Source organism: Lepidochelys kempii, chromosome 2 (genome assembly GCF_965140265.1).
Source record: "Lepidochelys kempii isolate rLepKem1 chromosome 2, rLepKem1.hap2, whole genome shotgun sequence".
Taxonomy (NCBI): domain Eukaryota; kingdom Metazoa; phylum Chordata; order Testudines; family Cheloniidae; genus Lepidochelys; species Lepidochelys kempii.
Window position 1 is genome coordinate 268936498 of NC_133257.1, and position 71812 is coordinate 269008309.

The following is a 71812-nucleotide window of genomic DNA, read 5'->3' on the forward strand; positions in this document are numbered from 1 at the left end:
GTCATTGATAAAAATGGCAGTATAGGGCCAAGAACTGATCCTTGTGGGAGAAACACCCAATTAGTGACGATTCCCTGTTTACAATTATAATTCCCTGTTCCGAGACCTTTCAGTTAACCAGTTTTTAATCCATTTTATGTGTGCCACATTGGTTTTGTATTGTTCTAGTTTCTTAATCAAATTGTCAAGTGGTACCTGACAGAGATCTAAGTATATTACATCAACACTATTATCTTTACCAGCTAAACTTGTAATCTCATCAAAAAAGCTACCAAGTTAGTTTGACAGGACCTATTTTCAATAAACGCATGTTGCTTGGCATTAATTATATTACCCTCCTTTAATTCTTTATTAATCAAGTTCCAAATCAGATGTTCATTTAATTTCCCAGGATCGATGTCAGACTGACAGGTCTATAATTTACCAAGTCATCCCATTTGCCCTTTTAAAATATTGGCACAATATGAGCTTTCTTCCAGTCTTCTGAAACTTTCCCAGTGTTCCAATACTTATTGAAAATCAACATTAGTAATTTAGTGAGCTCCTCAGGCAGCAATAAAACTCTTGGATGCAAGTTATCCTGACCTGCACGTTTAAAAATGTCTAACATTAGTTGAAACAATGAGGAGTCCGGTGGCACCTTAAAGACTAACAGATTTATTTGGGCATAAGCTTTTGTGGGTAAAAAACCCACTTCTTCAGATGCATGGAGTGAAAATTACAGTTGCGGGCATTATTATACTGACACATGAAGAGAAGGGAGTTACCTCACAAGTGGAGAACCAGTGCTGACAGGGCCAATTCAGTCAGGGGGGATGTGCTCCACTCCCAATAATTGATGAGGAGTTGTCAATACCAGGAGAGGGAAAGCTGCTTTTGTAGTGAGCCAGCCACTCCCAGTCCCTATTCAAGCCCAAATTAATGGTGTTAAATTTGCAAATGAATTTTAGTTCTGCAGTTTCTCTTTGAAGTCTGTTTTTGAAGTTTTTTTGTTCAAGTATGGCTACTTTTAGATCTGTTATTGTTTTTGTGGATACAGACTAACACGTTTACCCCTGATACTTGACATTAGTTGCTGTTGTTTAACATCCGTGTGGTATGACTTTATCATCTGGCTTTTTCCCAAATAGAGAACAAACATATTTACTGAAAACTTCTGCCTTTTCTGCTTTAGTATTCTACCACATGTGTACACCAATTTACAGTCTATATCCACCTAGTAATGGGACAGTACCATTGTTAAGGCTTTTTTTGGTTCCTATATAATTTAAAAACTCCTTATTGTCTTTAACTCAGCTGGCCATAGATTTCTTCTTCTAACCTTTTGTTTCTTTTTCAAATTTTCTGCAGTTCCTAGCCTCTGACTTACGTTCATTATTATCAGGTTCCGCTTTCTTTCTTTCTTTCTTTCTTTCTTTCTTTCTTTCTTTCTTTCTTTCTTTCTTTCTTTCTTATAATTTTTATAGCTGCCTTCACTTCCCCTCTAAGTCAGATTGTCTGGGTTTTTTCCATCAGTGTGGCCTTCTTTACTGATTGTGAGTTTGTGGCTTTTGAGACATCTATTAAAATGTTCTTAAACAGTTTCCAACTATAATTCATATTCTTCTGTTTAAATTATTTCTCCCAGCTGATTTGGCTCATAACTCTTTCCACTTTTGTGAAACTGGCCCAAATTTGCTAGGGCTGCTGACGGTCTCTGGGCCTCTGCACCTTCAGAAAGGCTCCAAGACACATCACAGAGCAGAAAATGTACATAAGTCATAGAAACATAGAAGATTAGGGTTGGAAGAGACCTCAGAAGGTCATCTAGTTCAATCCCCTCCTCAAAGCAGGACCAACGCCAAATAAATTATCCCAGCCAGGGCTTTCTCAAGCTGGGCCTTAAAAACCTCTAGGGATGGAGATTCGACCATTTCCTTAGGTAACCCGTTCCAGTGCTTCACCACCCTCCTAGTGAAATAATGTTTCCTAATATCCAACCTAGACCTCCCCTACTACTATGTGAGACCATTGCTCCTTGTTCTGTCATCTGCCACCTCTGAGAACAGCTGAGCTCCATCCTCTTTGGAACCCCCCTTCAAGTAGTTGAAGGCTGATATCAAAACCCTCCTCATTCTTCTCTTCTGCAGACTAAACAAGCCCATTTTCCTTAGCCTCTCCTCATAAGTCATGCACCCCAGCCCACTAATCATTTTTGTTGCCCTCCGCTGGACTCTCTGCAATTTGTCCACATTCCTTCTATAGTGGGGGGACCAAAACTGGACAAAATACTTAGATGTGCTCTCACCAGTGCCGAAGAGAGGGGAATAATCACTTCCCTCGATCTGCTGGCAATGCTCCTACTAATGCAACCCAATATGCTGTTGGCCTTCTTGGCAACAAGGGCACATGGCTGACTCGTATCCATCTTCTCGTCCACTGTAATCCCCACGTCCTTTTCTGCAGACCTGCTGCTCAGCCAGTCGGTCCCCAGCCTGTAGCAGTACATGGGATTCTTCCTTCCTAAGTGCAGGACTCTGCACTTGTCCTTGTTGAACCTCATCAGATTTCTTTTGGCCCAATCCTCCAATTTGTCTAGGTCACTCTGGACCCTATTCCTACCCTTCAGCTTATCTACCTCTCCCCCCAGCTTAATGTCATTTGCGAACTTGCTGAGGGAGCAATTCATCCCATCATCCAGATCATTAATGAAGATGTTGAACAAAACCGGCCCCAGCACCAATCCCTGGGGCACTCCGCTTGATACCGGCTGCCAACTAGACATCAAGCCATTGATCACTACCCATTGAGTACGACAATCTAGCCAGCTTTCTATCCACCTTATAGTCCATTCATCCAATCCATACTTCTTTAGCTTGCTGGCAAGAATACTGTGGGAGACCATATCAAAGGCTTTTCTAAAGTCAAGATATATCAGATTCACCGCTTTCCCCATATCCACTGAGCCAGTTATCTCATCATAGAAGGCAATCAGGTTGGTCAGGCATGACTTGCCCTTGGTGAATCCATGTTGACTCTTCTTGATCACCTTCCACTCCTCCAAGTGCTTCAAAATGGATTTCTTGAGAATCTGCTCAATGATTTTTCAAGGAAAAGTAAGGAAATATTCCCCAATGCACCATATTCTGTCCTAGATCCCCTCCCCGAAGGTCTTGCAAAAAACATTTGGCACCACATTCATCTCCACACCAGAGCAGAACCTGGTATAGGGGTGTGGTGTTGGGATGGTTTCATGGGTCAGACAGGAATCAGTTTGATCCCCAGCACTATTTAGAGCAGTCCACTTGACCTTGGCTGCCCAAGGCCCATGTTGGCCATTCAGCAGCTGGGGACCTGCTGAGTTGTAGGTGCACCCAATCCCTCCCTGCTCCCACTTCCAGAATGCCTCCTACACTGGAATTTCTGGTGGAAGAGTGCTGGCTCTGGTCTGCTGGGGAGAGCCTCCTATAATGGGTAATGAGCCTGGAAGGGGCTCTCATGAACTCGGCCCTGGAGCGCAAAGCCCAAAGATTCTCCTGTGCACAGTTTATTGGTGTTAATCCATTCTTTTCCAGGCACAGTAGATTGTTGTCATTTTTCACAGTACAGCCCATGATGACGAGTACACCCCACACCAGGTCTGAAATGCTACAAGGGCTAATCGGACATGCTGTGCCTGGATGAGGTGTAGGCTGGAAGGACAGCCCTAACTGATGATGAATCCCAGCCAGGTAGGAAAGGGCTGGGCTGCAGGAAGGTGCTGAACTTGAATAAAACCTGGAAGAAGAGAGCAAAAGGGGGGTGCAGGGGGAGAGAGTCTGCAGTCACTCTCGGGGTTGAGAGAAAGGAGTAGGAAGAAGTCCACAGAAACAGCAGCAAGGGGTAAGACTGTACAGATCTTGGCCATTTGTTATAGGGTTTCTGGGCTGGAATCCAGAGTAGAGGGTGGGCATGGGTTCCCATCCCAGCCGTTGAAGGAATGGCATAGGCAGGGCAGTGGGCTTTGAAGACTGCCTGAGGCAGTTTGTCCAGTGATACTCTCATACCCTGAAAGGGGCGAACTAAAGTAACCTGGCTGGAGGGCCAAGCCAGGAACAAGAAGTGCTGCAGGTCCTGGATGAGAGAGGCAATGGCACGGGAGATTGCGAAAACAGGCTGAGACTGTTGAGAGGCAGACAGAGACTTAATCCCCAGAGTAACCATGAGGAGGCACCACCTGTGGTGAGTGGAACCCGTCCCAGGCTCCCTAGATCCTTCCCCATACTGGCTGTGCCTGATGGACTCATTTAATCAGTTCTTGGTCGCTGGCTCTGGCTGCTCCTCCTTCCCCACGAGGCAGCTGATGACTGCATCTCGCGCCCAGTGAGGACACTGAGCAGCGACTAAGCCCCAGCTCCAGAAGCTTCCTATTAATCCCAAATATAATGAGAGCTAGTTAGTTAATCATAAAATCCCAGACCATGTGCTGTGTGACCACTTTTTCCTACAGAAACCAATGGAAGTCTCTCAATCTGATAAAGAAATTTCCTCAAATGACCTGCAAAACCAAAAACTTCCAACAATTTCTGCTTCAGACGCCAGAGTCAACATGACTTGGTACACCACCCCTAACCTCCCACCGCCATCAGCTGTGGAGACAAAAGAATCCTGAGTCCCATTCCTTTACCAATGCACTCTGCAGCTTTCTACCCAAATTCTCTCAGAGACCCTCCCTTGCATGTACTCCTCCTTCTCACAACTGCCTGATCAGGGAACCAGGGCTGCTCCAGAGAGTGAGAGACCCCCCCAAGCTGAACTGAGGTAGGAAGCCTGCAGCCTGTCAGGACACTTATCCCTCACAATGTGTGGGGGGGATTGAGGGGGGAGGGAGAAGTAATGTTTGGGGGGTGAGGGGGGAGGGAGAAGTAATGTTTGGGGGGTGGCAGCCGAGAGGGGTGGGGTGACTGTTCTAAGGGAGATGGTAGATTTGGCAATGGTGAGGCTGCTTTTCACTGAGGGTGGGAAGGTTTCAGCAGCAGAGGGCACTCAGTGTCCTGGCCAGTGCAGGCCTCAGGACCATTTGTCAGTGATCGGGTTGAGACTCCTGTTATGTGTGACTCTGAACTAACATTCTCACAGAACCAGGTTGGAGAAACCAAAGAGACAGCTCCTGACCTGTCTAGAAACTAAGCACATGTTCATGGCCTGGGCAATGACTAAGGAGCTGTGCATGAGCTCACACTCCCAATTCAGAGAGAGAAAGAAATTCCAGCTCAGTGTAGGTGACATGCCCCCATTCACACCCACACCCCCCCTACTGATTCTGCACATGCTTCAGATAGAGAGACAGGAAGAGAGACAGGAAGCGAAATTAGTCTCTGGTGCGGGAGACAGAGACCTGCAGTTACTGCTGATTAAGACAGAGGAGCGGGAACTGCTTCAGCAGAGTGTGACCACAATTGCACCCAGAAACATGTGTTTGCAAGTGCTCCCCAGCTACAAAAACAGGAAGGGAAAGAGGCACTAACACAGTGTGGGTAACCACCACGCCTCAGTTATCACACTGCAGACAGAGACAGGAAAGAAAGACGTGAACAGCAAGGTATCTAACTCTATTTCATCGTAAACAAGGTGACTTTTTCCTCTCAGCCTGCCCTGTTAGACGTCCCAGCATCTGACAGTATAGAAATGTATTTCAGATCACACATTTTACAATTAGCATTTTACAGTGTTATTCACACAGCTCTCTCCCATTTCATGGCAGTTACAATAATGGGAAGTCTGCAGTATAAAAGTGGGATGGTGTATGGGGGGGAACAGTGGAAACGGCCAGGTGGGAAGAGGCGTGAGGAACTGGTAAGCAGCTCTCTGATAATAGGTAGGAGAGAAGTGCTGGGTTTTGAGCTCCATTTTAAGATGGACTGGGAAAGCAGAGAAGTCCAGCTAGGTGGGCAGAGTATTCCAGACAGCTTGATGTCAGCAACAAAGAATCAATCCCTGAAAGATGAGAAAAGGGAGCAGGCGGCTGGTAAGGGGCAGAATTGGCAGAGAGGACGAAGCAAATAGGGATCTAGGAGGAGATCACAAAAGTAAGTGATAAGGAACAGGTGGAGTTATAGAGGAGGCCCCCCACTCTGAATTCTGACCCTCGAATTCTAATCCAGGGCTGTGGTCTCCCCTACACCCAAACATTCCCTGTTTCATACTCTCCTGTAGCTAATTCCTACCACTTCAACTTTCGTAGCTCTCAAAGCTTGCCAGAGAGTCCTGGTCATGGATTTTAAGGCCAAAGGGACAATTTGATGATCTAGTCTGACTTCATGCACAGTGCAGAACACCTGACGAAGCAGGTTCCAGCCCACGAAAGCTTATGCCCAAAAAAATTTGTTCGTCTTTAAGGTGCCACAGGACTCCTCGCTGTTAATTCAGAACATAGAACTTCACCCAGTGATTTCTACATCAAACCAAATAATGTGCTGGAATTAGAGCATCCATTTTACAAAGACATCCGATCCTCATTTAAAGATGGAGAATCCAGTTAGTTAGTTGTTCCAGAGGTTGATTATCCTCATTCTCAAAAATGTGTGCCTTATTTGTCTAGCTTTTACTTCCAGGCATAGGAGCTTGTCATACCTATAACTTGTTATTCTAGCCCTAGAAACTGTGATCAAGACATCTCTTAATCTACTCTTTGATAAGGTAATAGTTTGAGCTTCTTAAGCCTTTCATTGGGAGGCATGTTTTCCAGATATTGAATCACTCTCATGACTCTTCTGTGAACCTTTATATTTCTTTCCAGCATCATTTCTGAAGTGTAAACACAGTATTCCAGTAGTGGTCTCAACAACGCCATGTGCCAAGGTCATATAAACTCTATTCCTACTTGAGATTCCCCCGTTCGTGCATCCAAGGATCCCAATAGCTCATCTGGCCACATCTTTGCACTGGAAGTTCATGTTCAGTTGATTCTCTAACATGGACCCCCAGTCCTTTTCAGAGATGGTACTTCTTTCATATCATCCCCCATCCTGTAAATATGGCCTACGTTCTTTGTTCCTAGATGCTTGTCCTTCCATTTGGCCACATAAAATGCAAGCTGTTTGATTGTACCCAGTATATGAAGTGATACAGATTGCTCCATAACACGGACCTGTCCTCATGTTATTTCACTTCACTGATCTCAGTTATATGCAAATTTTACCAACAGTTGTATTGTATTTTCTGCCAGATCACTGGAAAAACTCATAAGTAGTGTTGGGGCAAGAACCCATCCCTCTGGGACACCACTAGCAACATACCCTGTTCTGAGGTCCAGAGGAAGGAGAGAGGTACTCCTGTTGAAAGTCTCTGGTTGAAGACAAAAGGGGGGTGGAAAGCAGGGTTGATGTCATTGTAGGGGGGTCTTCTATAGGCCACGCAATCAGAACAAGGAGGAGGTGGATGATGCATTTGTAGAACAAATAACAGATGTATCCAAAGCATAGCTAGTGAACAGGAGGGGCAAACAGGAATTTTGCAAGGGAGTTCTCCAGGTGAAGGAGGAGCGATGAGGTGACCCTTGAGGTGAGTTTGTTGTCTGTTAGTTTGTTTGTGTGTGGTGTGCTTGCTTAGTGTGTGACTGCTGGATTAAAGTGTATAATATGGTCTGTCTGAGGGCTGTGAGCTGAGCCAAGCAGTCTGCCAGGGTAGGCTGAGAGTTTACTAATGAGACTCCAGCCTGCCATCCTTCAATCCCTACTCCCTTTAGGATCCCTTGGCAAGGGGGCAGAGCTAACTCAGGGAGAACAGAGGTTTAAAAAGCCAGCTCCTCAGCAAACAGGGGAGTTTTGCAAGGGAGTATGAGACACAGATACACCCAACAAACATACTCTAAATTTGGACCAATAACTGCCCAAAACATAAAGAACAAACGCAGCCCTCCGCCCCGCACCCCATGCCAGGGTAAATGTAATGCAGGCAGAGTCCAGCAGCAGAGCGGGGGCTATCCAACTTATTGCTCTGAATGCAGCAGGTAGAAGTTCCTGCCTTGTGGGCAGGTGGCCTATGTGTGCATTCAGTGAAAGCTGCTCCTGGCCCACTGAGACTGCATACGTGCTCTGGAGGCCAGAGTGGCTGAACTGGAGGAGCTAAGAGAGACAGAGGGGTATAGATGAGACTTTCAGAGACACAGTAGCGTGGCCCCATCCCTGATGCAACAGCCTTTGTGCAGCTGAGGGGCATGAAAGCCCTAGGGAAGGAGAACATGTAGCTACAGTGGAGGGAAATGATCCCGGTGGTTTGGTACTTGAAAGTACCAATAACATAGGGAAAGGTAGGAGAGGACTCCTGGAGTCCAGATTTAGGCTGCTAGGTAAGGATTAAAGACCAGGACCTCCATGGTAACATTCTCTGAGATGCTCCCAGTTCCATGTGGAGGGCCAGTTACGCAGGTGGAATTGTAGGGTCTCAATGCATGGGGGATGAGATGATGATGTAGGGAGGAGGGGGTTAGGTCTATTAGGAACTGGGGAACCTTTTGGGAAAGGAAGAGCCTATACAGGAACAATGGGCTCCACCCAAACCCCCAAGCTGGATTTTGGAGATTTTTAAGAGCAGTTTAGACAAACCGTCAGGGATGATCTAGATACTACTTAGTCATGCAATGAGTGCAGGGGGCTGGACTAGTTGACCTCGTGAGGTACCTCCCAGTCCTACAATTCTATTAGATCTATTTTCTTGGCTCCCTGCAGTGCAGAGCTCAGGTCAGGTGAATGCCCCAAGTTCTGGGCTCTCCCTTTCACTAACCTGCCAGCTCAAATCCAGGCTGACAAGAAAGGGAAGCTTGACTGAAATGAACGAATGCCAGCTGACCTGGGCTGTAGTGTACAGAGTTCCCTGCCCAACAAGCAGAGGGCGCCATCCTGTTGATGGCTGTGTGCTGTTGTAGGCAGCAGTGATAGTTATGGAAAGCAACATGCAGAAAGCTGTAGTATTTAAGCAATAATAATTTTTGCAGTCTATCCGAAACAGACGTCAAAACACAAAGCAGCCCATGCTCAGCGATTCCAAGAGGAGTGGCAGTCTCAGGGGCAGTTTAAGTTTGATTTCTGAAAACAGCTGGGCAGCTAACCTCAGGCCAAGCCAGGGGAAGGAGTAAAGAGGAGCTGAAATCAAGCTGGCTCCACCTTTGATCCTAATACGGAGCAGCGAGAAAGATCATCTGGACAAAAACAAGCCCCGGCTAATGTGCTGCTCTCTCCAAAGTGTGCCTGGCTTTCGTAAAACGTTGAATTAGCTTCCACAACCTTCCTTTCCTCCCCTGCAGACTACAGTGATCTCTGCCCAAGAAGCCCTGGAATGTGATTCCTCCCGAGGACATGCTCAATTCAGATGTAATGACATTGACTTGGGGTGCAACAGAATGTAGTGAGGAGAGCATGGAATGGATTGTATTAACACTAGTGAGCTGTTCGTGAATGATTTTATAACTAAACATATTGGTGACTTCTTTCTCTGAACGTCATTGTAACCGGAAAAGTCGCTAGCTGTGTCGCTGGGTCACTTTGATACTTCTTTCCTTGCTAGGGAAACCAAAAAGTCGCTAAATCTAGTGACCAAGTAGCTAAGTTGGGAAAACTCCCGTATGGATACCCACTCTAGACTCCAGGCTCATCAACCATTGCGTCTCTTGACTAGATACCTATATCTCCGTCCCTCCTGACAGGTGTTTCCAGGCAGCACAGTCCCCTGACTCTACTGTGACTTTCTTTGCCCAGCAAAGTCAGACTGCCTAAGCAGACCTGCTTTGCTTTTCTCCTCAGAAAACAGTGTAATTACCCACAGTTAAGTTACTACTCAGGTCGTTCTAAGCAAGCACATTTATTGTTAAGGTAAAATCATTACAGGTAAAACATGTTAAAACAATAAAAGAACTGACACATATGCTGATAAACTTACCAGAGATCACCCAAACTCCAACCAGGTCTCTGACCAGGGAGCAGTCCTTCAAACCCCACTCAGGGGTTTTTTGTTGTCCCAAGCTCCTAATAGTTTATACTCAGAACAAGCACACTCATGAATAATGGGGCCTCGGAGGCCAAAGTCCTTCCGAGCTTCCCTAAGGATTGGGGCCCTCCGTGGATCAAAGGTCTTGTCCATTTGCTGGATCAGGAAGAAGGCTCTGAGTCAGTTTAAACTCAGGTTATTGACTCATCTTTGACTTCTGGTCTCTAGAGAAGCCAGCTGGGACCAATCCATGTGAGTATTTCAAGGGGGTGGTGCCTCTTGGGAAGTGTTACAACCTGAGTGAATTTGCCTAATCGCTCCCCACTGTTGTTAGTTCCTGGAGGGATTTCAGTTCCCCTCCCTCATGGAATTACACACAATCACTGTCCCACAGTGATCCATGAACATAACGTAGCAAGACTTCCCATAATTCAGTCAGGAAATTACCAAACCCTGTCACAAGAGGCAATACATTTTTGTTCACATTACTTTTGCCTGTCAGGGAGGGGGAGTGTGAGATTTTCCTGTTGAAACAAACAATGTGAACACAAATATTTGACAATTATTGTGAAGACAAAAGCCTGCTAGGGAGGAGAGAAAATAAACATGGGAGGAAGAAGGATCATAGAAATCCCCGAATGCTGCTTCCATTCAGAAGTCAAATTGGGGGAAAGGGATGTGGTGACTCTCCTCCAAGATCCTTCCACCAAATAACTTCGGCTAAGGTGAGTTACCAGAATGAGGCATCACACCCAGCGTATTGTGCAAAATCTGATGGTGTGTATCACTGGGCTCCACTGAGCTCAATGAACTTGGTACCCGCATGGCAGAGCTTGAGTATGCCTAAGGATTTTTCTGGACTCATTGGGTTTGGCTCCTTGACTGGGGGAAAAAGTGATGACATCTCCCAAATGTCACCCCCTTGTCTCACCAAAATGAGACATCACTCACCAGAAATGGTGCACATTTGTGACTCTCCCTTTTCTTCTTACACAAGGAGTGAAAGTTGACTATGCTGACATTTAAATCGCCGTGACTGGGCATCTGAGCTAACATGTCTCTGAGATGCATACGGCAGTTCACACCTGTTAAAGCTATTGGCCCGGGCTCTGCAGCGGAATCAGGTAGATGTTGCTGCATAGTCACATTTTAAGGTTTTATCTGCAACCATGATAGCTAGAGACCTACCATTTAAAAAAAAATGAAAGCTGAGACACTGGAGAACAAGACAGTATATTCGGTGATGCTCTGGTCATAGAATCATAGAATCATAGAATATCAGGGTTGGAAGGGACCTCAGGAGGTCATCTAGTCCAACCCCCTGCTCAAAGCAGGACCAATCCCCAATTAAATCATCCTAGCCAGGGCTTTGTCAAGCCTGACCTTAAAAATTTCTAAGGAAGGAGATTCTACCACCTCCCTAGGTAACGCATTCCAGTGTTTCACCACCCTCCTAGTGAAAAAGCTTTTCCTAATATCCAATCTAAACCTCCCCCACTGCAACTTGAGACCATTACTCCTTGTCCTGTCCTCTTCCACCACTGAGAATAGTCTAGAACCATCCTCTCTGGAACCACCTCTCAGGTAGTTGAAAGCAGCTATCAAATCCCCCCTGATTCTTCTCTTCTGCAGACTAAACAATCTCAGTTCCCTCAGCCTCTCCTCATAAGTCATGTGTTCCAGACCCCTAATCATTTTTGTTGCCCTTCGCTGGACTCTCTCCAATTTATCCACATCCTTCTTGTAGTGTGGGGCCCAAAACTGGACACAGTACTCCAGATGAGGCCTCACCAATGTCGAATAGAGGGGAATGATCACGTCCCTCGATCTGCTCGCTATGCCCCTACTTATACATCCCAAAATGCCATTGGCCTTCTTGGCAACAAGGGCACACTGCTGACTCATATCCAGCTTCTCGTCCACTGTAACCCCTAGGTCCTTTTCTGCAGAACTGCTGCCTAGCCATTCGGTCCCTAGTCTGTAGCTGTGCATTGGGTTCTTCCGTCCTAAGTGCAGGACCCTGCACTTATCCTTATTGAACCTCATCAGATTTCTTTTGGCCCAATCCTCCAATTTGTCTAGGTCCGTATGTATCCTACCCCTGGTGTGGGTTTCTGAGCCCTGCTTCCATTGAAATCAAAACAAAAACTCATTGACTTCACTGGAGGAGAAGCAGGACCATAGGAGGAAATGAATAAAAAAAATGATGTTTTTTATTTACCTCGTTTAAAAAGCTGTTTTAATTTCAGTAACTTACCAGCCCCATTTCCTTTGTTTTTTGGTAATTTTTTCTTCATTTTCATATAAATTTAGGAGTGTAAAAAGTGTCCTCAAAGTTATAAAGGTGCCTAACTCTCATTGATACCAATGGGTGTTAGGTACCTAAATACCTTTGGAGATCTGAGCCTGAATCTTTACTGAGAATTTCCATTAAGTAATTAGGAAAATCCTTGGGCCTGAATTCATAAATCCATAGATCTTAGGCCAGGAGGGATGCTGATGATCAATTAGTTTGCCTTCCTGAATGGCCCAGGCCATAGAGCCTTACCCAGTAATTTCTGCATCAAACCCATAACTTCTGTTTAAGCCATAATGTATCTTTTAGAAAGATGCACCATATCCCGGGGTAAATTGTTCCAATGGTTAATAACCCTCAAGACTAAAACTTTGTGCTTTATTTCTAGTCTTGCAGCCATTGGATCTTAGATCTTTTTTCTTCTAGATCAGTGGTTCTCAAACTTTTTTTTCACGGACTACTTGAAAATTACGGAGGGTCTCAGTGGACCACTTAACGATCTTTCCAAATGTTGTTTGGACCATTAGCTAACTATTGTAAAGCGCTTTGGATAAAAGCGCTGTCTGTAAAAACCCCTTAATAATAATTAACTATCCCTCTCGCATGCACACTGTCTGCACACATCGCTCAGCTTTAACATGCTAAACAAATCTAGGTGTCAACTAGAAACAGTCATGCTTTCATTGCAAATATTCATACAATATTTTCTTGCTCTGCTCTGTAGAGCCCCTCACGGATACAAAATAGGGTTACCAGATAGCAACTGTGAAAAAACGGGACAGGGGGTGGGGGGCGTAATAGCCGCCTATATAAGAAAAAGTCCCCAAAACTGGGACTGTCCCTTTAAAAACGGGATGGATGGTCACCTAGACAGTCGTTCCCCATTTGGGAGTTGTGCGTTCGATTTTTCCTTCCTAAGTGAAGTACTTTGCACTTGTCTTTATTTTTATTGAATTTCATCTTGTTGAATTCAGACCGATTCTCCAATTTATCAAGGTCATTTTGAATTTTAAACCTGTCCTCTAAAGTGCTTGAAACCTTTCCCAACTTGGTGTCATCTGCAAATGTCATAAGCATACTCTCTAATCCAGTATCATTATTTGTCACTCCACCAACTTTTGTATCATCTGAAAATTTTACCAGCAATATTTCTAAATCCAATAAAAAGATACTGTATAGCACTGGGCCAAAAACAGATCCCTGTAGAATTCCACTAGAAATACGACCAAGGATGATGATTCCTTATGTGCAGTTACATTTTGTGATCTGTTAACCAGTTTTTAATTCAGTTAATGTTGGCAACAATGATTTTGCATAGTATTAATGTTTTTTTCAGCAGACTTTCATGAAAGACTATGTCAAATCAATTGACTGACCGTCATTATTAGCCAATCAGTGCAGGGATTTGTTTAATACTATTAATGAGAAATAACCATAGAATGATTATGGAAATAACTTACCCGTAACCAATCACAGAGTCGGGTATTTCATAATTAGGAAAAAATGTGGGTACACTTCGGTGACAGTACAACATCCCTGTTCTCTGACTGCCTGAGATATTTCCATTTCTGCATAGTACGAAATAATTATTTATGGATGATTTTATTCATGCTCATTCAGTTGTCCCATGCTACTCTGACTGCAAAGTTAACAGAAGAACTAGACATGACACTTCAAAGACTGTACAGTCACAATGGGGTGAAACTTCATTAATAACAAGTCAGATTAAACCACAGGGGAAATGTAAAGAAACATAATTCATTCACCACCAGGATGGAAAATAATTGCCAAATGTGTCCCGGTTTGGCAAATATGAATATACCCAAAGCCACAGATCCCAAATCACACTCACTATTCTATAACTATTCTCAGCTTCTTCTCTGATTTGTTTTTGTTTTTCCTCATAACATTTCTGTATTTCTTCCAACTCTTTCAGCAGCTTTTGCTCCATGGCTTCCATTTCTTTTTGTTCCATGTGCTTCAGCTGCAGGAAAGCATCTTCTTTATCCTTCTCCTGCTTTTCCAGTTTTTCCTTTAATTCTTCTTCTCTCAGGTTTGACTCTTCCTTTATCTTCTTACAGTTCTCTGTAAACCACTGTATTATTTCTTCTTTCTTTCTTTCCATCTCTTCCCTGTACATTTTCTGTAACTCGTCCATTTTGAATTGGAGCTTCTTCTCAACATATTGGTAAGTCTCATTTGTATATCGGCCTCCATTCTCCTGTACCATTCTCTCCATCAATCCCATCAGTTCTTTAACCTGAGCATCCTGTTCTGCTCCTGTGGCTTTGTTGTTGAAAGCGCAGTATCGGTTCCCACACTCATCAATCAGCCTTTGAAGATCTCTGTTATCTGAATGTGTTACATAGTCACTCAATGAGCCATCCCCTAAATCTTCCTTTCGGGTGAATAAGATAATGACATGCTTCATTACCTCAACTCCAAAAATCTCTTGCATTCGCTGCACGGCATCCTCATCTTCCTCAGTGTAACGGCCCAGCTGGATTACCAGCACCAGGGCGTGGGGGCCTGGAGAGGAGAGCACAACACAGCGACAGATCTCCTGGGAGGTTTCTTCGTCAGGTACCTTTGTGTCCAAAATGGCGGAAGTATCGATAACCACCACCTCCCTCCCATTCCAGCTCCTGCTCCGTTTAACACATTTCTCAGTTACTGGCTTTGCACTGAGTTTGGAGTCAAACACCTTCTGGCCCAGGATGGTGTTCCCTGTTGCACTTTTCCCAGCTCCAGTTATACCAACAAGGATGATTTTCCATTCAGGTTTTCCAGGGTATTGGTCACCATTGCCTTGGGCTGTTGGAACAAATATGACAGAATTGACACATCACTGCAACATTCACAGAGAAGAGATTATTTAGGAGTTCTCTTTCTGGAATAAAAAATGTTTTAACTCTTAAAGAGCTGTTTTAAAAGCACTACTCTTACTGACATGTCATAGCATAATAGTTGAAATATTCTATCATTTTTATTCTATCTTATTTTAAATCAGTAAAATCAGCTGCTGTATATTACTAGTTGAACAATCTTATCTTCTTTCTGGATCAAAGTGTCCCCTGTTTATGTTACAATGGAACAGTCTGGCTCTGTGTGCATGACTATTACTGACGTCATGAAATAAGGTAAAAACAATAAAGATATAAAAATGAAAACGCTCCACAAACTAAGATAAAATTCAGAATAATTTTTTTTCAGTTTGGAATGAAAACAAATTTTGCAACATCCTGCAACATGGAAATTCAGAGTTTTGAGTAGCTCCAGCAGAGAGCTTATGCAAAGTCAAGGCAGGCCCAGAATCCAGCTCTCAAACTAGTTTAGCGAACCCCAGTTTTATCCTGTGCAACAATTTCCTTTTCAAACAGATTACAGCAGACTGGGACATTCTACCCCAACCACTATAATCTCCACTCCTCCCCCATGGCCACAGGTAGAATTCAGGATTCCTTATAACCAATAGTCTATTGCTGATGAGTAAATAGTTGTGTAACACACTCAGAAAGTGTGTATCCAGTCCTCACTCCCGTAATGCAAGTAATAAGGGTCTAAAATATAAATGAGAAGATCAAAGGATTCAAACCTGTTGCTGATCTTTGAGGGGGTTGGTATGGTTTTATATATACCTCTAGAAAAAAAGAATGTCAGCCATACCTACAGGATGGGGGACACTAACCTGGGAAGCAGAGACTCTGAAAAATATTTGAGGATCATGGTGAATAATCAGCTGAACATGAGCTCCCAGTGTGACACTGTGACCCAAATAGCTAATGTAATCCTGGGATGAATTTGGCACTGTTGAGACCGCGGCTGGAATATGATGCGCAGTTCTGGGGCCCACAATTCAAGAAGGCTGTTGAAAAATTGGAAAGGGGTCAGAGAAGAGCCAGGAGATTGATTAAAGGATTAGAAAACCTGCTTTACTGTGATTGAGCTCTTTGAGTCTATCTATTTAGTTTAACAAAGAGAAGGTTAAGGAATGACTTGATTACGTTCTATAAGTATCTACATGGGTAAGAAATATTGAATAATAAGCTCTTCAGTCTAGCAGAGAAAGGTCTAATATGCTCCAATGGCTGGAAGTTGAAGCTAGACAATTCAAACTGGAAATAAGATGTACATTTTAAACAATGAGAATAATTAACCACTGGAACAATTTACCAAGGGTCATGGGGAATTCGCCATCACTGACAATGTTTAAATCAAGGTTGCATTCTTTTCTCTAGGAATTATTTAGGAGCAGTTCTCTGGCCTGTGTTACACGCAAGGTCAGACTAGATTTAATTCTGTTTGAACCAGAGCAGATCATTTTTAAAAAAAATCCACTCGATTTAAAAATTGCCTGTGCTGGAGAATCCACCACAACCCTTGGTAAGTTTTCCAGTGGTTAATTACTCCCACTGTTAAAAAAGTATGCCTTATTTCCAGTCTGACTTTGCCTAGCTTCAACTTCCAGTCATTGGATCGTGTTATACCCTTCTCTGCTAGATTGAAGGGCCCATTATAAATATTTGTTACCCATGTACATACTCACAGACTGTGATACAGTCACCCCTTAACCTTCTCTTGTTAAGGTAAATAGTTGAGCACCTAACGTTTATCTCTAAGGCATATTTTCCAATCCATTCATTATTCTGAACCTCTACCATTTATCAACACCCTTCTTGAATTGTGGATACCAGAACTGGATACAGTATTCCAGCAAAGGTCATACCAGTGCCAAACACAGAGGTCCTATAACCTCCCTATGATTACTTGAGATTCCTCTGTTTATATATCCACGAATTGCAGTAGCCTTTTTGGCCACTGCATCACATTGGGAACCCATGTTCAACTGATTTAATATGATATTACCAGTACCACCCAGTAACTAATGTAGAAACTAAAAATGCAAAGCAGAGTGTGTATGTAAAGAAGCAATGCATGTTTTAGAGCTAAAGCTCTTTTGCCAAGAAGGTGAGTGTTCCTGAAAACAGCCTTTGGGTTACAGTTGTTAACATTCTTTCAACAGACCTTTACTTAGAGCTGGTGTACTTGGTAACAGGCTTTGTACCCCCGAGACAAAGTCGTGTCTGGCCAACTCCCCTTGAAGCAGCAGGCACACATTGCTTTGGATCTTCCAGGAAGTGATGGTTGAGCACTTGTTGTAATGCACCAAGTGAGATGTTTCTCTAGCAATGTGGTCGAAGACGTAATTTACAAAGGAATTCATAATATCCATGGCCTTAGAGGAGATGCCAGTGTCCACGTGAACTTACTTCAACTTGATTTTGGGGAAGTTCTATGGTCTGTGTTATACAGGACATCAGACTAGATAAGCACAATGGTTCTTCTGGCTTTAAAACTATGACTCTATGAACACTTTATGCACATGGATGCATTTTTTGTCCCCCTTCTTCTGGGTCATGGTCATGACTTTCTTTACAGCCCTTTTTCAGAGCAGGGGTAGATTTTGCTGGCTCAGGCAAGACTTTGCTGGCTCAGGCATTTTGACAGCTCCGTCTTCTCTCCAGTTCAATAACAACTTAGTTAAAATGGCTGCTCCTCTCTTTATTTATAGGTTTCTTATGCAAATGAGCTGCATATACTTTAAAGTTTTCTATTGGAACTTAGATGATGTATATGGGAAAATGTTATATTCTGCAACTTGCAGAAGAGAGATTCTCATCTCCTCTGATTGTTCAGACAATGACATTTTTCAGCCAATCATGAATCACTACCCCTCCAGGGAAAGGGATAAAAGGAAAAGAAACATTGAGTTGCATCACCACACTTATTCTGTGACTGTCTGTGAAAGGTAATTGTTGCAGTAAGAATTACAATGCCTGGTGCCAGGGTTCCAGATTTCTTGAAACATATAGATAGACTTTGATGTAGTGCTGGGGAGGAGTTAGTGGTTGCGGTACATGTAGGTACCAATGACAGGGAAGAATAGGAGAGAGGTCCTGGAGGCCATATTTAGGCTGCTAGGTAAGAGATTGAAGGCCAGAACCTCCATGGTAGCATTCTCTGAAAGGCTTCCAGTCCCAGACACAGGGCCACTTAGACAGGCAGAGCTGCAGGGTCCCAATGCATGGATGAAACGATGGTGTAGGGAAGAGGGGTTTAGATTTATTAGGATTTGAGGAAACTTTTGGGAAAGGGGGAGCCTATACAGGAGGGATGGGCTCCACCTAAACCAAAATGGAACCAGGTTTCTGTCCCTTAACATTAAAAAGGTCATAGAGGAGTTTTCAAACTAAGGGCTGGGGAAAGCTGACAGGTGCGGAGGAGCATGTGGCTCTAACAGAGACCTCCCTTAAGGGAGGATCTACTAATTGAAATTCTCTATGTCCTAGTAAGGAGGAGAGGATGGAAAATAAAATACAGGTGGGATCTGATGAGAAACAGTGAAATGAAAAAAAGTGCCATTCAATTACATCATGTAATGGGAGACAGCTAAAAAGTGACAAGTTTTTGAAGTGCTTATATACCAATGTTAGAAGTCTAAATAATAAGATGGTTGAACAAGAGTGCCTAATATTAAAGAGAATATTGATATAATAGGGTGTAACGATGCTGGTTCTGGCAGGACCCAACCGAGAGTGCCAATTCAGGACAAACTGCTTAAAGCAGGGCAGTTACAGCCCAAGGCTAGGGTTTCTGTGCATACCAAGGCAAACCAAACCAGCCAAACAGAGAAGACTTTGGTTTTACCCCACTGGCTAACCACAAGTCACGCAAGCAACTCCCTTAGACACCCCAGTTTCCCAGTATCACCACCAGTGCCACTCGTTATGGGGACAAATGTTATGAAAACCAATACCCCAGTAAAAGAAAAAAGGTTCTCCCGATCCCAAAGGACCAACCCTCAGACCCAGATCACTATACAAATCAGATCTTACCCACAAATCACGCTGTTGCCAACCCCTTAGAATCTAAAATCTAAAGGCTTATTCATAAAAGGGAAAAGATAGAGATGAGAGCTAGAATTGGTGAAATGGAATCCATGGCATACAGTCATGGCAAAGTTCTTGGTTCAGGCTTGCAGCAGTGATAGAATAAACTGCAGGTTCAAATCAAATCTCTGGAGAACATCACCAGCTGGGATGGGTCATTCAGTCCTTGGTTCAAAGCTTCAGTGTAGCCAAGTCCCTCCAGAGATAGGGAGCAGGATTGAAGACCAGATGGAGGAGCTGCAGCAGCTTTTTATAGTCTCTTGCCGTGTGGTCTCTGCTTCCTTTGTGCCAAGGACAAGCTGCCCATCCCATGGCCTGGAAAAACCTCAGAGTTCTGTCCATAGGCATGTCCCTGCATACCTTGCTGAGTCACAAGGTGTGTCTGCCTTCTCTCAATGGGTCACTTGTATCACTGATGGTCCTTAATGGGCCATCAAGCAGGCTAGGCAGAGCTGACACCAACTTGTCTGGGGTGTCACCCAGAAGCATAGCACAAGTTTGAACTACAGACAGTAGAGCACCAATAATTATAACTTTAAATACAAAAATGATACATGCATATAGATAGCATAATCATAACCAGCAAACCATAACCTTGTCTTAGACACCTTATTTGACCCCCTATATACAAGATTTGGTGCCACTACAGGACCTTCATTGCAACAATGTTCTATATGGTCCCAGTTCAAGTCAATAACATCACATAGGCATCACAGAAACTTGGTGGAATGAGGATAATCTATAGGACACAGTTGTGATGTTATTGACATGAACTGTGAGCGTACAGATCATTGTTGCAACCAAGGTCTTATAAAAGAAAAGGAGTACTTGTGGCACCTTAGAGACTAACAAATTTATTTGAGAATAAGCTGTCGTGAGCTACAGCTCACTTCGTCGGATGCATTCAGTGGAAAATACAGTGGGGAGATTTATATACACAGAGAACATGAAACAATGGGTGTTACCATACACACTGTAAGGAGAGTGATCACTTAAGATGAGCTATTACCAGCAGGAGAGCAAGGGAGGCAGGGGGAGAAAACCTTTTGTAGTGATAATCAAGGTGGGCCATTTCCAGCAGTTGACAAGAACGTCTGAGGAACAGTGGGGGGTGGGGGTGCGGGAAATAAACATAGGGAAATAGTTTTACTTTGTGTAATGACCCATCCACTCCCAGTCTCTAGTCAAGCCTAAGGTAATTGTATCCAGTTTGCAAATTAATTCCAATTCAGCAGTCTCTTGTTGGAGTCTGTTTTTGAAGTTTTTTTGTTGAAGAATTGCCACTTTTAGATCTGTAATCAAGTGACCAGAGAGATTGAAGTGTTCTCCGACTGGTTTTTGAATGTTATAATTCTTGACGTCTGATTTGTGTCCATTTATTCTTTTACGTAGAGACTGTCCAGTTTGACCAATGTACATGGCAGAGAGGCATTGCTGGTACATGATGGCATATATCACATTGGTAGATGTGCAGGTGAATGAGCCTCTGATAGTGTGGCTGATGTGATTAGGCCCTATGATGGTGTCCCCTGAATAGATATGTGGACATAGTTGGCAACGGGCTTTGTTGCAAGGATAGGTTCCTGGGTTAGTGGTTTTGTTGTGTGGTGTGTGGTTGCTGGTGAGTATTTGCTTCAGGTTGGGGGGCTGTCTGTAAGCAAGGACTGGCCTGTCTCCCAAGATCTGTGAGAGTGATGGGTCATCCTTCAGGATAGGTTGTAGATCCTTGATGATGCATTGGAGAGGTTTTCGTTGGGGGCTGAAGGTGATGGCTAGTGGCGTTCTGTTATTTTCTTTGTTGGGCCTGTCCTGTAGTAGGTGACTTCTGGGTACTCTTCTGGCTCTGTCAATCTGTTTCTTCACTTCAGCAGGTGGGTAGTGTAGTTGTAAGAACGCTTGATAGAGATCTTGCAGGTGTTTGTCTCTGTCTGAGGGGCTGGAGCAAATGTGGTTGTATCGTAGAGCTTGGCTGTAGACAATGGATCGTGTTGTGTGGTCTGGATGAAAGCTGGAGGCATGTAGGTAGGAATAGAGGTCAGTAGGTTTCCGGTATAGGATGGTGTTTATATGACCATCACTTATTAGCACCGTAGTGTCCAGGAAGTGGATCTCTTGTGTGGACTGGTCCAGGCTGAGGTTGATGGTGGGATGGAAATTGTTGAAATCATGGTGGAATTCCTCAAGGGCTTCTTTTCCATGGGTCCAGATGATGAAGATATCATCAGTGTAGCGCAAGTAGAGTAGGGGTATTAGGGGACGAGAGCTGAGGAAGCGTTGTTCTAAGTCAGCCATAAAAATGTTGGCATACTGTGGGGCCATGTGGGTACCCACAGCAGTGCCGCTGATTTGGGTATACATTGGTAGGTATACATTGTCCCCAAATGTGAAATAGTTATGGGTGAGGACAAAGTTACAAAGTTCAGCCACCAGGTTAGCCGTGACATTATCGGGGATAGTGTTCTAGACGGCTTGTAGTCCATCTTCGTGTGGAATGTTGGTGTAGAGGGCTTCTACATCCATAGTGGCCAAGATGGTGTTTTCAGGAAGATCACCGATGGATTGTAGTTTCCTCAGGAAGTTAGTGGTGTCTCGCAGATAGCTGGGAGTGCTGGTAGCGTAGGGCCTGAGGAGGGAGTCTACATAGCCAGACAATCCTGCTGTCAGGGTGCCAATGCCTGAAATGATGGGGCATCCAGGATTTCCAGGTTTATGGATCTTGGGTAGCAGACAGAATACCCCAGGTTGGGGTTCCAGGGGTGTGTCTGTGCGGATTTGTTCTTGTGCTTTTTCAGGGAGTTGCACTCCTAGTGTAGACCTATAGTTGCACCAAATCTTGTGCACAGGAGGTCAAGAAAGGGACTATGAAAAGGTTGTAATTTGCTGGTTATAATTATGCTGTCTGTATGCGTGTATCATTTTTGTATTTGAAGTTATGAATATTGGCTATGTACTTGTATCTCAATGTGTTTGATTCTAAGTAGCATTAGTGAAGCATTTGACCAGCTTATTGTGAAGGGACTCTTCAGATTAAGTGCCCAATCAAGAAACACTTAACTGACAATGGACCTTGGGAGACTCCAGTCCACACATTAGGAGCCTTCCTGGGAACGTTCAAGGTAGCATGTGAGCAATGGCTGCTCTACCTGTAAAGAACTGAGTTAAGCATGGACATGTGACTTGCTCATGTGACTCCAAACTCCATTTTGCTGCTGTGATTTTCCACAGTAAGAACAAAGAGGTGTACTTCCACATGGCAGAGGATATTAAAAGGCCCTGGAATCCCCTCCATTTTGTCTTCATTCCTGCTTCTTACCTCTGGAGGAACTTTGATACAAACTGAAGCTCTGAAAAATGGACTGAATGACTCATCCAAAGCTGTGGATGTTCTCCAGAGACTTGATTTGAGCCTGCAGTTTATTCCATCACTGCTACAAGCCTGAACCAAGAACTTTGCCATTACTGTATGTAATTGATTCCTTGAACCAATTTTAGCTCTCATCTATATTTCTTTCTTTATATGAACAAACCCTTAGATTTTAGATTCAAAAGGACTGGCAACAGCATGATTTGTGGGTAAGATCTGCCTTGTATATTGACCTGGGTCTGGGGCTTGGTCCTTTGGGATTGGGAGAACCCTTTTTCTTTTACTGGGGTATTGGTTTTCATAACCATACATCCCCATAAGGAGTGGTGCTGGTGGTGATACTGGGAAATTGGAGTGTCTGAGGGAATTGCTTATATGACTTCTGTTTAGCCAGTGAGGTAAAACTGAAGTCCACTCTGTTTGGCTGGTTTGGTGTGCCTTAGTAGTAAAGGAACCCCAGCCTTGGGCTGTGACTGCCCTGCTCTAAGCAATTTGTCCTGAACTGATACTCTCAATAGTGTCCCACCAGAGGCTGCTTTGTTACAACAGTAATATGAGGGTACAAAATATATCAGAAGGAAAGAACAGGTCATGCTGATGGGAGAGTGGCACTATATGTGAAAGAAAGCACAGAAGAGAAGAATGAGGGGGGATTTGATAGCTGCTTTCAACTACCTGAAAGGGGGTTCCAAAGAGGATGGATCTAGACTGTTCTCAGTGGTACCAGATGATAGAACAAGGAGTAATGGTCTCAAGTTGCAGTGCGGGAGGTTTAGGTTGGATATTAGGAAAAACTTTTTCACTAGGAGGGTGGTGAAGCACTGGAATGGGTTACCTAGAGAGGTGGTGGAATCTCCTTCCTTAGAGGTTTTTAAGGTCAGGTTTGACAAAGCCCTGGCTGGGATGATTTAGTTGGGCTGTGGGCGTAATGGAACACCTCCTTGTTGACCTGCTTGTTGGTAATGATTTTTTCTGTGTAGCTCAGGTTAAGGTATTTAGTTGGGGATTGGTCCTGCTTTGAGGAGGGGGTTGGACTAGATGACCTCCTGAGGTCCCTTCCAACCCTGATATTCTATGATTCTATGGGATAATTAGAAAGGCCAAAAAATAATCTGAAGAACCGCTAGCCAAAACTGAAAAAGTGACAGCAAATTTTCTTTAAGTAAATCAGAAGCAAGAAGCCTGCTAGACAACCAGTGGGGCCACTGGACAATCGAGATGCTGAAGGATCACTCAAGGACAATAAGGTCATTGTGGAGAAACTAAATGATTTTTCTGCATCAGTCTTAATGGCTGAGGATGTGAGGGAAATTCCCAAACCTGAGCCATTCTTTTTAGGTAACAAATCTGAGGAGCTGTCCCAGATTGAGGTGTCATTAAAGGAGGTTTTGGAACAAACTGATAAACTAAACAGTAATAAGTCACTAGGACCAGATGGTATTCACCCAAGAGTTCTGAAGGAACTCAAATGTGAAATTGCTGGACTACTAACTGTCATTTAAATCATCTTCTCAACCAAATAACTGGAGGATAGCTAATGTGATTCCAATTTTTAAAAAAGGGCTCCAGAGGTGACCCCAGCAATTACAGGCCTGTAAGCCTGATTTCAGTACTCGGCAAACGGGTGGTAACTAATAAAGAACAAAAGTGTCAGACACATAGATGAACATAATTTGCTGGGGAATAGTCAACGTGGTTTTTGTAAAGGGAAATCATGCCTCACCAATCTACTAGAATTCTTTGAGGAGGTTCAAGAAGCGTGTGGACAAGGGGGATTCAGTGGATATAGTATACTTAGATTTTCAGAAAGCCTTTGACAAGGTCCCTCACCAAAGGCTCTTAAGCAAAATAATCTGCCACGGGTTAAGAGGGAAGGTCCTCATGGATTCGTAACTAGTTAAAAGACAGGAAACAAAGGGTAGGAATAAATGGTCTATTTTCAGAATGGAGAGAGGTATATAATGGTGTCCCTCAGTGGTCTATACTGGGTCCAGTCCTATACAACATATTCATAAATGATCTGGAAAAGGCGTTAAACAGTGAGGTGGCAAAATTTGCAGATGATACAAAAGTATTCAAGAAGTTAAGTCCCAGGAAGACTGCGAAGAGCTACAAAAGGATCTCTCGAAACTGGGTGACTGGGCAACAACATGGCAGAGGAAATTCAGTGTTGATAAATGCAAAGTAATGCACATTGGAGAACATAATCCCAACTATACATATACAACGAGGGGGGTCTAAATTAGCTGTTACCACTCAAGAAAGAGATCTTGGAGGCATTGTGGAGAGTTCCCTGAAAACATCCACTCAATGTGCAGCGGCAGTCAAAAAAGCAAACAGAATGTTGGGAATCATTAAGAAAGGGATAGATAAGGAGACACTACTTTCGGCGGCATGTAAGACAGGTGTAGCTGCATGTCGCAGTGAGAAGTAGGCTGTGTTCACACTGGGGTGTGGAGCTGCATGTGTCCATGAAAGGCTCTGGTGGGGTGAGCAGTGGAAAATGGCCTCAGCAGCTCTGCACTGCCAGAGCCTTTCACTGGGACGAGGAAAGGCTCTGGTGGCATGGAGGCAGCAGGGAAAGCCTCAGCCTGCCCCTGCCGCCTCGCCCCTGCCAGAGCTTTTCCTGGCTGCCTCCCAGCTGCTGGCGTCTTTCCCTGTAGCAAGAAAAGGCTCTGGCAGCAGGGAGGCAATGGGATGCTACCCGGCTAAAAACAGCAGTGTAGATGGAGGCATGGCTTGGGCGAATAGAGAGCCAGACAGGGTGTGAACTCAAGTACATACCCACACCTTTCAGGTGTATGTGTACTCTACCTGCCTAAGCCATCCCTCAGTGAGTACACCACGATTTATACCCATGTTGAGGAGGGGAAGAAGGGAGAGGGCTACTCAGGTATGGACTCTACATGTGGCTGAAATAATGTGCAGTGTAGATACACTCCAAGTCTGGTTCCTTTCAGGCTGGATTTCAGTTCCCAGGGGGCCATGGTCATCGGCTGCTCTTGGAGGGTTATTTTGCTGAGCAAGGTGGGGCTACAGACCTGGTCTATATGGCTATGCTGCTGGAGTATCTGACCACTGAGATTCTCCAGCTGGCTGGTGATGCTGCTCAGGACAACAAGAGAAACCAGAATATAGAATGATAGAACCACAGCATTAGAAGGGACTGCAAGGGTCATGCAGTCTAATCCCCTGCCAAGATGCAGGATTTGTTGTCTAAACCATGTGGTGTGGGAAGGAAGGAAAGTATTTTGACTGTGGGCGTAATGGAACACCTCCTTGTTGGTAATGATTTTTTCTGTGTAGCTCAGGTTAAGGTATTTGCCCACAGCAAGTATTTGCTGGGACCCCCAAGGGAAAGGGTAAGGTCTCAGGAATTGCTTGGGGAATGGGAGAAAGCCTCCTTGATTCCTCTGCGGCAGCGGGAAGCCACATGCTTCCAGGTGTGGAGGTGGTTGAGACCTGCTCCTGCATTGCAGATGAGGGATGGGAGTATAGGGCCTGCCAAGGAGAGAATTGTCCAGGTTGTTAGCTGCCAGCAGGTTGCAGATGAACCAGAGACAGCCCCCGCTCTAGGGAGCATAGAGAAATGTGTATTAGAGGGGAGCCCAGAGAAGGGAGAGGGAACCTCAGAAACCACTGGGGTGGGTGAGGATTCCTGTGACTTTGTAACACAGGGAAGCAGGGTGCTTCCAAATACGGGAGGGGCTGAGACTAGCTCCTTTCCTGCAGAAGGCAGCATGCCTTCAGGATCAGGGGCAGGGGAGGTGTTGTCAGTGATTAAGGAAACTGTCCCAGTTGTTAGCTGGCAGGATTTTGCAGTTGAATAAGGACGGACCCCTTCTCAAGGAGGACAGAGAAATATGTCTTAGTCGGGGGCCCAGAGGAGGAAACTGGGGAGGGAATAGTCGGGGTACAGGAATGTCTCCTCACTGGTCACTCGGGAGAGGATTCCCAGGACCAAATGGATGAGACAGCATCTGAACACCCAGGCAGTCAGCCTGTGACCTAGGTATTCAGAGGGAAGTGTGTAACCGACCTCCTGGAGACACAGCCGACTTCTTAGGGACAGAGAAAGAGGTGACAGAGGGAACCCCAATCCAGGTCCCTGTTTTTCAGGATGCTGTTTCGGATACATTTTTGGAAAGTAACTGTCTCTTTAAACCAAGATGCAGCTCCAATGCCTGTGATAGCAGATGAGTTGAGACCAGAAAATTGCCAGGTGATGGTTTGTGAGAATGCAAACGACCCAACTAACAGAGACGGGGGTGTTTTCCCCCAGGCTGGTGAGACACAGGGAGCAGTTATGGAAAAGCTGCAGGGACAGGTGCACCTGATCAAAGGGTAAACACACCTCGCCCAGGGAACAGAGATCACAGTCCTCTAGGAAAAGGAGGCAGGGAAGGAATCAGGGCTGGGAGGGGGAAACTCAGGGTAACCCCAAAAAGGGAGCTGGATTTTTTCCATATGTACTGCCCTCGCATTGGGAGACAGCTCCCCAGAGGGCCCGCCAATGTGCAGGATCCCCCTGGACCCTTATCTCACCAAACCTTGAGGTACCAAACTCCCAGAAACATGATTAAATTAAGAGCCCACACTGAAGGGAGCACGGGAGGGAAAGAAAACCCAGTGACTGATGACATGGGAGAGAGTCAAAAAACAGGAGTTCTCACAACAAAATGTTTGGTGGCCTCACAAGGCGGCCATCAACTCGTGTTGGTGGCCACACTGACACGTTTTCCTAAAATATTTAATTAACTTTAGGAATAAATAAATATGCACAGATCCACATCCAAATCATTGTAAGTTAAGTAGGGTTTCTTTTTGCAGACTCGGTAATAAAAATAACACTTTGAAAAGTGATATTTGTTAGTATCACTTTTCACAGGACACTTGATAGCTCCATGGGAGGCTGTGAAAAGCAATAAGTGACATCCACAAACATACACCTATCACTTTTCACAGCAAGCCCCAGGACGAGTTAGGCCCTGGGTGGGGAGGTCAGAGGTGGAGGCAGCTGGTGCCAGGGACAATGGTGGGATGGATATGGGGCCAGGGAAGGCAGCCAGGGGGCTTGGGAGGTGAATGCGGGGCCAGGAAGGCGGGAGGGTCCAGAGGCGATGGGGTGGGGATTGAATGTGGGGCCGGGGGAGGCAGCAGGAGTCAGGGATGATGAGGGTGGGTGGCGAGCCCGCTGCAGTGTGGCTAAAGCTGGAGTTGGCGGCCTCTGCCACATGGCCAGGGGTCAGTGCCTGTGACCAGAGCCCAGAGCCCAGAGCAGGAGTTACGTGGCTGGAGCTGGGGGTTAGAGCCTGCTGCCAGGTGTCAGTGCCCATGGCCAGAGCCAGGGGTAGGAGCCTCATGGCCAGAGCTGGGAGTCAGAGCCTACTGCTGTGTGGCCAGAGCGGTAGGTCGATGCCTGGGGCCAGTGCCCAGCACCACGTGGCCAGAACCTGGAGCTGAGTGCCGAAGCCCGGGGCTGCGTGGCTGAAGCCAGGGGCCAGTGCTCGGCACTCGCTGCTATGTGGCCAGGGCCAGGGGTTGGCATCCAGGGCCAGCTCCCGCCATCACGTGGCCAGAGCCCAGGATCAGAACCGGATGCATCTGATGAAGTGAGCTGTAGCTCACGGAAGCTTATGCTCAAATAAATTGGTTAGTCTCTAAGGTGCCACAAGTACTCCTTTTCTTTTTGCGAATACAGACTAACACGGCTGCTACTCTGAAACCTGTATTCCCTCACTGGTTACTCAGAAATTCAAACAACACAGTTCCCTTAAAGCACCCAGACTCAGGCCGCCATCCAGGTACACAAGTCAACATATGATGATGATTACTGAAAAATCTTATTTTATCACATAAAAGAAAAGGTTCTTCTGATCCCAATGGATCTGCCACATTCCCAGGTCAACATATAACTTAGACCTTACCCAAAATACACACTTATACCCAATTATTAACTAAAATTTATTTAAAAAGAAAAGGGAGAGAATATTGGTTAAAAGATCAATATACATACAGATATGAACTCAATTCTTGAGGTTCAGATTCGTAGAGTTGTTGAGCTTTGTAGATTAAGATAATTCTTTTCAGATCAGTCCAGAGTTATAAAGTCAATGTCCATTATGGGGCACCAGGAATCCTTGGATCTCATTCTTTGTAGCTTGCAGCTTTCCCATAAGCATTCAAGCAGATATGAGATAAAAAAGGATCGTATCCTAGGGTCTTTATAAATTTCGAGCAATCTCTTGGCCTGAGAGAACAATTCGGGTTAACCCTTTTGTCTCTCAAACATCATGGCAATTAGCATTGGGTAATTTATCCATTGAAAAGTTCATATACAGTTTACCACAACCTTCAAAGAGACATGTAGACAATAATACTACCTATTTCAATCAAGTGTCATCACAGATGTTAATATTCCTTTTGGATCTTGAATCAAAGCTAGAGTAACAGACAAGAATTGTTTGTTTACATCACAGGACCTGAGCAAACACCTACCCTTCTATGGCTCTAACAATGCTGGTTTGCATTTCAAAATTCTATTCTAACCTAATGCAATAACCCAACTACCATTTACCTATCTTCCTAACAAGTCTCTAAAGGTCAACCATGGCTCAGCTGGCCTGCAGATTTTCTTTAACCCTTTTCTGGCCATGTGTCATATTTCATAAGATGTTATATTATAGACAGATAACATCACATATGGTTTTCACTAAAATATGCTGTTGGTTTGGGAAGTGCCCAGACACTAGCTGTCCAGAGACAGTGACAAGGGAAGAGGTAACCAATGCCCGGGTGGGTGCTGAAAAGACATCACCAGCTATTGTCCAGCAGAGGAGTTACAATTCAATGACTCATTCACAGGAGACACACAGGAGTATTGATTCACCTTGTGACTGAGTAATGCCCACCAGACATGCCTGGACTTGTGTTCTCCAAGCACATGGGACTAAGGGTATATATCAGAATGCAGGGTCCCCATGCTTGGTTTTTCTCCCTCCCCACCTATGGTGCAAGCAACAAGGATGATCAGAAGACTGAAGACTCCTATGGAGGAGACTGGCCCAGGTTTCAAGAGTGAAATCTCTGTACTATGAACTGAAATGTCCAGTGGGGTGAGAAAAACTGCTTAATCTAGATGTTGCCCTGTGTAATAGGGTTGAGAGTTTAGGCTGCATGCTTATATTTTATTTTATTTTGGTAACTAACTCTGACTTTTTGCCTACCACTTATAATCACGTAAAATCTATCTTTTGTAGTCAATAAATTTGTTTAACTATTTATCTTTATCAGTGAGTTTGGCTGAAGTGTTTGGTAAGGGTGTTTGCTCAGGTTTACAAAGGCTGGTGTATATCCACTTTCCATCGATGAAGTGGTGAACCAATTAATAAATTTGCACTACTCATCTTGATCAGTGCAAAATGGTATATTCCTGAGGTACAGAGCTGGGAGCGGGGGGGAGATTCGGTTGGTGCCTTTCTCTGTGTGATTTATGAGTGGCTCTGGGAGCATTCATGCCATCTAGCTGGATGTGGGGCTCCACATGCGGTTGTGCTGAGTGATCACAGTGCCTGGAGGGGCTTGCTGCTTGTCATAGGCAAAGCATTGTGAGAGACAGCCCAGGTTGGAGAGTTAAGGGGGCACAGCAGTTCCACAGTCCCGGGCTGCACCCCAGGGATCCCGTCACACCCATTGCCTGTCGCTCCTGATGCTGCTCCAGGATGCTGACATTGCCCATTGCCCTGTCGCTCCTGATGCTGAGGAGCTGCTACCACTGTCCTTGGTGGTATATCCCGGGGAGACTGAGGATGACCCCTGGACGAGGTTTGCCCAGGGGGAGAGTAGGAAGCAGCCCAGGGAAACCAGGCAACAGTTGGGTTGAGAGCTGGCCTGGTACAAGGTCAGCGTATTATGGGCAGATCCCTGCTGACCCAGTGGCAGATCACTCTGCTATTAGGGCCTTGGTCTGGGATGTGATGGAACTGGGAGGGCCCACATCCCCCCTGCCACCCCACCCCTGAGGTGGCAGTACTCCCCCTCTTTAGGCCAAGAGGCCTGCATTCCTCGGACACCCCTGCCACAGTCCCATACATTGTGCTTGGCGCTCACCCCTGTTGGAGCCCCACAGACTATGCTTGGCGCTCACCCTGCCTGACTGCAGGCCAGAGCCCTGACTGCTGCCCTACCCTGCTTAAAGGCTGGGTGAGTGAACTGCTACAGCTCTTCCTGGTTGCCAGGCTATTTATAGCCCTGCCCCACTTGAAGGCTGAGGCCCGGTTGCAAGGTGCTAATTCCCCCTTTTCCCTTTGTTTGGAGAATACTCTAATAAGCCAAACTGAGAGCAGGTGTGACCTCCCTCAGAAGGAGGGAGGCCACGCCAACTTATACTCCACAACTCCCATTGGGAGGCTGTTCAAGAACCTCACTCCTCTGATGGTTAGAAACAGTCTTCTAATTTCCAACCTGAATATACTCATGGCCATATTAATAAAAAGAAACCAAGGAAAGAAGAAGTGGGAATTCTAAACCCTGAGGATGGGATGGAGACTAAAGATACACTGGGCATGGCCCAACTCCCAAACGAATACTTTGCCTCAGTTTTAAATAAGGGTAACGAGGAACCTAAGGGTAGTGGCAGAGTGGCTAATGGAAATGAGGATAGGGAAGTAGAAATTACCACATCTGAAGTGGGAGTCAAACTTATACAGCTAAACAATACTAAATCAGGGGGCCCAGATCATCTCCATCCAAGAATATTAAAGGAACTGGCACATGAAATTGCAAGCCCAATAGCAAGGATTTTTAATGAATCTGTAAACTCAGGGGGTCGTACCCTAAGATTGGAGAATTGCTAGTATAGGACCTATTTTTGAGAAAGGGGGAAAAGGTGATCAGGGAAACTATAGGTCTTTTAGTTTGACCTCAGTGGTACACAAGGTCTTGGAACAAATTTTGAAAGAGAAAGTAGTTAAGGACATAGAAGGAAATGGTAGTTGGGATAAAATACAACATGGTTTACAAATGACAGATCTTGCCTAACCAACCTGATCTCTCTCTTTGAGAAGATAACTGATTTTTTTTAGATAAAGGAAATGCAGTAGAGCTCATATGCCTGGATTTCAGTAATGCATTGGGTACAGTTCCACATGGGAAATCATTAGTTAAACTGGAGAAGATGGGGATTAATATGAGAATTGAAAGGTGGATAAATAACTAGTGGGATGCTGTATGATTGAAATATGACCATTTATATAATTAATATTGCCCCATTAGACAATTGCAACAAAACTTGTACAAAAAATATCATGTAAGATGTCAGTGGAAAAATTATGATTCCATAAAGATGATTATCCTGTTTAAATCCATGTATCATCAATGGATCTGAAGTTATGAATATCTGTGTCTCAATATCTGTATTTGTTCCTGGAGGAACACCCAACAGGTAATATCTACATCAAAGCCAGACAGCTTTGTGTTGATGGCCCATCAAAGGCAACTCTCACAGTCGGCCATAGAAGAAATTCATTCTGCCCAGATGGCTCTTCCTGCAGACAACTTAGCCTCCAAGTGGCCAATAGGATCCCCGGGGAGTCAGCAATCCATGTAAGGACAGGTGACTTGCTCATGTGACCCTGGACTCCATCTTGTGCCAGTAATTTTACACAAACTGTGCTGTGTGCTTTGTTTTGAGACAGTAAAATTCCAAGCACATGGCAAAGGGTATAAAAGACCCTTCAATCATCTCCATGTTGTCTCTTTCCTGCTCTGATTCTCTGGACTGTGGATTTACAACTAAAAGGAGCACACTGAACTTTGGAAGCTACCAGAGACTTTACAAGCCAGCAGTTTATTCCATCACTGCTTCAAACCTGATGCAAGAAATTTGCAACGATTTATGTATATTATCTATTAACCATTTTAACTCTCTTCTCTTCTTTATAAATAAATGTTTAGATTTTAGTTACTAAAGGATTGGCAACAGCATGATTATTGGGTAAAATCTGAGTTACATATTGAACTGGCTGTGCGGCTGAACTCTTGAGATCAGAAAGAGCCTTTGTTTGATGAAACTGGTTTTCAGTAACCACTCATCATAATGTCTCGTGTCTGGGTGATGAAATAAGGGCTGGAATGCCTAAGGAGACTGCATTTTTGACTTCTTGTTAACCAGTGTGGTGAGATAGAAGTTTACTTTTCTTGCTGGCTTGGTGTAATCTAATAAGGCAGACTACTTCTCAGCAGTTTATCCTGAATCTGTTATCCTCATCTGTGACCAGGCATGGTGACAACTGGTTAAAGGGGAGACTACAAGGGGCCATGCTCAAAGGTGAACTGTCAAGATGGAGGGAGGTTATTAGTCAAGTTCCACAGGGATCAGTCTTGGGACCGATCTTATTTAATATATTAGTGACCTTGGCACAAAAAGTGGGAGTGTGCTAATAAAATTTGTGGATGACAAAAATTTGGGAGGTATTGCCAATACAGATGAGCAGAATATCCTACAATAAGCTCTGAATGACTTTGAAAACTGGAGTAATAGAAATGGGATGAAATTTAATCGCGCAACGTGACAGGTCATGCACTTTATGGACTAACAACAAGAATGTTTGCTATAAGCTGGGGACTTATCAGTTGGAAGTGACAGAGGAGGAGAAAGATCTGGGTGTATTGGTTGATCACAGGATGACTATAAGCCACCAGTGCGATGTGGTCATGAAAAAGGCTAATGAAGTGCTAGGATGCACCAGGTATTTCCAGTAGAGATAGTGTTAGTACCATTATACAAGGCACTAGTGAGATCTCATCTGGAATACTCTGTGCCATTCTGGTCTCCCATGTTTAAGCAAGATGCATTCAAACTGGAACTGATACAGAGAAAGGCTACTAGGATGATCAGAGGAATGGAAAATCTGCCTTATGAGAGGAGACTAAAAGAGCTTGGCTCATTTATCCTAACAAAAGGACGGCCCAGGAAGATATGATTGCTCTCTATAAATACATCAGAAGGTGAGGAATTATTTTAGTTAGTTAGTTAGGCAGAGTGATGGGGCACTAGATGAGGAGGGCTCTGAGTTACTCCAGAGAATTCTTTCCCAGGTCTTGCAAAAATGCTCAGGGACTAACTGACCACCATATTTGCTGTTGGGAAGAAAGTTTCCCCCAGTTCAGATTGGCAGAGACCCCGGAGGGTTTTCACCTTCCTCTGAAGCATAGGATAGTTGCAGATTTAAACTAATGTAAATGGTGGATTCTCTGTAACTTGGAGTCTTTAAATTGTGATTTGAGGACTTCAGTAACTAAACCAGAGGTTATGGGTCTATTAGAGGAATGTGGGGGGGGGGGCGCCGAGGTTCTGTGCTTTGTGATGTGCAAGAGGTCAGAGTAGATGATCATGATGGTCTCCTCTGGGCTTAAAGTCTTTGAGTTTATCCCCATTTGTTCTTGTCTCAACATTGTCCTTTAGCTTAAATAGCTCATAACCCACCCTGATGTTTACCCCTCTAATGTATTTATAGAGAGTAGACAGATCTCCTCTCTGATCAGCCTAGTAGCTGTTCCCTACACATCAATTCATTCTTCATCCAGCTTGAATTCATCCGTCTTCAACATGGGTGACCAGAATTGAACACAGTATTCTGATGACGTTTTACCAATGCCCTGTACAGTGGCATTGATACTTCTCTATCTCCTGATACCTCACCTGATACATCCTAGGATCACATTTGCCTTTTTTTTGCAACTGCATCACACTGGTGGCTTGTAGTCCTCCTGTGACTGACCCACAGTCCCAGGTCTCTCTCCTCTTCTGTCACTTCCAACTGATGATCCCCCAGGATGTAGCAGAAATACTTACTATTAGACCCAAAGTGCATGACCTTGCACTTTGTATTATTGAATTCCATCCCATTTCTGTCACTCCAGTCTTCCAGATCTTCCTATATAATGTTCTGATCCTCCTCTGTATTGATGATGTCTCCCAATTTTGTATCGGCAGCAACTTTCATTAGCACACTCCTGTGCCAAGGTTATTAATAAAAATATTTAATATGATTCGTGACAAGACTGACCCTTGAGAAACTCCACTAGTAACCTCCCTCTAGCCCAATAATTCACCTTTCAGCACAACCCATCATCTCCTCCCCTTTAGCCACTTCCTTCTCCTCTGGACATTTCTTGTACTGATTCCCATCTTCTCTAATTCCACTAATCATTTCTTAAGTGGTAATGTATCAAATGCTTTATTGAAGTCCAAGTATTTTAGATCTACTGCATTTCCCTTATCTAAAAAATCAGTTATTTTCTTAAAGAAGGAAATCAGGTTAATCTGGCAAGATCTATCTTTGGTAAAGCCATGTCACATTACATCCCCTTGACCATTTACCTCATGAATTTAATTATTCTTTCTTTCACAATTTGTTCTAAAGCCTTGCATACTACTGAGGTCAGACTCAGAGATCTGTAATTGTCTGGATCACTTTTTTTCCCTTTTGTTAAATACAGATATGCCATTAGCTCTTCTTCAGTCATATGGTACTACCCTCAAATAGACAGATTTATTAAAAATCCTTAGCATTGGAATAGCAATCTCATACGCAAGTATTTTTGGGATGGAAATTATCCGTTTCCCCCAGTTTGAGCTCATTAAGCTCTTTATGTTTTTTCTTCCATCTCTGATGTGATAATTTCCATTTCTACAGACTCATTTCCATCAGCAGTCCTGCCTTCATGTTCATGTTCCATATTATCATCCTTATTGTAAACTGAAGCAAAGTATTTAGTTTGAGGGCCACAGCTAGATTATCTTTAATCTCCTTCCCATCCACATGGTGTAGCAGCCCCACCTCATCCTTCCTTAGTCTCTTCTTATTTATATAACTAAAAAACCTCTTATTTATTTTAATTACCTTGGCATGAGCTAATTCAGCTTGACTTTTAGTAATTCTGACTCCTCCTTCAACTCTGTTATCTCTCTAGTGATGCCGCACAACTTCGCCATTCGCATTGACTCCCGTGCCCATAACCCTAGCCACTGATTCAGAACTTTTGAATCCCTCCTAAACCCCTCACCCTCTTCCACACACTTTCTTCCTTCTTTGCACAGCATTCTGCCAGTTAGTTCAAAGAAAAAAATGACAAAAATCCAAGGAAACCCCTCTTCCCCCCCTTCTTCCATCACCTCCTGTCACAGTCTCCTCCTTTTCCTCTGTCACAGATACTAAGACTCTCCTCCACCTGCCCCAGTGACCCCCACACTCTCCAGCCTTTTGAACTTCCTCATCCCCCATTCTCACCATTGCCCTCACCCTTCTCAATCTCTTGCTCTCATCAGCCTCCTTCTCATAACACATGTGTGTGTCATCATCACCATCGTCATAAAATAATTGCAGTGTTGAGACAATCCCCCCTTCAAATTACCATCCCACCTCTTTTACCCCTTCAGTCTAGCTCCTGCTCCCTATACTGCACTGAAATGGCTCTTACCAAAGTCTCTAATGATCTTTTCTTGACCAGATTTCCTTCTTTATCTATGGGTGGCCTTTGACACTGTCACCCACAATCTTCTTTTTCAAATCAGATCATCCCTGGGTTTTCCTGATGCCATCCTCTCTTGGTTCTCCTCCTACCTCTTGGATCACTCCTTCAGTGTCTCATTGGGTGGGTCTTCTTCTTCTCTCTCTTTCAGTAGAGGTCCCTTAGGGCTCTGTCCTTGGCACCCTCCTCTTCTCTCTCTCCCCACTACATCTCTGAGCAATCTCGTCTGCAAATATGTCTTTGAAACCCATTCATACTGACGATGCACAAATCCACCTGTCTACTCTGGACCTGTCTCCCTCCAACCAAACTAATATCTGTCACCTATAGGTATAAGTTTTTGCTAGGTAAGGCATAGGTTTAAGTCAAGGCAATAATGCCAGGATCCTACAGGCCTCAAGGTCTGTAAGACAATAGCTTAGCTAAACTAATCAAGGCCTAAAAAGCCTTAGCTTAAGCAGTTAACTAGGAGTAACCCTAAATCATAAGCTAACACAAGAGAGAGGGCTGTAATGCCTAAACTGCTGACAGGTAACCACAAGGTGATAGTTTATACCAGCTTGAGATATTTTAAGTTAGGGACATCAGCACATGTCTGACCACAGGAACGCCGTGGTAACTAACGGACGTGTATGCCAAGGAGCTTGAGGTAAAAGGACTAGTAACCTCTGGGAGAAGGGCACCCCAACATTAGTAGGATGAGGAAATGCAGATAAGGAAAAGGGGGGAAGCTCCTGCTGAATATGCATCAGGCATAGTAGCTTCAGCATAACACATTATAAAAGCCGTATCCCAGCCGCTGTGCCTTGGGAGATGCCAGGAGGACGACCACTGGTGATGTGATGAGGATGACTAACATTTTAGGTGTGAGTATATGGATGCTCAGATGCTCATGCTGTATTATCTACTTTGCTGGGATGGAGCATTTGTAACTTTGCTAACTGTATTAATAAAACTATTACAAATGAACACAGGTCTTTCCTAAGTGTGACTGTTGCAACCCTGCACATTGTGGTTGCCAAATTAATAGCAATTCTAATAACTATGGGTCTAATTTTGAGACTAGAATCTACAAAACCCTACAGTGTTAAGTGGGCATTCTTGTTGGATCATATTAAAGAAGTTCTGTATTAAAATCACAAATGAGTTTGATTCCCCAGAGTTTCAATTCCAGGGTATTACTAATTAAGAGGTCTCTTGGTTTTTGGTGCTGTTTCTCTCCCTCTATGTGTGAAACTTGCAAGCTGCTAACTGTGTTAGTACATTCTAAGACAGAGTCTGTTCTCAAAGCAATTCACAGAGAGAGAGACTCAAAGCAATACTCTAACAACAGAAACAGCACCCAGAGACTCCCCGCCCTTTTGTTGTATTAACAATTGTGATTAAAATAGAGATAGAGGATGTATGTGGATGGATGCTTGGTGTGGATAATAACTGAATGATCAGGGAGGTGCCAGCCTAAGAATCCAGTGTCCATCGGCTGAAGAAGGCGTCAAGTGGAAATAACCAGAGGACCCCCAGAGGGCAGACTGGAATCCACCCAACAGCCTCAAGAATGGGAGAACCAAAGAACAAGATAACATCTTGGAGCCGTCAGGAATGTGCTATCTGCTGATTGATTCAGCAACAGCATGATGAAGCAATTCCCATAGACTGGCCTAGGAAGAAATTCCTATAAAAATGGACTCTAGAAAGTGAGAACTTTGGGGTCTGATTCTGCGAACCAACTTCCAGGAGCATCAGATGAGCATCTGACAAGGCCCTGCTCCCTCCTCATGTCCAGGCCACCTGGCCAGTGGCTTGGCATGAGCAACTCTAAGGCTGGTAACTATGATAACAACCTTGCAGAACCTGTGTGTGTGTTTGTATGAATGAATGTGAGAATAAATATGAGATTGAATGGAATGTTATAGCTATAACTAACTGCTTACTATGATTCTTTCTGTATTCACAATAAATGTGGTATTTTGCCTTTTTCCCTTTAATAAGATCCTGCTGGTTTTTATTTTATTGGTATAACATTCTTACGTAATCAATAGAATTAATATACAATCAATAGATCAGGCAGCATATCTCAACATGTCTTTCTGACGTCTCCTTGTGGATGTCCAGCCATCAGCTGAAATATGTTATGGCCAACAGTAAGCTCCTGATCTTTCCCCAAAAACTCCTGTTACTCAAACCCATACACTTGGCTTCATCTTTGACTTCCCCTTCTCTTCTGACCCTCACTTACCACCTATATATACATTTTGCCATTTCTTGCTGCACTATGTCTCCTGGATGTGACCTTTTCTCTCTGGCTACACCACCAAAACTTCTGCCCATGCCTTGATCATTTTGCATCTTGACTATTGTAATCCCCTCTCTGGCTGACATCCCTGCAGCCTGTCCCTGCAGGTGAGAGTTAAGGTGAACTGGCAGAGTTGTATGGGAATCCTATCAATGGAAAAGTGTGCTGTGCATTGGCAGAGCCATGGAGAAGGAGGGAAGAACTGGAATAATGGGAGATTGCGCATCAGGACTGAGGTACATTGGCAGAGCAACAAACCTTGCACAATTTTTTTTTTTGCCATACACTGTACCTGGCTCTACTCCACACTATCATCAGTCTCTTACTTTTCCAACCATTAATAACTCCAGAGTCATCCAAAATAAAAACAATTTTCAAACAGACAAACAAACAAACAAACAAACAAACAACCTGCCATTTGGTCAGAAACACAGAACATTTGGTAGTCCTGGAAACCTGGATTTCCCTCTCCTATTTGAGGAGCTCACATCCGCACTCAGGACAGCCTATTCCCATCCAGGTGGGGAGGCGTTCATCTGTTCTGGGGAGCCACTGTAGCTGTTCAGGTGGATAAAGGTATATCTGACCTGTAAGTTGAAACCTATCATTTTTGGGACTTTCATTTTCCACTACAGGGAAAGCTGAGTAGAGCATAAAGGCAGCAATGGGGGCACAACAAGGATTTTAATGTCACTTTCTTACCATGGGAAAGTTCATCTCTTGCCAGATTTCCTTCTTCCATATCTGGGTGAGCCATCTGTAAAAAAAAACACAGACCCAAACGAAAAGCCTATTTACTTGTTTACAGATTTCAAACACCAGAGCTGATCAAACAGCCCAGGACTCTAGCCACGCAGCCCTCCCCAAGACACAAACAAACAACGAAGAGACCAAACAGACAGTGCCTCACGTGCCTTGACCACTAAGCATAGAATCCAAAGTTACTCCTCCAAAACACCCAGTAGCCTCTCCTGGTCGCCCTCCTTGTAATGTATGTTGTGTAGAGAGTGACCTCAGCTCACACAAACTAGTATTTTTGTGTGCTTGTTAAAGAAGTGACTAGTGGCCCCAGCCAAGACTGCTGGCCCCATTGGGCTAAGTGCTGTGGATACGTTTATAGTAAAATACAATCCATGCCCTGAAGAGCTCACAGAATAATTTTGAGACAAGACGTGACGAGAGAGCAGGGAGGACCAGAGTATCAGCGATGAACTCTTGTAATTAAACAGGTGAGCTAGAGCCCAACTTGATGAGACTTTTGTCTTATAACATAAATGGATTGAGAGCTGGATTGTGGCACAGCCCAGGACTGGGGTACTGAAGAGATTCACAGGCCAGAGGGCACATGGAACCCTTCAGTCCACTGTGTGGAAGCTGCTATACACCTTCCTGGGGTCTGACATATTCTCCCCCGTGGAGCTGAACAGGCCATGGAGGTGGGGGAGCAGGGGCAGAGCAATAGCTCTGTCTACTCTTTTCCCTTCCCCTCCTCTTCTGGGGTGCCAGGGCCCTGCAGGGGAGCATCACAGCAGCAGCCGGGTGGGCCCCTGACCTCAGGGGCAGCAATTTTGGCTGGCACTTATGTGGGCTAGTCTTCAGTGAACTGTTTTCATGTCAGCATGTGCAAGTTACATTTTCACTGTGATATTGAGGTGGGATTCTTCAGCTCTCTAAACCTCCTTAATGCTTGCAATTTCTTCCGATTTCAGGACTGAGCTAATTAGTCACAGAAAGGCAGGGATGAGTGAACTTTGAATGGCCCATCCACAGCTTTATTGTGAATATTGACAAATCCCATGCGATTATTAAAACACACTTCTCCTCATACATCTTCCCACTGAAAACGGATGTTAACATTAACCATGTAGCTATAGCCAAATTCTGCTCTCGGTTACTCCACTATAAATGGAGTTACAGACACTAAACACAAGCAAAAACTACAGTTAGTGACAGTTAAAGCTGCATCACAATGCACTTGACACACACAACACCTAGAAAGCATGGAGAAAGGAAGCTGAGGAAAAAGTCTCCTGCATTCTTTGCCACCTTCATATTGCCTACAGCACTGTTAATTACACGTTCCAACACTCCTCTAAAGCTTTCACTTCAGTGTCCCACAGATAACAAAAAATAATGCACATTCCCAACATATCCTCCCATGCCCTCGCTCTTTGTGAGGTTTCTTCTCACCCGTGGATCTGTAATGTTAAATGCAGTGGGTTCAGCTTGGTGCGCTTATTTGCAGCTATCAGGAAACCTTATTTTCCCCCCCTCAAAAACAGAAGAAGTGACACAGATAAAACACAAGTGATTCCCAACCATATGTTTTTTCATTAACTGGTAAACCAAATCCCAGCCATTTTTAGGAAGTAATGTTAGTATCAGAGAAAACTAACGCCAAGGCGAGACACTGCCTTGCTCAATTTGCCAAATGAGTAGGTGTAAGTCCTTCTTATAAAAACAATAACCTCCTAACTCCATTCTGAGCAACTGCAAATTCAACCTCCTCTTCCACTGTAACCTGCCGGGTTTCCTTTTTCCCTGAGCAGCCCAGAATGACCAGGTGTGTTTACGTGCTCGTGCCAGCTGAAGTCTGTAACCCCGTCTTACCTATAGAGTCACAGCCAGGTTGCCCACAGCACCGCTGTGTACCGAGAGAAGAACATGGCCCCTCGAACATCAAAAGGAGGTCTCTGAAAATCCTCTCTCTCTCTCTCACTGGCGCTTCACCTGCCAGTTACACAAACTCATTTCAAACATGCTAAGCAAACTTAACGTAAATAGATCACCTGTGGGCTTCGGTCTCAGCCACAGACCCCTCGATTACTCTTCCTCCCGTGCCCGCAGCTCTCTCCAGCTTCTACGCCGGCCCGCCGGGAAGCCGGTGTCTGAGCGGAGCAGCCTCGGCAGCTCTCACGGGTCCGTGCCTCAGCCAAGTTTGGATCCCCACCTGTGCCCGAGACAGCATTCAGCCGTGAAGGAAGGGATGCAGAGAACTCCTCCAAACTCTTGCTGAGCGTGGGCAGGGTGCAAGGGATGAGAAGAATCCTCTTGACCCGCAAGACAACCCGAGAGCCTTTCCCAGGGGCTGCCTTTGCGCGGAGCAGCAACCCAGACGGAAGCTGAGGTCCCCCGTGTTTGAGATGTGAAGGGCAGCCTCGGGCAAGCTCTCCCCCCGGAGCTCCAGCTTTACCATGGCAAGCGATGCACCTCACAAGTCCAACCTTCTTCTCACGGTGAATTAGTGGTGAACAGGAAGTGACTTTTACTCATATCGTCGTTATTTACACTCTGAGCACACTACAATTGCAATAATGACTAACAATAATAATCGTGTCAGCAAATACTTGCCTATGGATTGCTTGCAAACTGATGGTTCAAATCCTCCCTCTGTGCTGTGCAAGTACACAGCTAAGTCACAGGGGGCCAGATATTTAAAAGTATTTAGGAACCAAAAGATGCGGGTCGGCACCTCTTCCATTTTTCAAAAGTGAGTAGATGCCTAACTGCCATGTAAGTGAAAGGCAGTTCGGCACCTAGGTGCTTTTGAAATCCCAGTAGCCACCAAACTGCATCTTTAGGTGCCTAAATACATTTAAAAGTCTGGCCCATGGTATCATTTTGTTCCCTGGTTGGATGACCCAGTCTTATAAACAGAAGTCTCTCTTATAGTGAATTTTCCATGAACCAATTCCAGTGTCTATGTATTCGTTTATTTATTTACTTGTGTTACCACAGCATCTAGGAGCCTCAGTCATAGACCACGACCCCTGTGCATGAGACACTGTAAATACAGAACAAAAAGACAGTCCCCAAAGAGCTGACAATCTAAGTATAAGACAAGAGACAGTAGACGGATACCCACAGACTGATGGGGAAGTGCAAGGAAACAGCAAGACAATATTGGTTAGCATGACAGACAGTGGTCTCTGCACACCAGCAGCCTACCTGTTGTGAAGTTTTTTGTAGACGTCACAATAAAGGGGAGTTTTATGGAGGCATTATGGAGGGAGAACCGGAAGTCCTGGCAAAGTCAAGGAATTATCATGTGATGGAATAACAGAGACTTGGTGGGATAACTCACATGGCTGGAGTACTGTCATGGATGGATATAAATGGTTCAGGAAGGACAGGCAGGGCAGAAAAGGTGGGGGAGTTGCACTGTATGTAAGGGAGCAGTATGACTGCTCAGAGCTCCGGTATGAAACTGCAGAAAAACCTGAGAGTCTCTGGATTAAGTTCAGAAGTGTGAGCAACAAGGGTGATGTCGTGGTGGGAGTCTGATATAGACCACTGGACCAGGGGGATGAGGTGGACGAGGCTTTCTTCCGGCAACTCAAGGAAGTTACTAGATCGCAGACCCTGGTTCTCATGGGAGACTTCAATCACCCTGATATCAGCTGGGAGAGCAATACAGCGGTGCACAGACAATCCAGGAAGTTTTTGGAAACAGTAGGGGACAATTTCCTGGTGCAAGTGCTGGAGGAACCAACTAGGGGCAGAGCTCTTCTTGACTTGCTGCTTACAAACCGGGAAGAATTAGTAGGGGAAGCAAAAGTGGATGGGAACCTGGGAAGCAGTGACCATGAGATGGTCGAGTTCAGGATCCTGACACAGGGAAGAAAGGAAAGCAGCAGAATACGGATCCTGGACTTCAGAAAAGCAGACTTTGACTTCCTCAGGGAACTGATGGGCAGGATCCCCTGGGAGAATAACATGAGGGGGAAAGGAGTCCAGGAGAGCTGGCTGTATTTTAAAGAATCCCTATTGAGGTTACAGGGACAAACCATCCCGATGTGTAGTAGGAATAGTAAATATGGCAGGCGACCAGCTTGGCTTAACAGTGAAATCCTTGCAGATCTTAAACACAAAAAAGCAGCTTACAAGAAGTGGAAGATTGGACAAATGACCAGGGAAGAGTATAAAAATATTGCTTGGGCATGCAGGAATGAAATCAGGAAGGCCAAATCACACCTGGAGTTGCAGCTACCAAGGGATGTTAAGAGTAACAAGAAGGGTTTCTTCAGGTATGTTAGCAACAAGAAGAAAGTCAAGGATAGTGTGGGCCCCTTACTGAATGAGGGAGGCAACCTAGTGACAGAGGATATGGAAAAAGCTAATGTACTCAGTGCTTTTTTTGCCTCTGTCTTCATGAACAAGGTCAGCTCCCAGACTACTGCCTTGGGCAGCACAGCATGGGGAGGAGGTGACCAGCCCTCTGTGAAGGAAGAAGTGGTTCGGGACTATTTGGAAAAGCTGGACGAGCACAAGTCCATGGGGCCGGATGCACTGCATCCGAGAGTGCTAAAGGAGTTGGCGGATGTGGTTGCAGAGCCATTGGCCATTATCTTTGAAAACTCATGGAGATTGGGGGAAGTCCCGGACGACTGGAAAAAGGCTAATGTAGTGCCCATCTTTAAAAAGGGGAAGAAGGAGGATCCTGGGAACTACAGGCCAGTCAGCCTCACCTCAGTCCCTGGAAATATCATGGAGCAGGTCCTCAAGGAATCAATTCTGAAGCACTTAGAGGAGAGGAAAGTGATCAGGAACAGTCAGCATGGATTCACCAAGGGCAAGTCATGCCTGACTAATCTAATTGCCTTCTACAACGAGATAACTGGCTCTGTGGAAGAGGGGAAGGCAGTGGACGTGTTGTTCCTTGACTTTAGCAAAGCTTTTCACATGGTCGCCCACACAATTCTTGCCAGCAAGTTAAGGAAATATGGGCTGGATGAATGGACGATAAGGTGGATAGAAAGTTGGCTAGATTGTCGGGCTCAACGGGTAGTGATCAATGGCTCCATGTCTAGCTGGCAGCCAGTTTCAAGTGGAGTGCCCCAAGGGTCTGTCCTGGGGCCGGTTTTGTTTAATATCTTCATTAATGATCTGGAGGATGGTGTGGATTGCACCTTCAGCAAGTTTGCAGATGACACTAAACTGGGAGGAGAGGTAGATATGCTGGAGGGTAGGGATAGGATACAGAGGGCCCTAGACAAATTAGAGGATTGGGCCAAGAGAAATCTGATGAGGTTCAACAAGGACAAGTGCAGAGTCCTGCACTTAGGACGGAAGAATCCCATGCACCACTACAGACTAGGGACTGAATGTCTCAGCAGCAGTTCTGCGGAAAAGGACCTAGGGGTTACAGTGGACGAGAAGCTGGATATGAGTCAGCAGTGTGCCCTTGTTGCCAAGAAGGCCAATGGCATTTTGGGATGTATAAGTAGGGGCATTGCCAGCAGATCGAGGGACGTGATTGTTCCCCTCTATTCAACATTGGTGAGGCCTCATCTGGAGTACTGTGTCCAGTTTTGGGCCCCACACTACAAGAAGGATGGGGAAAAATTGGAAAGAGTGCAGCGGAGGGCAATGAAAATGATTAGGGGACTGGAACACATGACTTATGAGGAGAGGCTGAGGGAACTGGCATTGTTTAGTCTGCGGAAGAGAAGAATGAGGGAGGATTTGATAGCTGCTTTCAACTACCTGAAAGGCGGTTCCAAAGAGGATGGATCTAGACTGTTCTCAGTAGTAGCTGATGGCAGAACAAGGAGCAATGGTCTCAAGTTGCAGTGGGGGAGATTTAGGTTGGATATTAGGAAAAAATTTTTCACTCGGAGGGTGGTGAAGCACTGGAATGCGTTACCGAGGGAGGTGGTGGAATCTCCTTCCTTAGAAGTTTTTAAGGTCAGGCTTGACAAAGCCCTGGCTGGGATGATTTAGTTGGGGATTGGTCCTGCTTTGAGCAGGGGGTTGAACTAGATGACCTCCTGAGGTCCCTTCCAACCCTGATATTCTATGATTCTATGATTCTATGATTTGAAAGAGGATAATGAGATAGCTTTGCAGATGTTTATAGGAGGCGCCTCCCAAATATCAGGGGAAGAAGGGAGAAAGCATGAAAGAGCTTGTTTGAAAATTTAAGAAGTGGGCCATAGAGGCTGGCAACATAGGCCAATAGGAGGCAAGCATTGACAGCTCTAGAGCGAATGAAAGATGATAGGCTGGATGGGGATTGACCAGAAAGGACCTTGAAAATGAAGACAAGCAGCTTATACTTGATGCTATAGAGAAGAGGGAGCCAGCGAAAGGATGCAAAGAGAGGGGTGATATGGTGAAAGTGATGGGCTAGGAAAACAATCTTCGCAGCAGCATTCTGAATAGATATGAGCAGGGCAAGACTGCATTTGTCAAGGCCGGAGAAAAGGATGTTGCAGTAATTGAGATGCAAGGTGAGGAGAACCTGGATGAGAATTTTTGCTCTGTGGCTGGACAGGTATCTTAGAGAAGTTACGCAGAAGGAATTGGCAAGATTTGGACATAACCTGGATGTGAGAACTGAGAGAGAGGTCTGAGTCAAAGATGACAATCAACTTACTTGATTACAATCTGTAAGTACCTACATGGGGAACAAGAATTTTATGATAGGCTCCTCAATCTAGCAGAGAAAGGCATAGCATGATCCAATGGCTGGAAGTTGAAGCTAAACAAATTTAGACAGGAAAAAAGCATAACCTTTTAGCAATGAGGGTAATTAATCATAGGAGCAATTTACCAGGGTCAATGGGGATTCTCCACCACTGGCAATTTTTAAATCAAGAGTGGATTTTTTTTTCTAAAAGATCTGCTGTATTTGAAACAGGAATGGATTCAGGGAAGTTCTCTGGACTGTGTTAGGCAGGAGGGCATACTGCCTCCGCACCTCTGCCTCCCAGCCCTCATTAAGGCTCTTTCCCTTTCTTTCATAGATATTGTACAAAACACAGCACGCAGCTTTAATCGAAGCCGATAGTGCACTGTGGCCTCCAACTTTATCCTGAGACGTTACCTGCCTCTCAAACGGCCAGGTGCACACCCCATAGCCATCCTGCAGCTGCTCAGGCAAGTTAAACAGCTTCTGTCTTGTATCCAAGGGCCTGGCAAAGGGCTCCATCAGTCAGGGAAGCAGAGGCTAAACTGGATCTCCTAGGACCATACCATTGATGTCCGTAGTGATCCTGGGGACACATTCTCCACTGCTCATTAAGGGAAACAGACATGAAGTCTGAAAGATCATAGCTTCGTGGACCTTTCCCGACCACCCTGCATTGATGTTTGGGAACCTGCCACAGTGATCCACCAGTGATCATCCAAAGTGATCCACCAGCCTGAGGTATACCCCAGAGAAATACCCCTGTCTGTTTATAAACTCTGATAATTGGTGCAGGGCGGCAAATAATAGGCACATGGATCCCATCAGTTGCCCCAGTACAATTCGGGAACCCCATGTGTGCAATAACTTCCTGAACATTATCAATCTTTAGGACCTGGAGCATCAGTATGTTTTGCATAGCAGCACACACCGGCTGCATGACAACAACCCCAACTGTTGATCTGCCCATGCCAAACTGGTAGCTACAGACCAGTAACAGTCACAGGTGGCCAGCTTCCAGATGGCAATTCTGACCCATTTCTCAATGGGTATGGTAGCTCACATGTTGGAAACTTGTCTTTGTCATCCTAAACTTCTAGCACTGCCGAAGGTCATCCCAAGGCTGCAGAATGAACCTTTCCCTCCAATCAGGAGTGGTTTCTCAAGCCCAGAAATGGCACTGTGTGAAGCAGCTCAAGGAAAAGTTTTATGCAGGAGCAATTGCTGGATATCCTCCTCCTTATTCCCCTGCTGCTATTCACTCATTAGCATATTTCCATAAAACACATGGTATTAGGGGTTTATTAATAAATACTGATAATACTAATAATACTAATGAATTAAATATAGCTGCCTTCACCTTCCCTCTAAGCCTGCAGGTTTTTGAGGCACAGTGGCCTTCTTTCTCAATTCGGGGATTGTGGCATTCTGGGCAGCTAGTAAAGTGTTCTTAAACAATTCCCAATTATCATTCATAGTTTTCTGATTAAATTCTTCCTCCCAGCAGATTTAACTCATCATTTTTTAAATCTTTTTGAAATTGTCCCTTTTAAAGCATCAAGTATGTTTATCCCTGGACTTCATTCTGTTTGCACATTATAAATGTGATCAAGTACTGATCACTTGCACCTAAGTTAGCATTAATTTTTAGTTCTGTGATCAGTTCCTCTTTCTCTGTCAAGATGAGGTTGAATGCAATATTCCCCAGTATTGGATAAAACACTTATTATAATTCATATGTTTTCTCTATAGGGAAATCAGACACATTTTTAGTACATCCCAGTTCTTCACCAGATTCTTTTGTTTGTCTGTTGTGTCCCCATCCCCTACTCTTCATCTGTTTGTGTCATAAGAACATAACTGTAAGCTGTTTTGGGCAGGGATAGCATTTTTTCTGTGTTTGAACACTGCTCAGAATGATGGGGTCCCAAATGGAGCTTTCACATGTTACAAAAATAATAATCCACACAGAGATGTGATTGTGACATTGCACCCCATAATACTCTATAGAAATATGCTTATGTGTGTAAATATGACATAACTGGAATATGTTTTATGCCAGATATGTCATATAACATATCTCTGCAAAGGTTATGGTCTATTGGATATATTCATCCATTTTACAGGCATGTACCATTTTTTGTATTTGAAGCTATGAATGTTGGCTATGTACTTGTTTGATTTTAAGTAGCCTCAGTGAAGCAGTTGGTCAGCTTCTTGAGAAAAGACTATTCTCAGTAAGTGCCCAGTCAAGAAACACTTAAGCTAACAATGAACTTTGAGAGACGCCAATCCACATCTGAGCTTTCCTGGGAATGTAGCTCAGCCTGTAAAGCTCTGAGTCATGCATGGACATGTGACTTGCCCACATGACTCCAAAACTCCATCTTGCAGCTGGATTCTTGAAGGGTTAAAATCCATTGCTGATGTAATAACCTGGTATATGGATTTGTGTACAGGCCCATAGTCCAGAGTTTGGTCAAGAGGTCAGAGGCCTAGCAATAGCTAAGAAAAAGCAGAATAACCAAAGATAACCTTGCTTTTGCTAAGATATGCCTGGTCAGCAAAAAGCCAGATGTTGGGGGAAATAATTGTATCTTATTCAAAGTTTCAAATAGAACAAAGAAGCCCTGTTTCTGTTGCATTCGTTTCTTCTGTAGGGAGATGTTCTTCCCACACATCCAACCTTGAGTTTATGAAAGGTTCAAGCATGCCTCCTCCCACCTCCCTTTCCCAGGGACCAATGCCTGCCTTAAAACACAAATGAACAACTTGAAAGACAATCTCTATTGCCATATACTTTCACTGTTTCTTTGCTTTTACCCCTAGATATGTATCTGTTGGACAATCAAAGGAGCTACTTCATTCCTATGGACCCCAAATCAGAATTCAGCAAATATATTTTACACTAATACATTTATTAAAGTACTAATTAAATGTTAATTTGTCAACTTGAGACCATGGGCGGAGACATTATGTAATCTTTGACCATTGGCTACTGTGCTATCATGTCTTGCAGCTAAACCTATCCGGGGGTATGGGACTGCCTACCTTGTCACTTTGCCCGCCCATGGAAAATCCATATATTCTATTGCAATCAATTGATTGACAGTGTCTCTGAGCCTAATAAGCGAGGTGACACTCTGTCAGTGCTGTACGTAATAAACTCCTGTGCTTGACCTCTACACAGTGTGGATTTATGTCCTTCAATTCTGCATAAAAGAGGGGAAGGGGTTTCCACCCACAAGAGAGAGTCTATTTAAGCCCATGGAAACCCTTCCATTTTGTCTTCAGATGGCTCAAGAGGTAGCCTCTCCACCCCCAACGGATACCTGAAAGAAACTGGAACAAAGGAGAGTAACTACAGGGGTGTGAGTGATTGCTGGACCCAGACCAGAAGGAGACTAACCTGTAAAAGAAGCTTACTGGAACTTCCCTGAAGGTGAGATTTCATCTGCAATCACTTTCTTACTGTACTAGGCTTAGACTTGTGTGTTTTTATTTTATTTTGCTTGGTAATTCACTTTGTTCTGTCTGTTATTACTTAGAACCACTTAAATCCCACTTTTTGTATTTAATACAATCACTTCTTACTTATTAATTAACCCAGAGCGCGTATTAATACGTGGGGGGGGGGAGGGGGAGGAAACAAATAGCTGTGTGTATCTCTCTATCAGTGTTATAGAGGGTGAACAATTTATGAGTTTACCCTGTATAAGCTTTATATGGGGTAAAACAGATTTATTTGGGGTTTGGACGCAATTGGGAGTTGGGTACCTGAGTGCTGGAGCTGTTTTCAGTTAAGCCTGCAGCTTTTGGGGGAAGTAGTTCAGACCTGGGTCTGTCTGTAGCAGGCTAGCGTGTCTGGCTCAAACCAGGCAGGGCACTGAAGTCCCAAGCTGGCAGGGAAAACAGGCTCAGAGGTAGTCTCGGCACATCAGGAGGCAATCCCAAAGGGGTTTCTGTGACCCAACACGTCAGTCACTATTATTCATCAGCTGCAGCGGCACAGGAGCCAGCAAACAGAGCTGTAAACAGGAGAGTCTGAGGGGGAGTTTGTAAGGGGAGTTTGCATTGTGGTGCTTGTTTGGGGTTTGTTTTTGTTGTGGGTGGTGGTGTTTGGGTGTGGTTTGTGTTTCCCAGATTAACAGGATTTAGGTGGGAAGGCTATGACAGATACAGAGGCAGCCGTGGGAGTGACCCATGTAGTGGAAGACACAATGGAGATGACTGGATGTGGAAGCTGCAGTATGTCCATGATCCTGGAGGGGGGACCTGGCAAGAGTTTTGTCTGAATGAAATGCCGTCTGATAGAGCTGATGGAGGAGAAGATCCGAAGTTTGGAGATGCAGGTGGAAAGTCTGGTTGAGTTTAGGAAGGGGTTTGAGCAGATTATGGAGCAAAGACATGAGGTATCTGAAGGGAAAAGCTCAGACTTGCAGATGGGAGCAGGACTGGGGAATTCTGAGGGGAGACTGGGTGAGGAAAGTGGTCAGTGGAAGCATGTGACTAAAAGAACCAGGCAGAGGAAAAGATGGGCTCGTGAAGGAGAAACAGAGCTCAAGAACAGGTTTGCAGAGTTGGAAAATGAAGAAGGGGCTCAGCAGGTGGTCATTGAAGATGGAGGGGCAAGGAAGAAGAGAAGAGCGGCTAGTCCTATAGGAAAAGGGGAAGAGTCAATGGAGACTACACCAAATATGAGCCCCAGGAGGATACAGAATGAGTTGAAGAGGATTACAAGGGAGAATAGGAATGGAAAGAACTTGCAGCCACCGTCACCAGGAAAAGGCAGGTCTACGTGATTGGAGACTCTTTGCTTAAAAGAATAGACAGGCCTGTAACCAGAACTGATCCAGAGAATAGAAGGGTGTGCTGTCTTCCAGGTGCTAAGATGTGGGATGTAGACCTGAGGTTGAAAAGGATCCTAAAGGGAGCAGGAAAGAATCCCCTAATTATCCTTCATGTGGGAACAAATGATATAGCTAGATTCTCGCTGGAAAGTATTAAGGGAGACTATGATAGGCTGGGGAAGACGCTTAAGGAAATCGAGGCCCAGGTGATCTGCCGTGGGATTCTGCCTGTTCCTAGAGAAGGGCAACAAAGGTGTGACAAGATTATGACTATCAACAGATGGCTTAGGCAGTGGTGCTATAAGGAGGGCTTGTCCATCCTCCCCGTGGAAGGAAAAGGCCAGGGCAGGGACCGTCGAATCGTGGAAGTCAATAAATGGCTACACAGGTGGTGTCGGAGAGAAGGCTTTGGATTCTTTGACCATGGGATGGTGTTCCATGAAGGAGGAGTGCTGGGCAGAGACGGGTATGAAACTGCAGAAAAACCTGAGTGTCTCTGGATTAGGTTTAGAAGCGTGAGCAACAAGAGTGATGTAGTGGTGGGAGTCTGCTATAGACCACCGGACAGGGGGATGAGGTGGACGAGGCTTTCTACCGGCAACTCGCAGGAGCTACTAGATCGCATGCCTTGGTTCTCATGGGAGACTTTAATCTTCCTGATATCTGCTGGGAGAGCACTACAATCCAGGAAGTTTTTGGATAATGTAGGGGACAATTTCCTGGTGCAAGTGCTAGAGGAGCCAACTAGGGGGGGAGCTTTTCTTGACCTGCTGCTCACAAACCGGGAAGAATTAGCGGGGGAAGCAAAAGTGGATGGGAATCTGGGAGGCAGTGACCATGAGTTGGTTGAGTTCAGGATCCTGACACAGGGAAGAAAGGTAAGCAGCAGAATATGGACCCTGGACTTCAGGAAAGCAGACTTCGACTCCCTCAGGGAACTGATGGGTAGGATCCCCTGGGAGAATAACATGAAGGGGAAAGGAGTCCAGGAAAGCTGGCTGTATTTCAAGGAATCCCTGTTGAGGTTACAGGGACAAACCATCCCGATGTGTCAAAAGAATAGTAAATATGGCAGGCGACCAGCTTGGCTTAATGGTGAAATCCTTGCAGATCTTAAACATAAAAAGAAGCTTACAAGAAGTGGAAGATTGGACAACTGACCAGGGAAGAATATAATAATATTGCTTGGGCATGTAGGAATGAAATCAGGAAGGCCAAATCACACCTGGAGCTGCAGCTACCAAGGGATGTTAAGAGTAACAAGAAGGGTTTCTTCAGGTATGTTGGCAACAAGAAGAAAGCCAAGGAAAGTGTGGGCCCCTTACTGAATGAGGGAGGCAACCTAGTGACAGAGGATGTGGAAAAAGCTAATGTACTCAATGCTCTTTTTGCCTCTGTCTTCATGAACAAGGTCAGCTCCCAGACTGCTGCGCTGGGCATCACAGCATGGGGAGTAGGTGGCCAGCCCTCTGTGGAGAAAGAGGTGGTTAGGGACTATTTAGAAAAGCTGGACGTGAACAAGTCCATGGGGCCGGATGCGTTGCATCCGAGAGTGCTAAAGGAATTTGCGGCTGTGATTGCAGAGCCATTGGCCATTATCTTTGAAAACTCGTGGCAAACGGGGGAAGTCCCGGATGACTGGAAAAAGGCTAATGTAGTGCCAATCTTTAAAAAAGGGAAGAAGGAGGATCCTGGGAACTACAGACCAGTCAGCCTCACCTCAGTCCCCGGAAAAATCATGGAGCAGGTCCTCAAGGAATCAATCCTGAAGCACTTACATGAGGGGAAAGTGATCAGGAACAGTCAGCATGGATTCACCAAGGGAAGGTCAAGGCCCCCAGATTCCTAGTTTAAAGTTCTCTTAATCAGTTGTGCCAGCCTCCATCCTAGAAATCTATTTCCTTCCCTACTCAGATGAAGTCCATCCCGAGAGAACTGTCCTCTGTCCATGAATGCATCCCAGTGGCCATACATAGAATCACAGAATCATACTTCTTTAACTTGCTGACAAGAGTACTGTGGGAGACCGTGTCAAAAGCTTTGCTAAAGTCAAGAAACAATACATCCACTGCTTTCCCTTCATCCACAGAACCAGTAATCTCATCATAGACGGCGATTAGATTAGTCAGGCATGACCTTCCCTTGGCGAATCCATGCTGACTGTTCCTGACCACTTTCTTCTCGTGTAAGTGCTTCAGGATTGATTCCTTGAGGACCTGCTCCATGATTTTTCCGGGGACTGAGGTGAGGCTGACTGGCCTGTAGTATACAGCCGTGGGTAGGAGAATGTATATAAGGAGGAAGGGCAGTGTGGATCCCAGTCTAATAGGTCATACTGGCTGTAGAATGACCGTGCCTAATAGGGTACAGAACGTGAGCGAGGCCAAACAGCAAAAATTAAGATGTTTGTACACTAATGCGAGGAGCCGAGGTAACTAAATGGAGGAACTAGAGCTACCGGTGCAGGAAGAGAAACCAGATATTCTAGGGAGAACAGAAACAGGGTGGAATAGTCGTCATGACTGGAGTACGGGTATGGAAGGGTGTGTGCTGTTTAGGAAAGACAGAAATAAAGGCAAAGGTGGTGGAGTAGCATTGTATATCAATGATGAGGTAGAATGTAAAGAAATAAGAAGGGATGGAAAGGATAAGACAGAGTCCATCTGGGCAAAAATTAAATTGGGGAAGAAAACGACTCGAGCCTCCCCTGGGATAGTACTTGGGGTGGGCTATAGACCGCCGGGATCTAATTTGGATATGGATAGAGCCCTTTTTAATGTTTTTAATAAAGTAAATACTAATGGAAACTGTGTGATCATGGGAGACTTTAACTTCCCAGATATAGACTGGAGGACGAGTGCTAGTAATAATAATAGGGCTCAGATTTTCCTAGATGCAATAGCTGATGGATTCCTTCATCAAGTAGTTGCTGAACCGACTAGAGGGGATGCCATTTTAGATTTGGTTTTGGTGAGTAGTGAGGACCTCACAGAAGAAATGGTTGTAGGGGATAATCTTGGTTCAAGTGATCATGAGCTAATTCAGTTCAAACTGAACGGAAGGATTAACAAAAATAAATCTGCAACTAGGGTTTTTGATTTCAAGAGGGCTGACTTTCAAAAATTAAGGAAATTAGTTAGGGAAGTGGATTGGACTGGAGAACTTAGGGATCTAAAGGTAGAGGAGGCCTGTGATTACTTTAAACCAAAGCTGCAGAAGCTATCGGAAGCCTGCATCCCAAGAAAGGGAAAAAAATTCATAGGCAGGAGTTCAGAGTAACAGCCATGTTAGTCTGTATTCACAAAAAGAAAAGGAGGACTTGTGGCACCTTAGAGACTAACCAATTTATTTGAGCATAAGTTTTCGTGAGCTACAGCTCACTTCATCGGATGCATACTGTGGAAAGTGTAGAAGATCTTTTTATACACACAAAGCATGAAAAAATGGGTGTTTACCACTACAAAAGGTTTTCTCTCCCCCCACTCCACTCTCCTGCTGGTAATAGCTTATCTAAAGTGATCACTCTCCTTGCAATGTGTATGATAATCAAGTTGGGCCATTTCCAGCACAAATCCAGGTTTTCTCCCCCCCCCCCCCCGCCCCAAACCCCCTCTCCTGTTAGTAATAGCTTATCTAAAGTGATCACTCTCCTTACAATGTGTATGATAATCAAGGTGGACCATTTCCAGCACAAATCCAGGGTTTAACAAGAATGGGGGGGGGGTAGGAAAAAACAAGGGGAAATAGGTTACCTTGCATAATGACTTAGCCACTCCCAGTCTCTATTCAAGCCTAAGTTAATTGTATCCAATTTGCAAATGAATTCCAATTCAACAGTCTCTCGCTGGAGTCTGGTTTTGAAGTTTTTTTTGTTGTAATATCGCAACTTTCATGTCTGTAATCGCATGACCAGAAAGATTGAAGTGTTCTCCGACTGGTTTATGAATGTTATAATTCTTGACATCTGATTTGTGTCCATTTATTCTTTTACGTAGAGAAAAAGGAGTTGTAAACCAAATTGGATGAGCAAGCATCTCAGAGAGGTGATTAAGAAAAAACAGAAAGCATACAGGGACTGGAAGATGGGAGGGATCAGCAAGGAAAGCTACCTTATTGAGGTCAGAACATGTAGGGATAAAGTGAGACAGGCTAAAAGTCAAGTAGAGTTGGACCTTGCAAAGGGAATTAAAACCAATAGTAAAAGGTTCTATAGCCATATAAATAAGAAGAAAACAAAGGAAGAAGAAGTGGGACCGCTAAACACTGAGGATGAAGTGGAGGTCAAGGATAATCTAGGCATGGCCCAACATCTAAACAAATACTTTGCCTCAGTCTTTAATAAGGCTAAAGAGTATCTTAGGGATAATGATAGCATGACAAATGGGAATGAGGATATGGAAGTAGATATTACCATATCTGAGGTAGAAGCGAAACTCAAACAGCTTAATGGGACTAAATCGGGGGGCGCAGATAACCTTCACCCAAGAATATTAAAGGAATTGGCACCCGAAATTGCAAGCCCATTAGCAAAAATTTTTAATGAATCTGTAAACTCAGGAGTTGTACCGTATGATTGGAGAATTGCTAACATAGTTCCTATTTTTAAGAAAGGGAAAAAAAGTGATCTAGGTAACTACAGGCCTGTTAGTTTGACATCTGTAGTATGCAAGGTCTTGGAAAAAAATTTGAAGGAGAAAGTAGTTAAGGACATTGAGGTCAATGGTAAATGGGACAAAATACAACATGGTTTTACAAAAGGTAGATCGTGCCAAACCAACCTGATCTCCTTCTTTGAGAAAGTAACAGATATTTTAGACAAAGGAAATGCAGTGGATCTAATTTACCTCGATTTCAGTAAGGCATTTGATACGGTGCCACATGGGGAATTATTAGTTAAATTGGAAAAGATGGGGATCAATATGAAAATTGAAAGGTGGATAAGGAATTGGTTAAAGGGGAGACTACAACGGGTCCTACTGAAAGGTGAACTGTCAGGCTGGAGGGAGATTACCAGTGGAGTTCCTCAAGGATCAGTTTTGGGACCAATCTTATTTAATCTTTTTATTACTGACCTTGGCATAAAAAGTGGGAGTATGCTAATAAAGTTTGTGGATGATACAAAGCTGGGAGGTATTGCCAATTTAGAGAAGGACAGGGATATCATACAGGAGGATCTGGATGACCTTATAAACTGGAGTAATAGTAATAGGATGAAATTTAATAGTGAGAAGTGTAAGGTCATGCATTTAGGGATTAATAACAAGAATTTTAGTTATAAGCTGGGGATGCATCAATTAGAAGTAACAGAGGAGGAGAAGGACCTTGGAGTATTGGTTGATCATAGGATGACTATGATGCTCACCTGGAATACTGTGTGCAGTTCTGGTCTCCCATGTTTAAGAAGGATGAATTCAAACTGGAACAGGTACAGAGAAGGGCTACTAGGATGATCCGAGGAATGGAAAACTTGTTTTATGAAAGGAGACTCAAGGAGCTTGGCTTGTTTAGCCTAAGTAAAAGAAGGTTGAGGGGAGATATGATTGCTCTCTATAAATACATCAGAGGGATAAAAACTGGAGAAGGAGAGGAATTATTTAAGTTCAGTACCAATGTGGACACAAGAACAAATGGATATAAACTGGCCACCAGGAAGTTTAGTCTTGAAATTAGACAAAGGTTTCTAACCATCAGAGGAGTGAAGTTTTGGAATAGCCTTCCAAGGGAAGCAGCGGGGGCAAAAGATTTATCTGGCTTTAAGATTAAACTCGATAAGTTTATGAAGGAGATGGTATGATGGGATATCATGATTTTGATAGTTAATTGATCTTTAAATATTCATGGTAAATAGGCCTAATGGTCTGTGATGGGATGTTAGATGGGGTGGGATCTGAGTTACCCAGGAAAGAATTTTCTGTAGTATCTGGCTGGTGAATCTTGCCCATATGCTCAGGGTTTAGCTGATCGCCATATTTGGGGTCGGGAAGGAATTTTCCTCCAGGGCAGATTGGAAGAGGCCCTGGAGGTTTTTTGCCTTCCTCTGTAGCATGGGGCACGGGTCACTTGCTGGAGGATTCTCTGCTCCTTGAAGTCCTTTTTCACTCGGAGGGTGGTGAAACACTGGAATGCCGTTACCGAGGGAGGTGGTGGAATCTCCTTCCTTAGAAGTTTTTAAGGTCAGGCTTGACAAAGCCCTGGCTAGGATGATTTAGTTGGGGATTGGTCCTGCTTTGAGCAGGGGGTTGGACTAGATGACCTTCTGAGGTCCCTTTCAACCCTGATATTCTATGATTCTATGATTTGGTAAATATGTCCATTTTAAGGGACAAAATATAGGATTGTACCCTGGAAGATATATGTGCATGAGAAACAATACAAAATGCACAACTGGATTCATCAGGAGTTCTGACCTGCATTCCTGCTCTGGTCCCGGCAAAAGCATCACACAGACAGAGCAAACACTTTGTTCCCCCCCCTCCAGATTTGAAAGAATCTTGTCCTCTCATTGGCCATTTTGGTCAGGCGCCAGCAAGGTTACCTTAGCTTCTTAACCCTTTACAGGTAAAAGGGTTTTGCCTCTGGCCAAGAGGGATTTTATAGCACTGTAAACAGAAAGGTGGTGACCCTTCCCTTTATATTTATGACACAGGCTGAATGTTCTCATACGTTGCTACTGTTCTACACAAACCACTTCCTGTAAAATTCAGACTTGTTTATTTCGCAAATGGTATTTCCTGTTCAGTGGCAGTAGCTCATCCCACTGCATTTACTTAGAATGAAATTTGGATCACTGAGTAGTTTGTTTTCATTTTCACAACAATTTCATTAACTACTAATTTGAAGCAACTGTCAAAAAGAGGAAACCAGAAGACTTCAGACATTTTTGTATAATACCACCGGCTGGAAGGACTGTGCAGAAGATGGAAATATCTGCTTAATCTGAAGAAATATCACAGGTTTGATCTCCAAGTTGACCAGATGATGAAGAAGGTGTGTGTGTGTGTGTGTGTGTGTGTGTCTATAAGAGTGAGAGAGAGGCATAGGGAGAGAAAATAAGGGTGGGCAAGAGAGGTATTTTAAACTGGCTACAAAGCTTGACAAATGAAAACACTTCTAAGGTAGCAGGAGGAAATACAGGGAACAAGCCTTTGTCTTTCTGTTTGATATTTAGGTGCCTAAAGCCTGCCTGAGATCTGTTTCCAAAGGGGATAAGGGAGCACATGGGGGTGGAGGGGAATAAAGTTTTGACAGAGAATGCTTGACATTTACAGATGGTATGCATTTATTCCCAAATGCTGCAACAACCCAAGATAGCCGGGTGTAATTTTGGACAGCCTGGAGACTACTGTGTCCATGAGAGTCCAGCCCTCCCCCAGCCCTGCCCTTGTCCCAAGTTAGTGGAGGCACAAAGTTATTATAAAGCCACCTTCCTCCTTACTCAATCCCACGGCTGAGCTCAGCTCAGGTGCAGAGATGCCCAGTCCCCTCAAACCTGTCTTCTGATACTTATAATGATTTCTCACTGTCTATCCTCCACCTGCTTTGACTAAATGTATGGCTTTGTCTCATCTGCCTTCAGTTAATGTCTCAAAGACAAAAAGGCATCCTCCCCAGAACTTTATTTTGTCTTATGCGCTCCTCAACTCAATATTTCCCTTTTATTTCATTACCTAAAATCAGCCAAGGGAGGGGACACCAGGGGTAACAGTGTAGGAATCCATGTTTACCTGGGCTTGCTATGTGCACAATTTGCAGGTTTAGAGTCAAACCAGAGTTTTTTAAAGATGGTATTGTATTGAGTCTCTGTAGGCCATCTGCCTAGCTACTTTTTAATTTACTATAGCCATCCTAGCACAACGAGCTCACCGACACTATAGATTCAGGCTTAGTCTGGCACAAAACAAAAGCAAGCAGCCAGTCCAAAAAATGAAAATATGAATATATGATGTGTAATGTAAAATGAAATCCTGAGTGGTCTGTCCTTCCTCCACTCACTGCATACAAACGAGTCCACAGTATGGGGTTCCCATGACAAAGCCAGAGTGTGATCCTCAAACCAGGTGAAAAAGGCAGGGAAATGCCTGTCTTGCCTGCAGGGCCCAATTCAGTAGGACTATGGAACAGTCTGAGGTGGGTGTCTCTCAGTCTCTCACATTGAAGCCATTCCACTTTTTATTCAATGTGTGTTGGGCCAGAATGATTATATAGAGCACAGCACTCACTTGAGACATGGGGAAACCCTGTTCAAATCCCTACTCATCAGACAAAGGGGGAATTGAACTGATGTCTTCTATCCCCTGGATGACTTCCCTAACCACTGGGCTGAAGGTTATAAGGGAACTGTTGTCTTCCAACCATCAACCATTCTGTAGGGAGTTAGGCTGGCAACGAAGCTGCCTGACTCTACAAGAGGGGTTCCTGGCTGTGGGTTGCAAGTAGAACAAGGTGCCTTCGTGCAGTTCTGGCTTTAGGCACCAAATTCCTTGAGGGGGCAGGACTTAGGACCACACCCTTCTCAGCAGTATCTCCTATTGGCTCCTTGCCTAGCATCCTGGCTTTTACCTATCTCTCCCCATGCATTGTACAGGGAGCCTAGGTGCCTAACCCACGGTTTGTGGATTCCAGTGATTTTCAAGACACCTAAAAGTCCCTTTATGGATTCTGGCCTTAGACCCCGATACTGCAATTGAATCCACTAGCACCATTTCACTTTGGAAAAGCCACAATTACAGTCAATGGATCTCCATGCAGGCACAGCATCCATGCTAGTGTAATGTCGACAAACCCTGGTCGTTGACGGGCAGGATAGAACCGGGGACCTCTGAAGCTTAGTGTATGAGACTCTACCGCATGAGCCAAAAGCCAGTTGGCTGGTAGCTAAGCCTGTAGAGCAGACTCATTTGCTTTCTCTCTCTAAGGGTCTCTGTGCCACTAGAGGGGATAGAACACCACACCCAGGAGGTGTGTGGGTTACACTAGCACAGGGGTCGGCAACCGTTGTCAACCAGCCCATCAGGGTAAAGCCGCTGGTGGGCCTGGCCGGTTTGTTTATCTGGAGCATCTGCAAGTATGGAGCCCCGCAGCTCCCATTGGCCGCAGTTCGCCTTTCCTGGCCAATGGGAGCTGCAGGAAGTGGCGTGGGCCGAGGGACGTGCTAGCCACTACTTCCCACAGCTCCCATTGGTCGGGAACAGTGAACCGTGGCCAGTGAGAGCTGCGGGGCTCCGTGCCTGCGGACACTCTAGATAAACAAACCAGCCCAGCCGGCCAGCGGCTTTACCTGACGATAAAGGGTGACAAAGGTTGCCGACCTCTGCACTAGCAGCTCCAATTCTAGGATCGAGATCTTAGCTTCTAAGCTCTTGTGGTAGGGACATGAAGGAAGAGTTTCAAAGGCACAAATATCAGTTAGGGACCTAGCGTCCATGGACATTAAATGCAACTTATGCCTCTGAAAATCTCCCCCCTTGTCTTCACTTCATCTGTAATGCCATGCATATTCATGGCACTGTATAAATAAAATAATTAAGAAATAAACCACCCTTCAGTTTGCACAAGAACAAAGAGACACACATGAGATGGGATTTGGTCTTGGCTTTCATGAGTATTAACCAGTTCCATTGATTTTTCAGGAAAAAAGCTGTTTAAGATCCCTGTTTTAAAGGAGAAATGTCAGCCTATCAATCACTTGGAACAACCATGCCGGTATGTACTAGTGAAGGACAAATCCACAGAGGTTCTAAGGTTTGGTTACTATGTGTCAGAACCAACTTGATAGAGAAACCAGACTTGTAAGCTCATGAGAACAGGCCCTTTTGAGATTGTGAGCAGCACTGTGAGCTGGCAGCAAGTGATCAAAAAGTAGATCATAGAGAAATATAGGTGGGAAGCTTAGGATGGCAAAATCAGATGCACACACAGAATCTATCTTTGACTCTGGGTCTTCCTCTGCTTTCTTGAATCCCGGCTTGAACAATTGCTAGAAAAACACACACTGCCTCCTAACTAGGTCAGATCATGGTCCATCTTGCCCAGTAGCCTGTCTATGACAATCGCTCGTGCCAGAACTTCAGGAGGAGTGTCCAGGACAGGGCAGTATCTTCCACTCCTGGCTTCTGGTAATCAGAGGTTTAGGATCACCCCGAGCATGGGCTTGTGTCGTCTGGCCTTTTTGGCCAATAGCCATTGATAGACCTATTCTCCATAAACGTATCCAGTTCTTTTTTGAACCCAGTTATACTTTTGGACATCATAACTTCCCACAGAAATGAGTTCCACAGGTTAGTTAGGCATTATGTGAAAAAGTACATCCTCTGATTAAACTTCCTGCCTATTAATTTCATCAGGTGAAAGCATTCTTCTAAAGCTGGATGAATAAACGGGGTAGGGAGGAACAGGGATTTTTCAATAAATTTTTATACTGACTTTTTTTCAAAATTTCAAAAAAAAATTGATCAGCTCTGTCGTTGGTAAAAGAACAAAAGAAGTTAATGAAAATATTTTCAAAATTTTCCCTGTTTTCTTTTTAAAACCAGTTCTAGTTCTATGAAGCTTTGCATATGCTGAAATAACAATTTGGAAACAGTTTGAAAATTGTGACAGGTTTCAGAGTGGTAGCCATGTGAGTCTGTATCAGCAAAAAGAACGAGGAGTACTTGTGGCACCTTAGAGACTAACAAATGTATTTGGGCATAAGCTTTCGTGGGCTAAAACCCACTTCATCAGATGATTGGAGTGGAAAATACAGTAGGGAGATAGAGATTAGAGATAGATATATATAGATATAGATATATATAGCCAGAAGAGTACCCAGAAGTAACCTACTACAGGACAGGCCCAACAAAGAAAGTAACAGAACGCCACTAGCCATCACCTTCAGCCCCCAACTAAAACCTCTCCAGCACATCATCAAGGATCTACAACCTATCCTGAAGGACGATCTCTCACGCTCAAAGACCTTGGGAGACAGGCCAGTCCTCGCTTACAGATAGCCCCCCAACCTGAAGCAAATACTCACTAGCAACCACACAACAAAAACACTAACCCAGGAACCTATCCTTGCAACAAACCCTGTTGCCAACTCTGTCCACATATCTATTCAAGGGACACCATCATAGGACTTAATCACATCAGCCATACCATCAGGGGCTCATTCACATGCACATCTACCAATGTGATATATGCCATCATGTGCCAGCAATGCCCCTCTGCCATGTACATTGGCCAAACTGGACAGTCTCTACGCAAAAGAATAAATGGACACAAATCAGACATCAAGAATTGTAACGTTCAAAAACCAGTTGGAGAACACTTCAACCTCCCTGGACACTCAATTACAGACCTAAAAGTGACAGGTTTCAGAGTAGCAGCCGTGTTAGTCTGTATTCGCAAAAAGAAAAGGAGTACTTGTGGCACCTTAGAGACTAACCAATTTATTTGAGCATAAGCTTTCGTGAGCTACATCTGATGAAGTGAGCGTAAGCTACATCATGAGTTGAATCCGATGAAGTGAGCTGTAACTCATGAAAGCTTATGCTCAGATAAATTGGTTAGTCTCCAGACCTAAAAGTGGCAATTCTTCAACAACAAAACTTCAAAAACAGACTCCAACAAGAAACTACAGAACTGGAATTAATTTGCAAACTGGACACCATCAAATTAAGCCTGAATAAAGACTGGGAGTGGATGGGTCATTACACAAACTAAAAACTGTTTCCCCATGCTAATTTTTCCCCCTACTGTTACTCACACCTTCTTGTCAACTGTTTGAAATGGGCCACCCTGATTACCACTACAAAAGTCTTTTTTTCTCCTGCTGATAATAGCCCACCTTAATTGATTTGTCTCATTAAGAGTTGGTATGGCAACCCCCATCTCTTCATGTTCTCTGTGTGTGTGTATATATATATATATATCTTCCTACTGTATTTTCCACTCCATGCGTCTGATGAAGTGGGTTTTAGCCCACAAAAGCTTATGCCCAAATAAATTTGTTAGTCTCTAAGGTGCCACAAGTACTCCTCATTCTTTTTGAAAATTGTGAAACTTTAACCGTGTGATCCCACATAGTCACAATAAGATACCTCAGTTTACTACAGTGATTCATGTTATACCAGTGGAGTTTTCTAATGTAGAAGAAAAGGTCAAATACCCTGTCTAACTCAGTCACTTTAAATTCCACAACACAGTCTGTCACTCTTAGTGCACATTGGTTCTTATGACATCCTCATCATGGTCGTATCTGTGTGTCTTTAGTACCACTGACATGGTGTTGGCAGCCTAGCTGATGGTGAATCACTGTCTCCCCCAGTGCTCTCATGTAAATAGTGAAGAGAAGCGCGGATAGTCTGGATCTCGGTGAGTCTCAGGTGAGGGCCTTCAGAGAAGAGGAACAGTTACCACAGTTACCAGAGTTTTGCTTGAATTTAGTAATAGGAACAGCTATAGTGTTAGGCCATCTACTCCTGCTATGTCACGTCAGTGGGTTAGCAGTGGCTTCTGGTCCACTGTGTCTAAAACTGCAGAAAGGTCCAGCAACATGGGCATGGAAAGCTTACCTGTGTCCATGGTCATCTTTTTAGTGCCACTAGAGCTGTTTCTGTGCTGTGCCCTAGTCTGAACCCTGATTGTGAGACATCCAGGATGTTGTCTGATGTCACATGTTGCTGGCACTTTGTGGTTACTACTTTCTCCTTGATTTTGGCCAGAAATGGAAGGTTGAAGACAGGATAATGGTTGGAGGGCATTAGGGACTACTGATGGATTCTTGAGGATTGGGTGAAGTATTGTGCTTTTCATGGATTTTGGCGGGTTTGTTTTCTGAAGAAGGCATTGACTATTTCCACTGGTAGTGAACATAGTTTTTGCTTTCCCGGGCGTTCATCAACCAAGAGGGGTAGGGATCCATTTCGCAGGTTGCGGCTCTAATATTTTTCAGGTCTTTTTGATCTTCAGCATGTGTCAAGGGATCGAATTCAGTCCAGGGTAGCTAGAGGAATAGTATGATCTGGTCAGGAATGGAGATTTCTTTCCCATTTAGTTCTATGCACATTTGGTTGATCTTATCAGCAAAGTTCACTGATGCAGTGATTAATAGAGTCATAGGACTGGAAGGGACCTTGAAAGGTCATCTAGTCCAGTCCCCTGCATGCACGGCAAGACTAAGTATTATCTAGACAGGTGTTTGCCTAACCTGTTCTTAAAAATCTCCAATGATGGAGACTCCACAACCTCCCTAGGCAATTTATTCCAGTGCTTAACCACCCTGACAGTTAGGAAGTTTTTCCTAATGTCCAACCTAAACTTTACTTGCTGCAATTTAAGCCCATTGCTTCTTGTCCTGTCCTCAGAGGTTAAGAAAAACAATTTTTCTCCCTCCTCCTTGTAACAACCTTTTACATACTTGAAAACTGTTATCATGACCTCTCTCAGTCTTCTTTTCCAGACTAAACAAACCCAATTCTTTCAATCTTCCCCCATAGGTAATGTTTTCTAGACATTTAATCATTTTTGTTGCTCTTCTCTAGACTCTCTCCAATTTGCCAACATCTTCCTGAAATGTGGCGCCCAGAACTAGACACAATACTCCAGTTGAAGCCTAATCAGTGTGGAGTAGAACAGAAGAATTACTTCTCGTGTCTTGCTTACAACACTCCTGCTAATACATCCCAGAATTTAGAAAATGTCAGAATGAAACATTTCAACTTTTTCTGAATTTTTTTCCAGCCAAAATATTTTGGCAAATTCAACCCAAATTCGCAAAATGTTTTGGTTGACCCAATTCAGGATTTTTCAATGAAAAAAATTGCATCAAAATTTTTTGCCCAGCTCTGGTTGTGCCATCTTCTCCCAAAATTGGCTCTAACTGAATCATAGCCACTTAATTTATGAACTGACACCTGTTTTGTACAAGTCAGTGCTGCAAAGGCAGTATCAGTACTGAAGTACAAGCTGCATTCTCTCTGCCTTGTGCGTCAACAGCCAAACTGTTGACTAAGTTCTGATTCCAGAACTTCTATTGCTGATGAAAATGGAGGTATGTACAAGGCTGCAATAACAGAACCGATTTTCAAAGACTAAACTTAACTCTCGACTTCAGGAGGACGACCCATGTGCTTAAAGTTAGGCAGATGTGATGAAAACACTAATGGAGGTTAAACATGAAATATCAAGGTATCATGTTCAGAAACTCACTTTTCCGACCATAATAGACTTACATAGCAGTGATTATTGTTATTACTATTTATTATGTGTATTACTGAGTTTTTCTAAATGAGTATTTTTCTATGTTCTGAGTTCCTTGGTTAAAGTATGTTTGTAAATAACATATGTTTTATTACAAATATTTCAGGATGAGATGGATGGGACCAAGCAAAAAGGAGAGAATGTCACCTTCTATGGTAAGACAGTTACACAAAAGGCCCTATTCTGGTCTCACTTCTATATTTTGCTCAGCTCAAGTTTTTCAGTAAAGTAAAAGAGAACCCCACAAGCTCTAGGGGATTGAGGCATATTCTGAATATACCTTTAGTTGCCCAAAATTATTTTAGTGGCTCTAGCATGGGTGCAGTTACTGGGGGAATGGCAGTGACATTACCTCTGTAACTTTGTCTTCTGCTGGGGACAACCCTCACAAAGAAAATCCCTTTGCCAGTAGCTGTAAATTTGTCCATATCTCAGGCTGCTACAGCAGCTGCAAACTGTAAATCAAGAACATACCACTTTTGATCAAGAAAGAGATGAGAGTAGAAGCAAGGCAGAGCTTCATTCCAATCCAATGACACTGAGAGTCTGTGTACCAGGCACACCCCATTCCCCAGCTCCCCCAATCATTTCCAGGCAGATCCGGACAACTTTTTTCAAATTTTAACCCAAAAAATGGAAACAAATGTGTATGAAATGTGTTATCCTGCTTGACCAGCTATATAGAGCTAGGGAAGAACAGGAGGTAATTTATAGGCAAGTCAACCTGATTCACTGTATGCAACACAGCAGAAGTGGGTTTTTAAGAGGGATTTTGATGTGGACAGAGTAAGAATTTTGCAGGTGAGATTAGCAAGATCATAGCATGCGATGGGGGCTACAATAAAGAAAGCACACAGGTGATTGTGCAAGAATCTGAAAAAACAGATTAGGAGCATTAATAGAGTGGAGGAGATGGGGCAAAGCGAGGATATGTAATGAGGTGCAGAGTCCTATAGTAATTTGAAGGTAGAGACAAGAAGCTTAAATGTGATGGTCAAATGTTCAGAGATTTGAACATCTGAAGGAGGAAGTGGTCTGACCAGAACACAAGGGTTTGTTTTTATAGGCCTCGTATTTACATCTGACGTTAGGATCCAGTACAAAGAGCGTCAGCTCTGTGTGTGGGTCCAGGGGTTATCTGTGTAAAACCAGAGACAGAGGTGTTCCGATTCAACAGTGATGAGTGAGGTATAAGAACCTATTCTGTCAGACAGGGAGCCAACGGCAGACTAGAAAGAGAGAAGTTGCATGATCGAACCAACAGGCAAGGAAGACACATTTAGTGGTAATATTTTGAATGGACTGAAGGGTCTGATGTGTATGTCTGGGAAGCCAGAGAGGAGGAGTTGCAGTAATCAAGGCAGAATACACTGAGGTTCTGAAAGGGAACTTAGGTGTAGGGCTGGAGAGAAAAGGACAGAACTTGAAGGTGCTGAGGAAGAAGAACCAGTTGGATTTGGATCTGGCCTAGATGTGTGAGACAGAGGAGAGAGAGGAGTAAAAAAGCGCCCCCGGACTGCTGGCCTGAGTGACGGTGAGAATGGTGGTGATCCAAAGAGTGATAGGGAAAGGAGGAAGCAGAGAAGGTACGGGAGAGAGGATACGGAGTTTAGGTCATGTTCAATTTAAAGTGACAAGACATCCCAGAGGACAGAGACAAGCTGGGATGAGGGACTGGATGGATGTTGTTTACTCTGGAACTCTCAGCCTCAGAATTAGGTGTAACTCCTACTCATTTACTTTTATCTATGCAATGATGTTCTGACTGTCAAACCTGTCCCCATCAACTGCAGATGACGGCAGGAAATCGGAACTCAGAATCATCCTTGTTGGCAAAACTGGAGCTGGGAAAAGTGCAACAGGAAACTCCATCCTTGGGAAAAGAAAGTTTGAGTCCAAACTCGGGGCAAAGTCAGTAACTTTGACTTGTGAAAAGGGGCAAAGGAGCTGGAATGGGAGGGAGCTTGTGGTTATTGACACACCTGCCATTTTTGACCAAAAGGCTTTTGAGCCAGTAACATCTAGAGAGATTGTTCGCTGTATCGCGCTCTCTGCCCCTGGCCCCCACGCTCTGCTGCTGGTGACCCAGCTGGGCCGTTACACTGAGGAAGACAAGGACGCAGTGAAGCGAGTACAGGAGATTTTTGGAGTTGAATCCATGAGGCACATGATTGTCCTGTTCACCCGGAAAGAAGATTTAGCGGTCGGCTCACTGCATGACTACGTGAGATACTCAGATAACAAAGATCTGAAGGGGCTGATTCAGAAGTGTGGGGATCGATATTGTGCTTTCAATAACAGAGCAACCGGAGCAGAACAGGCTGAACAGGTTTCTGAGCTGATTGAAATGATCCAGAGAACGGTTCAGGAGAATGGGGGCAGGTATTACGTCAGTGAGGTGTATTTGGAACCTAATTTAACGGAACAAAAAGTGAGGTATCTTACTGGAATAAATAAAAGAACCAGGGTGACCACTCTGTTTACCAAGTATAGGAAAGTTATTTTGGCCTTTGGGGTTGCTGCAGTAGTTCTTATTATTGTACTTCTCCTGATCTACCTTGTCACTGACAGTCATTCATAAAGTCTCATTGCAACCTAACCCTGCTGCGTCCCAAACCCTGCATCTCAGCTTCTCAGGCACCCTCACCCTTATGCCAGTGCAGCACATTCAGACAATATGACTAAAGCTATCCGCATTTGTTCTTTATTAATGATATATATTAGAATAATTTAAATATGCTGAGCCAGTTTCTACACTCAGATAAACTGTTGTAAATCCAGAGTTACTCCATTAACTTAAGAGCAACCGTATGGATTTACAGTCCTGTATCAGCTCTCAGCCTGCATTTGTAATGGAGTGTTTCCATTAGCTTCACTGGAATACTCTGCATTGACAGCCAGGTCACCGAGGGAAGAATTTGGCCCTTTGGCTAGAGCTGAGAGATCTATTCAGCTTTCACATAAACTTATAGTAGCTCAAACTGCAACATCAAACAGGGCAGTCATTTTACTAAAAATAAAATCTCAGACACTTACAGGGCAAAGTTCAGACTAGGTGTAAATTGGTGAAACTCGACTGACCTTACTGGAGTTACACCAAGGATTAGCCTGGCCCCATTGCCGAAGCTTCTTTTGATATTTTGAAAAGCAAACTTTAAAACCCACCAAAGATGTGACATGGTGATATGCAGCATTGTTTTTTCTTTTCTTTAAGATATCCTGTCAAAGCTCCTAAATGCTTAAATCCCATTTGAAAATGAGACTTATGCTCTTAAACCAGTTAGGCATTGCAATGCTGAGAGCAACAAAGCCTAAATGCCTTTAAGAGTCTAGCCCTATGTCTACAAGGAAAATTAACCTTACAGAATCAGCCTTGGTTTTTCACACTGTTAAAAGTTACAATGCTAAGATTAAATTACTTTAGCTTACTTACAAAGTTGTGACTGTTAAATTAATTTCTCCAAGCAAACCCAGGCTGTGAGTCTGAATCCCTCAATCCCAACTGCCAAAGGGTCATTGTCCTATAACAGCAACTCCTACTTGGCCTGTCCGCCACATGGCTGTCAGAGTATTTATCTGTAATGAAGGTCATGTGAGAGTCAAATGAAAGCTTATAGCATACTGCATGATGTTTGTACAGGAAATAATTAAATTGTGTGTATGTATTAAAATATGTTCAAATCACAGGGTTTGATAAACGGGGTTGACAAACAAGTCTTTCCCCAGCAAAGGAATGTTGATGTACCTGTCTGCCTAGGTCTCTGATGTAAGTCAAGTATTGTGAAGCCAAATGCAATGGCAGGTACATTTGCATCTGAGGTAAACAGGAAGATTAGGTTAGCCGGAGGATGAAGAAAGCACCATGATGTCAGCACACCAGAGAACAAGCGGAGAGGGGGGTGGGTACACTGGAAAAAGAATCCATTTCCAAGGTTTACTGGATAATAAGAAGGAGGAAGAAAAACTCCTTGGTTATCCTTCACTGAGGAAGCAAACAAGACAGTGCTCTTTGCATTCATGAAAGTTGGATCTTGGCCATGTGAGCCAGTGACTTTAGGTGAGAAACTGCTTTACATAAGATTAACTTGCTGAAGTTAAGTCCTAGTCTTGTAGAAGCGGCTTATCTTTTTGTTTTATTTGTAATCAATTATTTCCATTATCCTTACTCAGTATCACTTAAATCTCTAGCTTTGTTAATAAACTTCTTATTATTTATCACAAGTACCTCTCTGTGTTGTAATATGAAGCCATGTGTGAATCCTCAGTTGAATCAAACAGGCTGATGTGTACAATGTCTCTTGGGAGCCAGCAAACTGGGTAATTTCGGGGAGTGTCCAGTGACGGGGCTGGGCACAACATGGGAATGCTCTTAAAGGGGATTCAGGAACTGGGCTGTACCAAGTGTTACCCACAAGGCCAAGTAAAGGCTAAGGCAGAGGGATAACAACATGACTCATAGTTCTGGGCACCCTGAGAAAGCATCACAGTGCCGTAGTGATGGCAGAATTTACACACAGTTGGTGAGCGTCACCCTCCAAGCACTGGTCAATTAGATACTACAAGATTCACAGATGAGAAAGTTGGAAAGAGACAAAAAAGATTCCAGTTTTGACATTTTCTGTTTGTTTATCTTGGGTGATAGAAACGGAAGAAAAGAAAGTACAAAAATGATCAAGGCCGAGGCAGGCAACCGTGAAACCTCCATGAAGTTAGAGTTGGCCAGACTAGAATTAGAGAAAGCCGACAAGGAGTGTGAGCACCAGAAATGGGAAGCTGAACAGAGAGCCAAAGAGGGGGAGGCAAAAAAGCAATAGCAAATGGAAGCACACCAGAAAGCTCTGGAACTGGAAGACAGGAAGCGTAGGGTGAGGGAACACCAACAAAAAAAGCTGTTGACACACACGCAAAACCCTCAACCTATAATCAGTCCTTTCCAGAAGCCACCCCGGTGGGACAAAGGGTGCTCTAGTGTAACCCCCACTTGCCTCCCTGGGTTACTCGGGAGCAGGCAACACTCCCCTGTGTCCCTGGGCGCCTGATGTTCCTGACAGCAAATTAGATGCTGGGTATCCTAGTGGTGACATTGGGTAGGTGGGAATCCTCTATCCACCCCTCTGCTGCAGTCCCTTTACTCCCAAAGGAATTTAAAATTGGCGGTGCCTCCATCTGGCTGGTTCCTATACACACTCAATGGTGTGCCTTGGGAACCTACAGGAATAAACCCATTCTAATAATAATAATTATAATTAATAATAATCTGTGGCATGAGTGTAACTCAGAAATACCAATTATCAATATACAGCCCATCCACTTAGATTAGAGTTAACACACCTTTACTTCCTTTACTTAACAACTTATGTAAAGAAACAGGGTATAACCGACTAAGATTAAATGTCACTATTAATTTAAATCCACAGGGGGCAGTTAAATACAATCAATTAACAAATACAGCATATAGTGGGGTGGATAAAAATAAATTATTTTAAAATTTTAAAAAAAATGGATTTTTTTTTAAATTTAAATCAGATTTCTTGATAAGTTTTTTCCTCAAAGAGCATTTTATCTAAAGATAGTTTTTAATTAAGATACATTATAGCTCAAAGATATCTCATCATGGAATAGGAATGTACTCCAGGGACACCTCCATAAAGCTCTTCTGGATGTACTCCCAAAGCCTTATCAAAAGATTTCTGGGGAGGGCAGCCTTATTCTGTCCACCATGGTAGGACACTTTACCACTCCAGGTCAGTAGCATGTACTCGGGAATCATTGTAGAACAAAGCATTGCAGTGTATGTTTGCTGGCATTCAAACAACATCCTTTCTTTATCTCTCCCTGTTATCCTCAGGAGAGTGATATCATTCATGGTCACCTGGTTGAAATAGAGTGCTTTTCTTAACGGGACATTCAGAGGTGCCCGTTCCTGCTGGGCTGTTTGCTTGTGGCTGAACAGAAATGTTCCCCACCGTTAGCCATGGGGAGGGGGGAGGGTTGAGGGGGTAGCCACGCAGTGGGGGGAGGCAAAATGCGACCTTGTAACCAAAGCACATGTGCTATGTATGTAATGTTAACAGCAAGGTTTACCCTGAAAGAGTGTAGCCACTGTTTTATAAAATGTCTTTTTAAATACCACTGTCCCTTTCTTTTCCTCCACCAGCTACACGTGTTTCAATGATCACAGGATCTTCTCCTTCCCAGAGAATAGTGAAGATTAGAAAGAAAAAAAAACACACTCGTGATGAAATGTTCTCTGAGCTCATGCTGTCCTCCCACACTGACAGAGCACAGATGAATGCATGGAGGCAGACAACGTCAGAGTGCAGGAAAGCACAAAATGACCGGGAGGAGAGGTGGCAGACTGAAGCGAATAAGTGGCAGGCTGAAGACAGGGCTGAAGCTCAAATGTGGCAGCATGATGAGAAGAGGCAGGATTCAATGCTGAGGCTGCTGGAGGATCAAACCAATATGCTCCAGCATATGGTTGAGCTGCAGGAAAGGCAGCAGGAGCACAGACCGCCACTACAGCCCCTGTGTAACCAACCACCCTCCTCCCCAAGTTCCATAGCCTCCACACCCAGACGCCCAAGAATGCAGTGGGGGGGCCTCCGGCCACCCAGCCACTCCACCACAGAGGATTGCTCAAAAAACAGAAGGCTGGCATTCAATAAATTTTAAAGTTGTAAAATTTCAAAGTGCTGTGTGGCATTTTCCTTCCCTCCTCCACCCCTCCTGGGCTACCTTGGTAGTCATCCTCCTATTTGTGTGATGAATGAATAAAGAATGCATGAATGTGAAGCAACAATGACTTTATTGCTTCTGGAAGCAGTGATCAAAGGGAGGTGGGGACGGTGGTTAGCTTACAGGGAAGTAGAGTGAACCAAGGGGTGGGGGGTTTCATCAAGGAGAAACAAACAGAACTTTCACACCATAGC

At 44.2% G+C, this 71812-nt stretch overlaps 2 protein-coding genes and 1 pseudogene across 4 annotated transcripts; 1 reads left to right on the forward strand and 2 right to left on the reverse strand.

Annotated features, from left to right (window-relative positions):
* Positions 1–9648: 9648 nt before the first annotated feature.
* LOC140905784 (GTPase IMAP family member 4-like) lies at positions 9649–41583 on the reverse strand. The gene is made up of 3 exons (XM_073329256.1): positions 41168–41583; positions 39081–39135; positions 9649–15052 (listed from the first exon to the last, which is right to left on the reverse strand). The coding sequence occupies exons 2-3, from the start codon at positions 39133–39135 to the stop codon at positions 14001–14003; spliced, it is 1107 nt and encodes a 368-aa protein (XP_073185357.1). The 5' UTR covers positions 41168–41583; the 3' UTR covers positions 9649–14000.
* LOC140907951 (histone H2B 7-like) lies at positions 17266–34764 on the reverse strand (annotated as a pseudogene).
* Positions 41584–57356: 15773 nt separating the features above from the next.
* LOC140905797 (GTPase IMAP family member 2-like) lies at positions 57357–69108 on the forward strand. Of its 3 annotated transcripts, none has more exons than XM_073329287.1 (4): positions 57357–57626; positions 60269–60341; positions 64987–65035; positions 66674–69107. In XM_073329287.1, exons 2-4 carry the CDS (start codon positions 60306–60308, stop codon positions 67459–67461), a joined length of 873 nt encoding a protein of 290 aa, XP_073185388.1. In that variant the 5' UTR covers positions 57357–57626; positions 60269–60305; the 3' UTR covers positions 67462–69107. The 3 variants fall into 3 exon arrangements, with proteins under 3 accessions (XP_073185388.1, XP_073185389.1, XP_073185390.1); XM_073329288.1 differs by having other exon boundaries at positions 57357–57592; XM_073329289.1 differs by lacking the exon at positions 60269–60341 and having other exon boundaries at positions 66674–69108.
* The last annotated feature ends 2704 nt before the right edge of the window (positions 69109–71812 follow it).

What these genes read in the sequence shown, in the direction of transcription:
- LOC140905784 (XM_073329256.1), bottom strand. Translation starts at nt 39,135, where the DNA reads ATGGCTCACCCAGATATGGAAGAAGGAAATCTGGCAAGAGATGAACTT. An exon ending in AAGAGATGAACTTTCCCATG is followed by an intron (nt 15,053 to 39,080) that starts GTAAGAAAGTGA and finishes TTGTTCCAACAG; the next exon opens with CCCAAGGCAATGGTGACCAA.
- LOC140905797 (XM_073329287.1), top strand. Translation starts at nt 60,306, where the DNA reads ATGTCAGCCTATCAATCACTTGGAACAACCATGCCG. An exon ending in CACTTGGAACAACCATGCCG is followed by an intron (nt 60,342 to 64,986) that starts GTATGTACTAGT and finishes CAAATATTTCAG; the next exon opens with GATGAGATGGATGGGACCAA. An exon ending in AGAGAATGTCACCTTCTATG is followed by an intron (nt 65,036 to 66,673) that starts GTAAGACAGTTA and finishes CATCAACTGCAG; the next exon opens with ATGACGGCAGGAAATCGGAA.